We start from the raw sequence: 60948 nt of genomic DNA, 5'->3' as shown, positions 1-60948 counted from the left end.
TGCGGCTGCGCCGCACACAGACCGTAAAAGGTATCTCAAAAAATTGAATATCTTTAGATGCCCCACTTGTCCAGAGGACGTACGCCGATTTTGAAGTCGGTGGGCAAAACGCCCTAGGAGGAGTTCGTCAAAGTTTGACGTAAACAAAATGGCTAACTCAGCTTGTTTTCATTTTCAAAGGAAGATGGCGGCCATAGGGTAAGTTTGGGGGCGTGGCCACAATGATTTTTTTTGTTTATCCTCACGAGAGGAATGCGTGTCCCGAATTTCGTAGCTTTACGCCAAAGTTGACCTCGGGGCGTCTCCCATAGGCGCAATGTATTTTGACTTTTGTCGGTGGCGCTGTCGCGCCATTTTTTAACGAAAAAAAAAAATGGCCCAGAAAAAATAAAATTTTTCGCCGATTCTGAATTTTGGGCAAAGTTTGGTGAGTTTTTGAGCATGTTCAGGGGGTCAAATTAGAGATCAAAGCGCTGAAGAAGAACAAGAAAAATAATAATAATAATAATAATAATAATAATATTTTTAGCAAAAACAATATAGCCGTTTTTACTATAACAACAAATGATACATCGTTTGAAAGCTCTAAGCCTTCCCGATGCCGCCATGGGGTGGAATCATCATTACGAGCGCTTACGCGCTCGTCACTCCCTATTCCGTCGGGATGCCCCGCCCACTCCCCATAGACTTCCATTGATTTGAGCAGATACAAGCATGGCCCATGCCTGCGGCATGGATTCTCGCGTACGGGACGATGCCAGGAGGGTTTTTGGAGGAATGCAGCGCTTCGCGCTGCTGTTGTCAACAATTAGTGAATGGGCTACGCCCATTCACTAATTGTTGACTATTTCTGTCATAGCAGGAGTAAGTATGCATGATCCATGCCTTCGGCATGGGCTAGTTCACTGTACTTGCCAGGGGCGACGGGGTACCAAACATGCGGGCTGCGCCCGCATGTTTGGTCAGACAGTTGCAACGCTGCCGAAGGCAGCGTTGCGGGAGCAATAGGCCCTCCCCCTGCTGGGGCTCGGGCCTAATAAAAATAATAATATTTTTAGCAAAAACAATATAGCCGTTTCCACTATAACAACAAATTATACATCGTTTGAAAGCTCTAAGCCTTCCCCATGCCGCCATGGGGTGGAATCATCATTACGAGCGCTTACGCGCTCGTCACTCCCCATTCCGTCGGGATGCCCCGCCCACTCCCCATAGACTTCCATTGATTTGAGCAGATACAAGCATGGCCCATGCCTGCGGCATGGATTCTCGCGTACAGGACGATGCCAGGAGGGTTTTTGGAGGAATGCAGCGCTTCGCGCTGCTGTTGTCAACAATTTGTGAATGGGCTACGCCCATTCACAAATTGTTGACTATTTCTGTCATCGCAGGAGTAAGTATGCATGATCCATGCCTTCGGCATGGGCTAGTTCACTGTACTTGCCAGGGGCGACGGGGCACCAAACATGCGGGCTGCGCCCGCATGTTTGGTCAGACAGTTGCAACGCTGCCTTCGGCAGCGTTGCGGGAGCAATAGGCCCTCCGCCCTGCTGGGGCTCGGGCCTAATAATATTCCGATGCGAAAACAATGTTTCCCATTTTCCAAATATCATAAACTATACATTTTCGGAAAGCGCTCGCGCTTTCCTACCTCATGGTGTGGGTCCCTGGTCACTGACGGGTACTTTCGTTAATTTTGAGTGGGCTCCGCCCACTTTGTGTTTTTGGCCCTCTATACAGTAATAATGTTCATTTTTTGCATTACATGCTTATATGCACGGAACATGCAAGAGATGGGGAACGTATTCGTGAGGTACTTAGCGCAAATGAGTGCTTTATATGGGGATGACGACCGCTTCGCGGTCGTCATCTCAATGTAAAGTGCTCGTTTAGTGCGCACTTTTGCACGGGCTTCGCCCGTTTACAACGGTAATGTTCCATTTTCCTACTACTAATTAGTATGCACGGGGCGTGCATGAGTGAAGGAGTGCGTTAGTGAGTGTTTGGAAGTGGGCGAGCGCTTCACGCTCGATTTCGTGCGCACTACGTGCGCACTTTCGCAGCCGTGCTTCGCACGGCCTTACGAGATTAATAGGCCTCTCGCCAGCTTGTGGCGCTCGGGCCTAAATATAGCCGCAAGCGGCAATGATCGGCCCTCGCCACGCCGCAAGAGGAGGGGGCGCTAACGCGCCCCAATTGTCCTTTTATTACGCCTACTGCTGAATCTGTGACGCTGTCACATCTTCTCCCCTTTGTTTTACCATCAAAAAGCAATTTTATTTTGAATTCTTGGCAAAATGTGCGGCTTTGCCGCACAGACACCGTGACTCTTTGAATAAAAATGTGGATAACTTTTGATGGTCCACCCCTGAAGATGAGTCTCACCAAATTTTAGGTTAATAGGGCTAACGCCCTAAGAGGAGTTCATGAAAGTATAAAGTGTGAACATGTTCTGGTGATTTCCCCATTGGAATAACGTGGGAGGTTTCGGTCATCGCTACAGCAAAGCCGTAACAATTATGACATGGGTCATTTACTTTTTTGATAAAGATGCCAAAATTGAGTTGTGTGTCAAATTTCATATAATTTCGCAAAACTAAACATTTAACCTCCATATAAAATCTGTAGGGGGCGCTGTGGCGCCAAATTAATTAATTTCACTTCAAGTAGGTTTAGGGCAAAGAGTTTAACAACTGATTCTAATTTGACGCAATTCGGACTTTATCTGCACAAACGGCAGAAATGTTAAATTTGGGAGATTTCTGAAATTCTAGCTTAAGTTTGCGGCTTCGCCGCTCAGAGACCGTGACAGGTATCAATGTAATTTGGATAACTTTTGATGTTCCACTCCTCAGTACCATTTTCACCAAATTTCAGCTTTTTAGAGCCAACGCCCTGGGAGGAGTTCGTAAAAGTACGACGTTTGGAAAAACTCCTGAGTCATGCTTAGCCATTTTTGAACCAATATGGCCGACATTTGGTTGGGCGGACGGCGTTGCTGAAATAATATTTTTTACTTCTCTTGTCACCATCTACCTCTGCGCCAAATTTCATGATTTTACGATCAGATTTTTTTGGGGTCATTTCCTATCTCTCAATGCATTTTTGGTACATTTGGGGGCGCTGACGCGCCAATTTTTTTTATTTTAGAAAAGGGAAATAGCCAGAATGTAGAGAGGCACGATTTTCAGAGGTGTGCAAATTTTTGTGACTTTTCGTCAATGTTCACTGGGTGAAAAATAGGGGGGTTGGTCCCGAGAAGAAAGAAAGAAAGAAAGAATTAAAGCCGCAAGCGGCATCCAACGGCCCTCGCGGGCAGCCGGCCTTCCGACTCTGCGCTTTCGACTTGATAAAGATGGCCTTATTGTGTGTTGAATTAAAAAAGAACTTGACAGACGGCGACACATTGGACATGGCCAATCCAGTACAAATGAACACAAGTGTCAGTCAAATTTGCTGCGCCGCCGCACAGAGACCGTAGCACTTAGAATATAAATATGGATAACTTTTGATGCCCCGCTTATGTAGATGATATTTCCCAAAGTAAAGCTTGATCGGGCTATTGCCCACGGAGGAGTTTGTTAAAGTGTGAAGCGTAAATGTGAACATTTCAAAGATTTGGCGTTTTCCCATTTGTGACAGTATATTTGCAGCTCCACGGCACAGAGACCGTAGCACTTAAAATCAAAATATGACATACTTTTGATGCCCCGCTTGTGTAGATGTTTTTCCCCAAATATGAGCTTGATCGGGCAATTGCCCTAGGAGGAGTTCGTTAAAGTGTGAAGCGTAAAAATGTGGTCATTTGAGAGATTTCGCTGTTTTCCCATTTGTGACATATATTTGCGGGTCCGCCACACAGAGACCGTAGCACTTAGAATCAAAATTTGGATAAGTTTTGATGCCCCGCTTGTGTAGATGATATTCTCCAAATATGAACTTGATCGAGCTATCGCCCTAGGAGGAGTTCTTTAAAGTGTGAAGCGTAAAAATGTGGTGATTTGAGCGATTCTGCAATTTTCCCATAAGGACAACATGGGATGTTTCTGTCATCGCTACGGTTACGCCGTACAAAATATGACTTTGGCTGAATTTTGTTCAAAATATCATGTCATTTGGAAAAACTCTATTGTTTATAGGCCACTCTGAAGGCCAAATAGTCAGAATTCTGGGAAACGTTTGCGGCTCCGTCGCACAGAGACCGTAAAAGCTATCCTTAAAATTTGGATAACTTTAGATGCCCCGCTTGTCTAGAGGACGTACACCAATTTTGAGGTTGGTGGGCAAAACGCACTAGGAGGACTTCGTTAAAGTGTGAAACATAAAAATGTTGATATTTGAGAGATTTTGCGGTTTTCCCATAGGGATAACATGGGAGGTTTCTGTCATCGCTACGATTACGCCGTAAAAATTAAGGCATTTTTTCTGATTGGCTTTTTTGATCGGGACGGCAAAATAGAATTTTGGGTAAAGTTTAGAACATTTTGGTAAAACTAATTTTTGACCTTCAATGTTAATTTAAAGGTCACTCTGTAGGGGGCGCTATCGCGCCCATTTCAATTTTGTCATCATAAACTGGTCCAAACTAGAAAGTTTAACAACTGATTCAAATTTGGTCCTAATCGGACTCGTTTTGATCAAATGGGAGCAATTTTTAGATTAGCAATATCCCAAAATAAGTGGTCCAACTTTGCGGCTGCGCCGCACACAGACCGTAAAAGGTATCCCAAAAATTTGGATAACTTTAGATGCCCACTTGTCCAGAGGACGTACGCCGATTTTGAAGTCAGTGGGCAAAACGCCCTAGGAGGAGTTCGTCAAAGTTTGACGTGAACAAAATGGCTAACTCAGCTTTTTTTAATTTTCAAAGGAAGATGGCGGGCATAGGGTAAGTCTGGGGGCGTGGCCACAACAATATTTTTTTTTTGTCCTCACGAGAGGAATGCGTGTCCCGAATTTCGTAGCTCTACGACAAAGTTGACCTCGGGGCGTCTCCCATAGGCGCAATGTATTTTGACTTTTGTCGGTGGCGCTGTCGCGCCATTTTTTAACGAAAAAAAAAATGGCCCAGAAAAAATGACATTTTTCGCCAATCAATATCTTCGTTTATGATATTTCAAATATCATAAACTATACATTTTCGGAAAGCGCTCGCGCTTTCCTACCTCATGGTGTGGGTCCCTGGTCACTGACGGGTACTTTCGTTAATTTTGAGTGGGCTCCGCCCACTTTGTGTTTTTGGCCCTCTAAACAGTATAATGTTCAATTTTTGCATTACATGCTTATATGCACGGAACATGCAAGAGATGGGGAACGTATTCGTGAGCTACTTAGGGCAAATGAGTGCTTTATATGGGGACGCGGTCGTCATCCCAATGTAAAGTGCTCGTTTTGCGCACTTTTGCACGGGCTTCGCCCGTTTACAACGGTAATGTTCCATTTTCCTACTACTAATTAGTATGCACGGGGCATGCGTGAGTGAAGGAGTCCGTTAGTGAGTGTTTGGAAGTGGGCGAGCGCTTCGCGCTCGATTTCGTGCCTTACGAGATTAATAGGCCTCTCGCCAGCTTGTGGCGCTCGGGCCTAATAATGATAATAGAATAAAAGAAAATAAAGTAAAAATAGCTAGCACAAGACTAGGCAATAGGTAATACTATTAGCAGGTAAGTAAACAGAATAAAAAAAAAAAATAGAACACTCTTATTTACAGGTATTGCACATGGTTGATTCAGTATTGCACATGTATATGATGGTATTGCACATGGTTACATCAGTATTGCACATGTTCAGGGCTAGCAGTGTTTGTTGTAGAGTCTGACAGCAGCAGGAAGGAAAGACCTTCGAAACGTCTCCTTCACACAGCGAGGGTGGATCAGTCTCTCACTGAAGCTGCTCTCCAGAGTGGACAGAGTGTCCTGCAGGGAGTGAGCATAGATGTGAATCTAACCACCTCCTGCACCGAGTCCAGAGCGCAGCCCAGGACGGAGCTGGACTTCTTGATGACTTTGTCCAGCTATGGCCTTATAGAATCTATTACATTTGTTGAGTTTTGATAATTCCCCTTTCTCAGCCTAATCAAAAATGGACTGAATATGAATTTGTTTATGAATGAATTTTAGGGTTATTTCTTCTTATTTGTAGCTTTGGAGTACAAACCAAAATGGTTGATTTGACTGGAAAGGACGACCCCGCGACGAGTTGGCCACTGTCCAGGATGTACCCCGCCTAAGGCCCGAAGTCACTGGGATAGGCTCCAGTCACCCGCAACCCCGAAAGGGAACAAGCGGTAGAAAATGGATGGATGGATGGCTGGAAAGGAATAAAAAAAAGTTTGACCGTCTCTTAAAAGGCAATTAAAAACAAAAAAAGCAAGCATATAACACGTGGCTTATTAGTGTCTAGTCTAGTCTAGGCTAAAGGCTGGGACAAATTGAGAGTGCATTTACACAAAGAGAATACTAGAGGGCGCAAACCTTTCAATAGCCATAGGCTACCCACTGAAAAGTGCACTGTGCCAAACATCAATAAATGATGATGATACAGTATCAGCTAATTAATAGGCTACAAAAGAGGATTGTTTTTGTGTGTGTGTTGGTCATGTTTGCTTGTTGTTGTTTATATAGATTCTAGATTACTTATGTTAATTTAATTTCCCCATTTATTTTAAGTTATTTACCCAATCCCAACTGCAAAGTGCTAAATACCTGTGTCATTCATTTCCAAATGCACTTTACGATACATCCCTGATGTTATTTTACAGTGTACTAGAGTGTTTGATACAGCATGTGTCAAATGTAAAGACGATGCATTTCTCTTAATAAATAGACAGATGCAGATGTAGATATAGACTTGTTTTTATGGGCCTGGCGTTTTTAAATGACCTTTCAGCGACTATAAATTGTGCGCTTAATTTACAGCGGCCGTACAGTGATGACGTATGCAGGCCCCGCCCCCAGCAGAGGAGGGCATGGAGTGCGGCACCGCGACAGTGATTGCGTGTTGTGTACAATGCGCCGGACCCAGAATGGCACACGTAAACTGAGATTTACACGCGTTTACTTCACATTTAGTCTTCCCCCGTCGCTTACTGTCAACACTGTGCTCTTTTCCTCTCTGGTTTGGCTTCTATCATCACTTTCCGCGGTGTTTACATGACCACAGTAAGTAGTAGCGCGGAGCATCCATCAACCTGTTCGATTAAAGTGTGTTATTTGAGGGAATGACTGCCGTTAAACGTGTGTAAAATCGTGTTTGAAGCTTTACTACCAAATTACTTTCGATAGCGGGCTTGCCGTTACAACTGGCGGGAATTACTCTCGGAGCTTTACGCCGTTACGAGCGCAAGAAGAGCGTGACATTCGGATTAGTTTGGGGCAAAAATGGCTCATGTGTGTGTGTTTTCCTTCAGGTCACGCTGCTGTCACACTGAACGTCGTCTTAACATGCCTTGGACGATGTAAAACTGGTGAGTCTTTCAAGCTACTGTACGGTAATCTTTCCGTGACAGAAAAGTGTGTAAACAGCTGTAGCCTATCAGCGTCAATTAGGGCCGTCACCGCACGTGCCATCCACGTGCATTAAGTTACGTTGTTTTTTTTGACGTTGCCTTGTATTTACGAGTTTACTAACGACGTACTAACGGCCCCCCGCCTGCATTGCACTTGCACTCTTCCTCTTGCGGCCCGGGGGCGCTGTGGGATCCATGTTTCAACGTCACAACATCAGCCCTGGAGTAACAACAGGAGGTCAATGTGGCATAAATGATTAGAACTGCGCTTTATGTTATCAGGAAAAGCCCCTCTACCTTCACCGTGCTCAAGCCCACATTTTTCTTGCTAAAACTTGTCCACGTGCAAGGATTAAGTGCAAATCATGTTGATAAAGGCTACGTCCAAATGTCCACACTGTTCCCTACATGTTGGACGATTTAGAGTTTGGGAAAATGAGAGCGGGCAGTAAGAGATCTTTAATTGGACGCAACCCCCAAGCTAAAAGAGCTTTGAATGGACTGTTTAAGCATGATTATGCTTAGATAACCTGTGTAAAGATGCTAGAGCTGCCTTGAGCTGTTAAAGGATCAATAGATTTCCGTACAAAAAGCTGAATAATCCATTGATATTTAGTATCCATTTTGGCTAAAAGTTGAATAATTCATATTTGACGGATTTGATCAATATTTATTACAGAAATCATTTTTCATTTCACTCGTTTCACTCAGACCTGACCTGCTGCAAAAAGAAAGTAATTGTGAGTTCACACCACATGTCCAAAGCATCCTGTTTACATGTAAAATCTATGGTGGACGCGCCTCCAGCTCGTCCTGAGCGTCGTGACGGTGCAAATTGTTTTGAGCATATAAGCCCCTGACGTCCTGGACCCTTCAGATGCCAAAGTTGAACAAAGCTGAACTTTTGGCGGCCACAACAAAAGCTCATTGGTCGCGAATTTGCGTTTGGAAGCGTCTGTCTTCAAGATGGATAAGCGTACAACAAGGGGCGTCAGGATAACACAGCATAAGACAGTGTCCCAATCACTGAATGAGGCACTACAAAGTCTGCTAAGTAATGCAAGCCTACATAGTGAATGAGAGGTTTGGGGCTGGACTGGACATTTGGACACAGCCATTGGCTCATTGGCTCATAGTTTGTTCGTTGCATAGTTTAATTTTAACCTGTGTTTTCCCCCTTGCATCCAGCTTATACATTTATACACCATGACGCAAGTGTCTTTCAGTCCTCACACCAAATGTGCGTCTGAGTTGGTGCCATTTTAGGCTGTCCATAGAAGAAGCCAGACGGTGCCAAGCGCCCTGGGATCAACAAAGCGGTGCCCATTTAGGATAAGGCATGACGGATTACTCCTAAGTGTAAGCGAGATGGTGGCTACTGTAGTGCCGTAATGTTTTGGGTGTGGCTGTGCACTCGTGGACTCGCCTAAGTCTATGTGTGTGTTCCTCCGACACCTGTTGGCAAGGGTCCTGTCGCGTCACCTTGGCTATGGGTGTGTTTACTATCTGATCCCTTCAAGAACAGCTGAGGGTCTCTGCGGTGTGCCTTCACGCTAAAGACCCCCCAATCTGCACCTCCGCATGCACTTTAGCAGACTGTGTGCCTCGTCAGTGTCAGCATTCTTCAGTACCTACTCATGTGGAAGGATACATACTACACTTTTCATGGCAACCAATGAGTGCATTCTAGACATGCCTAAAAATGCCAATGCCACTTTCTAAAAATTGCAATTAAAATGCCATTTCATTTGAAAATTACTCATAATCATAACAATAATAATATAATATCTTGTAAGTAAGGTGACAAATTTTTGTCTCAATTTATCCTCGATTGGGTATTCCATTGAATATTAATGTAATAAGCCACTCTCCATAATGTTGCCATTTAAATACTGTTAAGCCTGAAGTCTGGACACTGCTTGACTGTCACTGATCCACCTTGCCTCTTACATGGCCTCCTTCTCTGCATGTGGCCTATCATTGGAGCTATTCTTAGTCATGTTTATCAGTGCGCTGGTTCGCCTGGATACACAAAGAGAAATAGGAATTGCAAAATGCGTACACATCTTATCTACACAAACAGGTGTCATGTTTAGAACATCTTCTTTGCATTTGGAGGAATCATTTCCCTTTCTTTTGTGCAGATAAGCTGGACTAAATTGATGGAGTCTTTTGTTTTGGGCATGAATCTGGTGTTGACATGGGTGGGCTAATAAGCAGCCTGCAGCTGAGCTCACAGCAGGTTTGTGTCAATGCTTCCTTTTCATAGTTGTGTTCAAGGTCTGCAGTTGTCCACAGCTTTGTAATGAGACATTTACTGACTAAGACATGATTTATACATGTGTATTTTGTTTTAGTGTCAAATATTTGTTCTTTATGTCCTATACTCGTGCTGTACCGGGCTGTAGGAGGCACCGTCCATGAAACTTTGTAATCCAGGGTCTTGCCTGCCGTCATGTGAGGGGCTATAGCCTCCAGCATGTGACAGTCTTAAAACTACTAAGTCTGTGTTATGATTTCTTATGAGTAGACAATGTTTTCCTTTGTGTCTCAGAACATATGGCTTTGAGTCATCATGAGAGCTGCTGCTTTTGCATTACAATGAAAGAGGAAAATGTACAGCATATTACAGACATAACTTATGTCTTATCTCAAACCTGAATTTGTTCTTATTCAAATCTACTTGTCATTATAGTTATTGTGGTTCATGTTCCACTGTATGCAAACGAGAAACCCAGAGATGAAAGAACGTTTATGTGTTTCTAAGTTCAGTCTGCAATGTCCGGAACTGTCATAAGATTAGGGTTCAAAGTATTATTTGTCTGGCTACAGCTGTGGCTTTAAAAGGTTTTACATCAACTTTTATGTAATGTTCGCCATAAGTTATACTTAAGTTTGTTCTATCTGTGTTTGGCTGTTTGGAAATGTGATGTTGAGATAAAGACCTTTTGGGTGATAGCTTAATCTAAATGTCCTACAACTTTAATTTAAGATTGAGGCTAATTATCACATATAGAATCATATAGAATGATACACTATAGCACGGTTGGAAAATTACTATTAAAAGATTATTGCATACAGGATAGGAAGAGTCCAGGTTATTTAAAAGCTGCAGATTGTTTATTATTAACACACTCACATGCATACATCAGTAATGTACTGTAATGCAGAACAACAACTATGTGAAAACATTAAACTAATGCTAAAATAACAGGCTGCAGAAAGAAGCATCTTGTTTGTATATTGTTATGGCTGACTGCTTGTGTACACCAGTACTCGGGACAGTAAAAAGTTCTCAGACATCATGCATCTTATGTTTTAGCGATTGGAGTGACTGTGACTTCAACACCTCTGCTACTTCCTCTTGACACTCTGCACTTTCTGTCTCAAATGAAAAGTAAGATTTTCATGCGCATGTCAACTTTTTACAGTTCTGTTTTGGTTCAGGAGAAGGCTACGGGCTGTGTGAGGTTTGGGTAATATTTGTTTAGCTTTACAGGAGGCAAATGAGAGGCAGCATTACTGTCCTGGGCAGATAGATGCTAGAAATAATTAGGTTTATCAACATATGGTTCCAAACCTTTTTGTCATGTGGATCAAATCGACTCTTCTAGTCACAACATTTAGGAAACATTCATTCAAGGTTTTATGATGATTGTTCTTGGACAGCTAGTGTTATCAGTCGGTGCTGTGGCATGTTGATCATTTCATTTGGCATCTATGTATTTTGGGATGTTAATCATAGCTGGTTTAACCTTGCGATGAACTGGCCCTGTCCAGGGTGTAACCCGCCTAAGGCCCAAAGTCACTGGGATAGGCTCCAGTCACGGTGACCCCGAACAGGAACAAGCGGTAGAAAATGAATGAAATTATAGCTGGAACTGTTATCTTGAATTAAATCTGCAGCTGGCTTTGGTAGATTTTTTTTTTTTTACTATCGCTCCACCATTTCTGTCTGAAGCTTCTGTATCAAATATTAAACACACCCATGAAGCTTTGCTCTCCCACCCACTCGGTCTCAGTGTGCAGGCGTCCACCCACTCCACAGAGAGCCTGGCAGCAGACGAATCACCCTCTACTCCTTTGCTCTGCTGCTGCTGGGCCCCTCTCACTTCACATCACGGAGCAGCAGACAGCACAATGACTTGGCACACTTCAGTAGCCTCTTAGTGAATAATTGCATAATGGACTTTAGCCTTTTGGATGAGAATGACTGGCAGAATCAGCTAACTGAAAGACTATAAAGGTAAAGTCCTCTTTTCTGATGCACAAAGTTAAAAACTATATCACTTTTATCTTTCAAATTTACATGGCACACCTGTTTCATAACAAACCGGGTGCCACACCTTATTCTGTTGTTTTTTTGTCATCTGATCTAGCTCTGTGAGTATATCCCACTTTATTGGATTAGCATCACTTACCATCAGTGAAACCCAAGCCTTCACTGTGGCTTTCACTCGATACACATTAGTCAAGTGTCAGTGTTGCTTTCATCCCTGTCTCATTCTATTAGCCTCCTCTAATGCTACTGTTAATCTCCTAAGGGACATAGCCACATCCTACTGCTGTTCAGTTCAGGTCATATGTTCAGGTCATATCATTGGCCACAAATGGATATTCTTACCGTAACCAAAATGTAGTCTTACCTACACCTTATTCCTCTCTAATATCACTTTACATGGAACGATATCCCTAATAAGATGTTCTTTGTGATGAGAATGTCTTAAATATAATCTATTTTTACAGCAAGGCACCGATAAATCTCTTCACACGTGTCATGTTTCATATTTAAGTCCATGTTTTCCCAAAATCTTAAGACATAGACCATTGGACATACAGTAATGTATCTTCTTTTGAGCTCCCTCTGCCTTAAATAAGTCTTGAGAGGATGTGGCCTGACAAGCTGGAGGAGAGAGAAACGGTGCCAAGTCTCTGTAACGACACGGAGGTCAGCTATTGCCAAACGAGGACAGGCCGCTGTAGGGATAAACAGCAGGAGCAGGGATTTGCTGGGTGTATCTGAACACCTCCATTCATGCATAGTCCCACTGACCCAATAGATCATCGCCCAACTGTCACATCCTATCTGTGTCCGTGCCACTACCCTGGCAGAATGGACCTCTATGATGTTCCTGCCCACACACGTGAGATTAAAAAGTGGAAGTTGGGCCAGAGGACAAACTGACACTCTCCTCACAGACGTCCATTTTTATGTCTCCCGATCAGATCTGGGCACAACTCTTTTCTAGCTGTGTGTGATTGGTAATGAAAATCAAATCATAATGTTTGCCATGCCGCTGCAGCTTTACACAAGGGCATGTCTATAAGGGCACTATGTGGGATTTACAGTTGTACTTGTGGGGGGAGGGCAGGTTTTCTGATATGAGTTTGACAGATGGCTGGTGTGGGTTACTGGCTTACCTCTGAATGTGTGTCACTCAGTTTGGATGCTACTATATTTTTGGTGGCATTTGCTAGTGAATGGCCTGTGCTTTGTTTTGAGTACTTTCTTATTTGTTTGTTCAATATTACTTGCGGTAAGTATACACGTAATGTGAAATGAAGACAGACTTGAAAGTTGTGATATTTCAGTTCAGATGATGTAAAATGCTGTTTTAGCAAGTCTCACTCAATAGGTCAGGATATGTATAAAGCGACCTATATTTGAGAACAGCACCGTCGCACTGGCCTGCTGTGTATCTCAGGATTGAAATTAAACTTGATAGGTTCTTGAGCCATTCACAGACCATAACCCCTTTAATTTAATTCTTCCCCATTAAACACATGAGCAACAACTAAAGCCACAGCTTTAGTTGTGCTGGCTACAGAGGCTGACCTGATTCAGTGCGTGTCATGTCCTCCTGAGGCAGATTAGAATAGTGGCAAAGCCAGACAGTTCTTTGGTGCATGCTTTGGTCATTCATTGTAGATGTGTGTTTACCCTGAAAATTTTCAAAATGGGAATACTATAGCCACATGACCTCTGTCTCAAAATTCTACCTTATGTGATAAGGTGATTGCCACACAGTCATACATTATCATATTGTCTATTCCTTTATTAAGTTGTTATTTTTTTTTCTCATGCAAACTATGGATTAATTAATTATTACTAATAAATGTATCTCCCTTTTCTCTTTTTAGCTGTGTGTGGCTCCATGCACATCCATGTTGTTTTGGGTGTCTAATGGAAACAACTGCAGCCTTAAGATCTGCCATGGTGTCCAGATTGCCTAAATTTGGTGGACGCTCGTCTAATGGAGTTGCTAGTGCCTTACCCAATGGTTCGACACAGTCACCCACTGCTCAGAATGGAAAGACACCACACCCAAATGGTGTAATCCGTGCGCCTTCTTTTTCATTCAAGTGGAAGAAAGATGAAGTTGTTACAACCACAAGCCCAGCCACAGACGGAGCCTCTGAGGAGAGGCCAAAAACTCGGATGGCTACACCAACAAAGGAGGTCAAAAAGGCTTCTCCTGGGACGCCCAAAATGCGGAGGTCAGGGCCTTTGATGGTTGCTGTTTCCAGTCCCAAGGCGATCCCTAAGCATGCAGCAAAGACCAACCCCAAAATTGACACCAAATTAAGCCAGAGTCAACTGAATGGGAGCTTGAAGGTAAGTCATAGTATGTCCACTCCCGCAGAGTCCCATCCTGTGAGGCCCAAACTGCGCTCCAGCTCTCCTCGAAGTAGCTCCCAGGACAGCCTCTCTCAGTCCTCCGATTGCCTGACAATGGACAACATGGTGCGCTCCAACAGCTTCACTCACTTCAAGCAGATCCCCTCTCCCAGCAGCCAGCCCATGACACGCTCCTTCTCTTTCAACCGAGCTGTGGAGCTGGCCAAGCCTTTAGCCAACACTCAACTAAGGCCCCCGCGAACCAGTCTGCTTAAACCACCTCAGCTGAGCAATGGGCGGGTCGGTTTGGGGATGGGAGGCCTCAGTGGTTCTGCTGGTCTTAGTGCAAGTTTGGGGGGACTTCACTATGGTAGAAACCCTCCAACTGCCTCTTCTCTGCCCACACGCTCCATCCCATCTGCACCCAACACGCCCGGTTCTCTGAGGAAGCCACTGCTCCCAAACTGTGTGCTCGACAAGTCATTGAACAGTAACGTTGCATCTGTGGGGTACAAGCTGCTCCGGTCCTCACCACTCAAACAGCAGCCATTATTACCAGGCCGCGCAAAAGAGAAACTCCAGCCATTAGCACCTGAACGCAGAGCATTTGTAGCGTTAGCATCAGACACTGAATCAGCAGAAAAAGCTGAAACGTCTGATTTTCACAGTGACAGTGAGGAGAGCTCCCGAGACAAAGGTGTGTGTCGACAGAGCGAGAGTGGAAAGTATGCAGAGACATTAGAAGACATGTCGTTATCCTCTGCCTCGTCGTTGGACAGAGGTGACACCAGTGAGGAGTTTCTGGATGACTTTGACAGCACCGGCGATGTAGTCAGTGATGTGGAGACAGCTGCAAATCCTGAAAGCGCCCAAAGCCGTCTGCAGAGGTTACTTGATGACACCACAGACTGGCCTCACCCAGATATGTCAGGTAAACTCAATTTTGTTCATTGTCTTCTGTATTTTTTTCAAATGACAGAGCTGACAGCTGTTTTTTACAGAGCTTAAGGATATTAGCCCAATGGATGTGTCCTGTGGCTCCCTGGTCCTGTCCTCTGAGTCCAGCCATGCTCCAGTGGGCTCCTTCCTCGAGCTGTCCCCCTCAAACAGCTCTGGAGGGACGTACATGTGGGACGAGGAGGGACTGGAGCCAATCGGATCTGTGTCACATCTAGATAGCTACGAGGACACAGACCTCAACAGCATAGTGAGTCTTTACATGCACTTTTACAGCTGCTGTTTATTGTGTGTGAATTTCTACTGAGGGTAAAGGTGTGAACTGGATAGAAAAGTGTTCTAACTCAAGTGAAGACACTGTGATCGTTGGAGAACTTTGTTGACACATTGTTGGTGCTCACTAAAGTTGTTGTTATAAAATGTCAAGTACACAAGTGTGGAATGATGAATGATACATTTAGAGGTAGGCTGTTGCACGTTACTGGCCTTTAATGCATTTTTTCGTACTTGAGATCATAACATCAAAGTCATGAGTAATATTCAGTGTTCTATTTTTATCTGTAATGACTTTGTTAGACAAAAAGTGTTTTTCGCGGAGAAGGTGACCTCAGTCATTTATCTTACTTTGAGGCCATTACCAAGTGTAGGCTTCTGGAGAGCTCTCCATTACAGCATTTTAGACATAGTCCATTAATCAAATCCTCTTTTAATAATTCCTCCTTCCTTCTACAATTAGAGATTAAATGAGCAGAACAAAGAAATGTCTCCTGAGTTTTTCCTGCCAGCTTTTGTCTAGTCGTGCCAAGGTCTTTTCTCCCTGAGTGGAATCCAGACCGGACCACGACTGCAGCGCCTGCTACACTGCTACCAGCTCGCTTTCCTCTTTAGTAGTTTGTACCAAGATCCCTTTGCTCTCGAATCTATAAAGAGCTTAAAATGACTGGATTATGAACTATATAATACGATATTAGCGTTGCTATGAATCATGTGATGTAAAAAATGTCAAAACAGTCATTAGGTCTTTAAAAAAAAAAAAAAAAACGACATGCCTGCAGTGGCTAATACCTGCTTAGTAATTTTTCTTACATTTGCTTGTGGCACCCACCATTAATAGCATGAGCTCATGATTCAAGAGGCATTTTTAGAACTTTAGAACCTTGTGTTAAGAAGAAGCAGAAGAGGACAAAGGCAATCACAAAATGACTTTTAAGTAGAGGCAAATCTGGTGAATGATTATGGGAGTAAGAGAGTATCGGCTGAATAAGGAATCTGCCTTTCAGAGATTACAGCGAGCTATTTGATTGTAGGAAATGAGCCCACTTAAGGTAATTGGATGCTCCAATATATGGCCTCCTGTTTTTAGTTTTACACAACACATCTCATTTATGAAATGTTCAGTGAAGCTTAACTGTACAACTATGACAGACAAGAACCCAGTGAGTGAAAATTAGACTTGCCCAAAATCTGATTACTTGGCAAAGGGGAAAAACAAATTAGGCTGTGAAATTGTATTTGTCATGGTGCAGTTAAATGCTACATCCACTTGGTGGCACTGTGTAACTGTTAAAAGCTGCTTATGTTTGCCTACACGTTCCCACTTTGTGCTCCACTTTTTCTCTGGCTATATATGGCTCTATCTGCATTCATATGCTGCGGCTCAAATCAAGCAGTGGGCTACCTGAGAGCAAAATAACATTCCCATAATGCACCAGGCAGCTCAGTTCCCAAAGCTTTTTAGAGGTGGGATATTCTTGTTCATACTAGTGAACCTTGAGAATCACACCAGCAAGTGCTATTAAAAGCTGCATAATTAGATGACAATTCATAATCTTGTTTGTCTTAAAAACAGCCTTGAGCTAAAAGGGATACATGTCTGAAATGTTTAATTGGAAACTGCCTAATTAATATATGTAATTTACTTGGCTTTAGAATTGTATTGTTTCTTTCCACTGTTTATTGTCCAAGTTCAAATTTAAATAGCAAGACACAAAAAAGACATCCATATTGATGTTTTTCTCTTCATTATTTTATATTTCTGGCTAGTTCTTCTTTTTGTTTTTATCATATAAAGTTTTGTTCATCTTGTTTCCACTTCTTCTCGATCTGTTGCGTCCTCCCCATTATCCCTTGTTGTTCTTCCGATTCTATAATCCCTTTTCCTCTCCTCTGAGCATCCTGCCCACACAGCTTCCTCCTCTACCCCTGATTTATTTATTTTTGCCTTTATATTTGGCTTTTGTGGCACTGGGTGATGACAGGTCAGTTCATTAGTGTGTAAATGATTGAGGTGCTTAAACCTATTGTCTGTCGAGTGCTCGGCCGTTTACAGAACACCCGGGCTTTTCGCTCTGCTCTTGGATAAATGAGGTCCACACATCAGCAGCTTTTGTTTGTGTTGATTCTACATCGACAGGAGCGGCCCTTAAAGCTGTAAACCTACTTTTCCTCTAGAGTTTTTTTTTTAGATTTTGAACTCAAGCAAGCTGCACGTTGTGAGCACAGTCTTGAGTCATGTTTTAAATTAGAATCTCACCAGTTAGCCATTGCAGTCTAAGGTTTTGCATGACCTGTAATTTACTCCAAAGCTCCATGTTTGGGATTCGAAGACCAGCGTGAGCTTTTCATTTGGATCTTCTCATGCCTCTCAGCCAGAAAGTCGCTGGTTTCCATGCTTGGTGCATTCTCCCCCTGCAGTATATGAGGAATGTTTCTATGACTGCACAACGTGGTCACATCATCCACACAGTCCCAGCACCGCTTAAAGCTCTAAGCCTTAGCAGTCGAGAGTCTTTCTTGAGGTACTATTGATTCCTGTCCGTACAGTTTTGACTTTGTTTCATGTTCTAACACGTGGATGGACTGATGTAATTCATCATTGAAGCTTTCATGGTCAGACTTTGATCCAGCTCGCCTCACTAATGCAGGCATGAATGAACACATGTCCTCAGGTGAGTGCAATAACAAGCACGCTGAAATTAAACATTTGAACTGAAGAAGAAAAGACAGCGCTTTGGGTAAACTCAATATTTTTTTATAAAATAAAGAAATATACTCAAAAATATTCTTTCATATCTCAGTGTCAATCATATTTTTATTTTAAGCTTGATATTTTGCCCTTTAATATGAATGTATTTCATTAGACTTGAAGTAAGCGGTCTATTTGAAGCATTGTATTTAGATCAAGTAACCAAAGAGACCACTATGCATCCACACTTGAATAGTTCATTAATATAAGATAGATGCCTTATTCCGGAAGCCCGTCTGGGCACTGTCATTCCAACTAATCCTTCTTCCGGTTGTTTTAGTTATCATAGGGCTGCCGACCTCCAGAGAAATAAGTTCTAAACAGACTAAGAAGCCGTTTTCGGGCTGCCCAGGGAATCGGTGCATTGTTGACTTGTGGGTGCAGGTGAACATTGGATATTTTACACAAATCAATCTACTTTAATGCATTTTTTAGCTTCAAGACCTTTCCTTCATTTAAACCAATAGAGTTCCCGTTGGACTGGAATTGTGATTACAACAAAAGTGCCGATCACGTGGGAAAAAAGGGAAAAGTGGGCGGGGCGGAATAAGGTCAATTGTCTGTCCTGGCAGGTGTCAGACAATGACTCCTTGACAAGGCTCAACACATTCATCATCACGCATAAGAAGCATATTAAAAACACATCACTATAAGAAGGCAAAAGTTATGCGGCCTTGGCTCATCGTTTTCAGTGAGGTGATGGCGTTTAGAATGAATGATTTTTTTTTGTATAGTTCCGACGAGCAAATGGGACTTTGTAGCGCCTTCCAGACGGTAACAGTGTGAAAGAGTTATGAAGCGGGTCCTAATCATCTCAGTTACCTTTAACTTTCTCTTACTGTAGAGTTCAGACAAAGGGGTTTGGACTGAACAAGTCAGTTTGCCGGCCTGGTTTATGATGTATAAGAGTTAGGATTTTTGTGTTTGCTGAGCTTACTTTATTGAGTTAAATATTATGCTTAAGAAATTTCTCACAGTGTATGGTTTATTTATATCTTTAAATTATTATTTTATTAAATGTTGAGGGTTTTGAGACATCCAGGCAAATACTTTTAGTTTTAGTTTTACAGAGAATGAAATTCAACACAGCTAAACTTACTCTTTAGCGACCAAGAGTTTCACTCCCAAATAGGAAGCCTCTTCAGGGCTTGTGTTGGTGATTGTAGATCACACTAAATGTGGACATGGGTGGTAGCGTTCAATTTAATATGAAAATATTAGTTTTAACTTAATTTAACTGTTAAATAATCAAAGGACAACAATAGTCTATTTTAAGTTTTCAGCATTTCTTTTTTTTATTTTTTTTTTTTTATTTATTTTTAAATCTTAAGTATGTGTCTTTACTGAGTGGAAAATTAGCAGCCTCCTCTGCCTTTAGCCTAATTCTTCTCCATGAACCTAATTAAAATTCCAACCCTGAATGCTCCATGTCTGCCAAAGATCTCACAGACAAACTCGAAGAAAGCCACGGGTAGAATTAAGGCCTGTGTAATGAACTTCTTTTTCTCTGTGAGTTCATCAGCCTCTAACTTAAGTTAGCTGGCTTTAAAGTATCAAAGAACAGCACGCACTCCCGACTTTCCATGATTTTTGAAGTTTTAATCATTGTTTGATCCGAGCGTGTTGGTTTGAAGCTTTGGCAGATGTTACGGCTGGAGTCAAGTGTGTGCCATGAAACACGGTGTGCTTCAAGCCCAGCCCACGGCTTTAAGCAGTCCTCATTCTGATCACGCTGCAAAGGTGGGATTGATGGAGCTCTTGGGGGATACGTGAAATATGCATGTGTCAGAGTCATCTACATGCTCCTGCCTGATAATCACCGCACAAATGGAAGCGTATAGCAGCAGTGCCTTAATTGGCCCAAGCCTTCCCTCAATGGAAATCTATCACACGTACGCTGCCTGATGGATTTCATTGCAATATTTCAGTTGAATTGTTCAGAATAATCAATATTCTTTTGTCAGTTGTATTTTTGTGGCCAATTAGTGGACCATTCTATCCACTGCATCTGTGTGTGTGCAGAATTGGCTTGAAGCACAATCTTTTCAAAGTAATAAAGATGCTAAATATTTAAATATATTGTCATTTTGCGGTTCAAATATTATTCTGAAGTAAGTTTTTGATTTGAGCACAAATGATTCAAAACAAACCCTCCTAGTTCAATCTAAAAGTAAAATGATTTGTGACATTCTCACATCTCCACAGATTGTTTTTGTGAAGCTGAATTTATATTTTGCATTTGTATGTTTTGTATATATGTATTACATAATATTTACTTCATTCATCAACTAAGCCAGCCATTATCACCCTATGATATAACAATATAATAACAAGCAATTTAATGCTTGTGATTTCCTGGCAAAGCACTGTCAATTTGGGTTTTCTGAGGCACAAAATTGCCTTGAAAATAAAGCTTTGAACTATTTGATTCTTTCCTCCGCTTATGGGCATGTTTTGAATTATTCGGCAGGCAATGCTCGTAGGCAGGCAAACTGTTTTGAAGCTCTTAAAAAGATGTTTTTGTTGTCGTTTTCAAAAATGTTATTCCAGTTTTCTGCTATTTGCAAGTTCATGTATTGAATGAGACTGCATTTCATCACTTGGGTTGTTTGATACTGAAAATTAGACCTCCTGCATATTTATATTTTAATAAACAAAACATTAGGAACAAGTGCACATAGAATGTTATTAAAATGGCATTTACTGCCAGATGTTTGTCCTTTATAACTGCATTTGTTCAAGACAGGACCATATGGTTTGGTGAGTGACATGATTACTTCAGTAGGCAGTCGCAGTGCTGCTTTCTTTTCTTAGCCAAAGCACTGCAAAATGTTTTATTTTAGCTCTGCCATTGATACAGTGGTGGACGTCAAGGCAGAAGGCGATTACTTATAAGCACACTTTGTGTAAGTAATTGATATTCCGAATGGGACATATTAGAGTTCATTGTGTTTTAACTATTTGTCTTGGCACAATGTGGTGGAGAGGCATGCCCTAAATCTGAGTTTAAAATGATTGAATGACTTTATTGTGTTGATGATGGTGTTGTAATGGGCCTGTAATGTTGTTTTATGTGATGTCGTAATGTGTTTGAAGGACATCCTGAACAACCTGGAGCCTTCGGAAGCCGCAGAGCTGGAGGAAGATGACCTGATGCTGGATGTGGACCTGCCTGTGGACGATCTGCACGGTCAGCACTTCAGACCCATTCAACACACTGATACTGATAGAATTTAAATGTACAAGGTTATTTGTTGGCCATGACAAATGCTTCCGCCTCACTGAATAGAGGTTTCTCATTAGTTTTGAATAATCGCACACCTCCAGCTAAAATAGTTCAGATTGTAATTGTAAATGAATGCATTTGCATCAAGGTTTTAGGGATACTGTTTCCAGTTGTATTGCTGCTTAGAAGAGTTGAATAAAATTAGTGAATCTGGCTTTTGAAATCTGTTAATGCATACACAATGCTAGTCTGCGCAAATCTATTCCAATATATTCTTGCTGAAAAGTTTGTGTGAACAGATGCATGCAGCTGTAATTGGCAATGGCACCACTGTTTATATGTTCTTTCTACATAAGCAGAACGCTTTTAAATTGTCATCTTATTAGACTTTGTCAAATAACTAATGTGACATAGAGCCGCATCACATAGTCTGGTTACAGATGTCAAGTTTTGTATTCATTTGATCACATTTTCAGTTGAAAAGTCTGCACTGTTAGTTTGACAATAGCTGCTGTTTATTTGTTTACAGCGCTCTTGTTTGTGACAGAGGTGCAGGAATGTTCACTCCAGAGGAATGTGAATGGAAGTAGAGGCCAAGCCTCCTCCATTTTGGGAAGCAGTCATATTTATAGCTCTCTACATCATGAGCTGCTACTAAAGAGAGAGTGAAGGGAGTGACATGAAGAGTGGAGCAGAGGCCGGACACGGGGTCATGGTGCCCCTCCTCTGCCGTCTGTGCTGCCGCTTAACTCTGCAACACCACACTTTTCAAATAAACACTGAAGAGAAAAGAAGCGGCCAGGCTTCTAACCCTCACATTTCCCTCCTGACACTAGACTGGTCACTCCCCCATGGTCTTCCTGAAACCAGCTGCTTTCTCCCTGACAGCTCAGCCTTGTCTCCGCCCTAGATCTTTGGGTCTGACGACACAGACCGGTGCAAGCTGAGGGGGTGGGCTCGTCTCTGGCCCTTTAACGCCCCACCAGCTGACCGCGCAGAAGTCATTTTGTTCCGCTTCCCCAGGCTGAATGGATTTCACTTTTTCAGTTGGATTATATTCCCAAAGTGCTAATGTGACATTTTACTGAGTTGATGAGAAGTTTACCAGAACAGACCACTGGAATGTCGAAGGTTCACTCTGGACTAGGCTGTGCTGTGGTGACACCCGGTAAAGTATTTCAACCATGGCCAATGAATTCCTTGGATTTGAATCTTGCTGACATTTATCTATTTCTCGGCCCACAGACTTTCAAACACATACAGTAGGAAGAGGTCAGGGGTCTGTTTGATTTCCAGCACTCTGTTTGTTGTCAATTTTGTTGCATTCATGGTTCAGTTCACGGTTATAAATGAAGGTTGCCAAATACTGTCCTTTTACCTCCTTAAAAACGAAATGGCCTGTCAGTGTGCCAGAGTCTGTGTGCTTGCATTTGATGTTGGAGACAGTAGCAAGAAATAGGCACCGAGAAGGACAAGTAATACATACAGAACTGTTCATTATCAAAGAGTTTCTCCACATGTGAACCAGAGGGTGGAGAAGGGACTGAGCATACTGAACAAGTCGGCTCCTCCATTCAGATGACTGACACATGAATTCATGAATTCACCGCTTTTATGACATAACATTTACATTTAAAACAAGGGATTATATATATATATATATATATATATATATATATATATATATATATAAATTAGTATTTGATTGTGGCTTTCCATTTGTTTGTAAACTTCATATGTAGAAATGTCCCACGTGGAGCGCTCAGAGCGAGGGCGACTGGGGCCGCGACGGAGACACCACCGCTGGAGCGCACCGGATCACTTCCACAACAGCAGCAGGTTTGAAACACTCGTATCACAAATGTTGCTCAGGATGTCAGCGCAGTAACCTTTGCCTCGTTTTCCCAGAATGCACAGCTTTCAGCACTACGAAGGCTACAAGGCGCCCAGGTTCTCCTCACGACCCTTTTATTCTGACGGAAAGCAGCAAGGCCACATCCCGGCGCTCGATGAACTCACACTAGAGCACATGTCCCAGGACTGCAGCGCCCTCAAAAGTCACCTGCTCCGGCTCAAAGATCTACTGCAAGTAAGGCCATAGTTACAGCTACAGTCAGGAAGACGTGTAGATGTTCATGTTACTAAATATAAGGAAAACCAAACAGTTTCAAGCATGAAATGGTTTATATATTATAACATGAAGCAAAAATGTGTTACTATAACCACCATTCTAGTGACCTTTGTAAAGGCCAGCGGAATTGTTTCTTTTTATCTTTGTAGGACAAGTTTGATTGTATTTTGACTGAAGCTAAGCAAACACTGAGCTTATCCCAGTTTCCTTTGGGGGCTTTGGCTTTACCTCAAATGTCTGATTCAGATGTTTAAAAGTCTAATTAGACATAGTGCCTCTGGAAGACAAAGTTTTGACAGTTTACAGTGGAGGGGAAGTTGTGTATGTTTACTTTTCACCTGATGTAAATACAGAATGCTCAAGGCTTTTTTCACGTCTGTGGTTTACTGTCACATCTGCCTGTAAGTTCAGTTTTTTAAATTTTAGCTTGAAGATGCAGACTCTTCAGCACATGTAGCCGAGGTGGAGGCTGAAGACAAGAGCACAGCACAGGTGAGCAGAGTTTAGTGCGGTTATTGATTGAATATAATGTATGATTTATATACTGCTGTAACCCACTGCATCGACAAGATGTATATATAAATGTGTGTGTGTGTGTTATTGTGTGTGTTGCAGCTTCAGGAGATGATTAAGGAAGTGCAAGGTCTCAGGGAGGAGCTGAGGATTCGAGACAGAACTATAGCTCAACTTACGCTGCAGTGTCAACAGCTACAACAACAGCCCCAACAAATGGTGAGTTGTTCTACACAGGAGCTGGCTATGAAAACGGCAGCGGCCGCTGTACACAAAGCACTGACTTGTGCTCTTTCCACTAACTTTAAGGCAAAATGACAAGCAAAGGGAAATGTTTGTTGTTTGATGCTGTGATAATGAGCTTTTAGCACAAAAAAAGCCAGAGAACAAGCAACTTCTGCACTCTGCACTCAAATGTACATGTTGCAAACAAACCAGCTTTCCAAGCTTCTAACAAGATGTTTTAGATATTTGACTACAAAGGTCACAGATTGATATGATCCCACGTTAGCAAAACAAGAAAAAAGGATATGAAAGGCATTTCAAACTGTGGCATGTGTTTTTATCTGTGTTTGCATCAATGGTGTTTTCTCTAATGAAATGCTGTTACTGTGTATTCATCTAAGAATTTTCATTTATTCTCTACATTAATTTATCTGTGTGAAACGATTCAATACGATTCAAAGGATCACGATTCAATTTAAAAACGATACCTTGATGTGTTGAGTTCATTGAATTTATCCAACTTGCAGTTTTAAATTGTATATTGAATACTCATTAAAAAAAAAAAAAAATACTCCCTGTATTATTGAAGATTTACATATATTTAATTTTCTTAACTTTTCTTGAACTCACTAGAAGCCGTGCTTGCTGTGCTTCAACTCCTCCATACACTCTGCCTTTCATTAGTGTCTTGACCAGCTCCTTGTTAGCCAAACAACTGTATGCCCGGCTCACATTATTCAAATCCATGCCGTATCCACAAATACCAAAATGTCAATGGCTGTCCTGTCCAGCAGCGCTGCTATCACATGCCTCCTCCAATTAGAATAAGCACTCTCCCATGCCAATTGTTTAGACCTCCACCCTAGTCACAGACAAGCCTGAATGCTACACAAATATGCAGAAGGTCAGATACATACTCATGTAGTAGCAGCTTGTTCAGTTCACTTTGCTTTAACACCAAATTCATCAGACGTAGCAATTTTCACTGGTTTATTGAACATATAAGAAATGTTGAAACAGCTCTCTGATACATTCTACAGAGAGAGAAAGAGGTCATTCAATAAACTGAACTAATGAAAAGCCTTATCTATTATTGTACACATTTGCAGTAAAGAGCAGTGCAAAACAAGGAATACCAAACTCTTTTATAGCTTATAATATCTGGCCCTCTATGCAAGAGTGAAATTGTTTTTTTTTGTTCCTAATTTTTTCTTGGGTTTTATCACTCTAGCCTGCTCAGGGACATCAGGTCAAGTGTCAGTGCCACCAGCAGAGGGCGCTCCACTCTCTGCGGACCAGTAGCCAGCAGATTGACAATCGGAAGCAGCAGCAGCACTATGACAAGGGCACGCAGACTCACTATCGACCCCCTGCTAACACTGTGAGTAAGACTCCACAGACATTTATAGTCAAGTGTATAGGAAGTGTACATCCAAACTTTATTAGTATTTGTCAATCACTGCTCATTTTACTGTGCTGTGAGAATATTATTTTAAACCTTAGCCTGCTGAGTCACTCTACTTAATGCACCTGCTGCCAGTGTCTATCCAACTGTGTCTGAGGCATCTGCTGACTATACTACATCCTCTTTATGGAATACACTTCATTAGCCTGGCACTTGTCTAGTCAGTATTTCAGTACAATTATACACTGAACAGGAAGCGTGCAGCTAAAGCTCCCGCAAAAGGAGAGGGCATTATTGGTTTGGAAAATAAGAAAAGGAAAAGAGCGGGGGAGAAACATCTGTGGTCTGGCCATAATAGTGCATTATCAGCCAAATATCGATCCCCGAGCAGTGGCGCCACAGGCAGGCGGCGCGTGAACCCAGCTCTAATTGACCACCCTTCAGTGCAACAGGGTGACGGAGCAGCATGCCCCCTCACTGAGGAGCGCGGTGGTAAGAAAGAACAGATGTACATTAGTTTAATATTTCATTCTGTTAAAAACATGCACCCTAAACACATCACATCGAAGACCAAACTGTAGTAGTCCCAGTGTGTCGCTCCGGCACATATAGTTTAGCAGTAGTTACCATGGCAACCACTAATCCAGGGCCGGCGCTACAAGGCAGGATTCTGTAAACGTTTTGTGCTTAGCGTACATTACGAGAGCCTTAACAGAATACAGAGTGGATTTATCATTGTAGGCACACAAAATAACAAGGGCAAACTGAATAAACAAACTGGGTGAGGCAAATGTGTCGTCTTCTTTCCTACTTTGAAATACCTGAAAGATCTGGGAGCATGCTGACAGGAATACCACCTCCAGCGTGCTCGGCTCCAGCCGCCGCTGAACAATACTTTGCTTTTCTCTTTTGTATTTCTCACACAACTCTTTGTAGAGATGTGTGAGTTTATCCTTATACTTGAAGCTACCTTGCTTTTATTTGCTCAAGCATTGTTTAGTTTTCCGTTACAAATGGGACAGCGTTTATTTTGTTCTGATTTGTGAGGCACCATTGTATTGTAGAGCACAGGAGCAGTCATCTTCTTGCTTTTATCTTCAAGGGCTAACCTAAAAGGAGAAGCCAAGAATCATATTAAGGTCAAAGGTCATAAACTCAAATCTATGTGTAGATTTAATGCTGTTATCGAGGTGCTTTTATCAGGAGCCTGGTTTAGGCAGCTTGGACCGAAGATGAAGGAGGATTTATTTATGCTGAGATTAAGTAATTAAGTACAAAATTATCTTCTATCCATTTCTCAAATGATATGATCTCATAGTTTACAGAAGAACTTATCATAAAGTACTGTCCATAAAGTTTAACCAGTGTTTTCGCCCGGATTTTAGATCTCAATCCACTCAAAGCCGATGGAGTTTCACAGATCTTTATTTAAAAGGCATTATGGGTTTGTAACAGCGCTTTCTTGTAATGTCAGATATTCCACGACTTGAATCCCGCCCGTTGAAAATCAGTCACTCAGATCAGTGCATCTTCTGCCGCTCGCTGCAAATGCAAAATGACGTTGTGGATCTGGACTGAAGTGTGTACTCGGGGTACAAGCTGGGCACACATTGTACTGCAGTGTAAACCTTATTTTAACCCTCATAAACAAACACTCCTGCAACATTAGCATCATGAGAACGCCTCCTTCATCGTCTTTTAAACATCCTCTTCATCACCTCGTCACAGTACTCCAGGTTCTTCTCTTATCACAGATTCTCACTCCACCGATTCTTTCTTTCACCCTGTCTCTGTTATTCTCCCTCTGACATTACATCTCCGCCCGACGCTTCCGTTATAATTAGATCCATTTCCTGTCACACTGAATGACAGGTGTGTGAAAGACAAAACCAAGCACAGAGCTAGCGCACCAGTGAAGAGATAAAAGCTGTTTTTCAATAAAGCAAGTGCTCCAAACTTTTTCAGCTAATTTGCGGGTGAAAGGAAGGATCGGTGGACTCATTGATCTGGGTTGAGCGCAGAAAAGCCAAGAATGCTTGTGCATCCCCTCTCCAGCTCCTCCGTCGCAGACAGCAGTGTTTCCACTCCCAGAGCCACATTTATGCAAGCGCACGGCAGCAGACAGGTGACAGTCTAATTGCCAGACTCAGTCAAGTGAGAGATTGTGGCGAGGCATGAGGTGTTAGCTGTAGCCCACCTCCAAAAGTGCAGTGGATTAGAGGAGTCGGGCTGATAAAGGCTGGGTCACACACACAGGGCCATGGCTTTGTTGTCCTCTTTGATTATTACATGGAGAAGTCTTCAGACGAGACGGCTTTCTCTTTCATCTCTGAACTACTTAGACACTTTTACCATATGCTTATGGGAACCTGCACAGCAAATCCTCAGTGTGCATTACTTCTATGGAAGAAGTAAGGAGCCCCAGTGGGCACAAACACTATCTAACTTTTTATATAGTTCATGTATGCTTCTCCTTCAGGAAATTAAGTGGAGCCAGGCAGTAGAAGCATATGCAACATTTAGAATAGGAAGTCTGCTTTGTGTATAACAGGGAGGCATATTCCATTTTGAGACATGTCATGTTTGCCAAATGTTGTGTTGCACATTCTTTAATTCAGCGAAACTGCACACACTGACCACTGACAGCAGGTCCGAAAAATAATAGCTTTGATGGAATAGTGTAAAACATCTTTCACATTTGAATTTGTATTTTGTTCCTGCCCTTTAGTTTTTTCCCCTGTGGCTTATTGAAAGAACCTTCAGTTCCAAGAGCAGGAGGAACATAGAAAAATGCCTGCACCAATGTTGCACTGTAGGTCTAATAAAGCTGCCACACAATGTCAGAAGAGTTTGAAAGCCCTCCAACACAGCCTCTTGTTCTCAGTGCCTCAGGTTTTTCTACTCCACAAATGAAGGCACAATGGAAGGTTTCTGTGGAGGCCACCTGCTGAAATAGTTGTTGGTTTTCAGAAGAGGACATGGGGCCGTTCCTCCTCGCAGGAGGCCATGCTGAGAAGTCACTTTTACCCTTCTTTTCTTAGCCTTTCCATTTTCCCCACCCTCAAACATTGTGTACTCTATATGTCTTTGATTTGTGTTGCTGTTTAAAGCCAGCCTGGAAAAGCATTTGATAAAGTAAGCGTTGTTCACTCAACGTGATATTTCAGCTGCTTCCTCACTTTGCTTCTCCCCATGGGGTCTGGACGCTCTTTAGACAGCTTAACCCAAGGCTTTGTTCGCTCGATAAGATTTGGAACCTTGAAATACAATGGCTGGCCTCTCGTAATGTTTCTCTGACAGAAACTCATATTGTGAAAGAAGATATTGTACAAAAGAACAGCTAAACAACGGTTCATATGGAGGCCTATTGACAACATCCGTGCTTTTTATTTTTCCTTGAAACATTATTTCAGCATGCCCACTTTCTTTAATGGCCTCTAAAGCACAGCACAACTCCGGTTTCAAAATAAACATTCAGATGCATAGCGGAGTGATAATGGATTTCAGTAATAGACAAGGACACAAAGTGACATGAGGACACTTGTCTTATGGTATTATGGCTGTTTCTCCTCTTTTATAATGAACTAACCACTGCTTGTTGCACGTGAACTAACCTAAGGTGAGTGTTGTCAGGTGGTAATATCTACTTGTGTGAGTGTTCTGAAATGCATGTATTTCTCAACGTGCTGACCGCAAACCAAGTTTGTTCTGTGCTGTGACATAACATTAAATACTCTATTGAATAAATCAGTTGTGTTGAAATGTAAATGTGAATGTTTTGAAGAAAAAACATGTGGAAACTGATGCGACATGAGCTGAAGAGTGATCCCACTCCTGCTGTAGAGTAAATGGCTAGATCTAGGGAGGGGGCAGACGAGACTGAGTTCACTATTAAAGATACAAAAGTGCCACACATACGGTGGAGGCGTCTTCTAGAGAGTCGCTGTAAAAGATACATGCGCTCAGCACAGACGTGTGCAGAGGCAGATAGCGCTTTGACGTCTAGGGACGGTCAAACATGGGAAAGAATCAATCAAAAAGCGATGTGCCCGTCCCGGAGACTCCAGTCACGTTGCCAATGTTAGATAAATATGGGAAAGAGAAAATGTGTGACTCACGTCAGCAAAATTAAATTGAAATTAAGGTTATTTGTTTTTTTTTCCTGTCGTGTGAAGCACTTGCCTTGCCCTGCGCAGCCCTGAGAGACAAAACGCATCTATAAAGCGAGAGTCTACGCCCTCAGACGGAGGCACTCTGTGGTGCGCTGTAGCGTGGAGCTGAGCTGCATGATGTGGAATCAACCCGTTAGACTAGTGAATCATTCTGATAGTTGCATTAAATATAGGTTTAATTGTGACATAACCCTTCGTTTTATTAAAACACAGGTCTATGTCAAACATAAATGTTTATTATTGGGATTATAATGGAAGAGGATTTTTCTCAAATGACGCTGCAGACTTTGACGTGTGAGCATGTTGTGTGTTTCCTGTCCGTCATGCCTTTGTCCTGTGTCTTTCCTCTGCTTAGGGTGTGTTGCCCTCCCCAATGCTGTCCCCATGGCAGGTACAGCACCAGGGCCTGGCCCGTCCCAGCATGCACCAGCGCAGACACAGTGAGTCACTAATACTCCTCTGCACAGTCTGCAGTCAACGCAGTGCAAAAACATCTGAAACAATTGCCGAACATGTTAAAACCATCTAGCAATTGTATAAAACAATGTTCATAATTTACTATGTAATAATAATAATAATCCATACATGGTGCTTAGAGGTAAGTACCAATACAATATTATCATCTGAAAAAGTTTTTGCCAGGAAAACTTTTTTTTCCTGTTATTTAATTTTCTCAGTAACAGGGGTTTTGAGGTGACATCATCTTTTTCATCCTGTTTGTTTACTAACAGTCTAACTGCTTTCGCCTCCTAACAACTTTATTTAACAGCCTAAAACCTTAGTCATATCCTGTCCAAATCCTTTAAAAAACTGGTGCTGTTTTATCCTGATCTTCAGCATATGCAGCTCATGAAATCATAAAAGCACATTGTCACACACTCTTTGAAAGCATTGTACATTGTAACTCTGGAGTGATGCTCACAGTCGGAACCTGTTCATCTTTGTGTGTGCATATTTTATTGGAAAAGTCAGGCTTTTGGAAACAATAACATAAACTTTACCTTTTGTATGTGAAAGAGCTTGTCGAGGAAGCAGGTAAACACAACCACAGTGTGCAAAGGGGCTACGGGAACGGCACAGGTGTGAGGGGGAGAAAAAAGGTGAACATGGAAAAACAAAGCTAAGGAAATGCACATTTTACTGGTTATTTCAACTGTACACTTGCTCTGAGGATGTGTTGTTCTTTATACCCATAAGGCTGAGGCAATATCAAGCTAATGACATAAGATTAATCAAACCATGCTGCCAGCTTCAAGCCTTGTCCTTGTGCTGGATAGAAACAAGGTCCCTGCAAATTCCAGTAAGTCGGAACCAGTCACCAGTCTTGCCAGTCTTGCCAGTCTTACCAGTTTCATTTTTAAAAATGAGAAGAAGCAGGTGTTTGTGTACACATTTTTCATTCAAAGTTCTTTACCAATTCTTTCAGCATCTTCCTAACGTCTGTCATCTAAAAAGTTAAACCAGTCCGCTGTTTCTCTTCTCTTTTGCGCCTAACCCATGAAGTGGAAAATCTAGTGCAGTTCTTCACTGACAAAGCGTGGTACAGTAACCTTTCCTCTGACATGCGGCCGACAGGCGCCCTCTCTCCATCTGCACGCTGTGTTGTGCCTGGTCCTGATGTGTTGTGACACCAGCACGTCCTCTTCCATTTGCATGAATCGTTCATGTTTTCATACTTTTAAGTTTGACACTGTTTTCACACTGAAAGACTTCCTCTGTTCGCCTGAAACTTCTGACAGTTTGAGGCCATTGCTCTGCTGTTTTAATTAGGATTCAAGTCATTTTTAAATGTTCTTGCACAAATTTAATTTACCAATTTTTGGGGAAAATGTATTTTACTTATTTCATTTTGTTCTCTTTCATACTTTTACCATAATGCATGCTTTGATTAATTCCCTTTGTGGTTTATTTATTATTTTACATTCACTGGAATCTAAACTTTGAATACTCTCATATAAAATGTATATTTTAATGATACAGAAACATTGTTCTTAAATTGATAATGTTTGAGCCATTCTCCTCACTCAGTAGCACCCAAGAAAAAGATCACAATAGGAGCATCTGCACTGGTATATTTGAGTCTCACATACACATTATAGTCCAGGTGCCTCTGAAAAGGACAGTTTCGTAGACCTGGCTGGTGATTCACATTCGACTTGTAAATGGCTGTCATTATAAGCCGAGGTATTTAATTCTTGCCAGCAAAGCCCTTTTATCTAATTATTAGTACCTGCTGCAGACAGCTGTTTGGCGCAAATGAAGGTTTTGAGCGTATAGAAACCATACAGTCCATGGTGAAAGTTAGTTCATTTATTTATTTGTTATTTATTTCATGGACAGTGCCAAAAAACAAGAAGTCCAATTAAAATATAACATCACAAAATAGATGTCTGTAGTTTAGATGTTAAATAAAAGTGCCTTCTTGAACTGAGGAAACGGCAGAACAAAACAATCATTGCTAATGCCGTTGAGCTTACTGATGCTTGATCTAATTTGCAAATGTGCTTTGGCATCATAACACATCACTCCTCAAGTGGAACAAAGCAGTTATTTTAGGAGTTGGTACAAAGTGCTTACTCACAGAATAAATCAGTAAAGAAAACAGATAAAAAATGTCAAAGCTAAACATATTTATCAAATGACTAATTACTTAAACTGAAACCAGTTATGTTTGTGGCTAAACACTGGACACAAAGAGCTTTTTTTTTTTTTTTTTTTTGTCAGTGGGCACAAGGCAAAACATGACCAGGAGGGGGAGCTGTGGTCTCAAACATCTTTGTGACAAAGAGAAGTAATTATAGTATAGCAAAAATAGTGGTCAGTTCATTCAGTCTTGAACAGAGAGGCATCCAAAGATAATACAGTCTTACTGCTGCTATACATGTACATATACTATTTCAATCTCATTTGGTATAATGTGAAGTAGATTAATATTGTTGTGTGTTTATCAAAATATTTATTATAATACAGGCTTTACTTTAGGTTGCGCTGTGAAATGTCCTCTAAATCAGAGTTAGAATGGAGGGTCTGGATTGTAGATCTACAGACAATTCAGAAGCAACAAATAAATGAGTGGAATCGACAATGAGGAGAATATAGGATGAGCTCTTTTATAATCGAATCCAATCCACAGTGCAGTGTAGAGCCTCTAATGAGTCTGAGCTGTGGCTGTATCAGGGGTTATTCACCTCATTTGAAGCCATAGTGTGTTGTTTTGATGTACTGGATAATGAGAAGCTTTCATCTCCACAAATATTTAATAATGGAGTAAAACTCGAATGTGCGCTGAGTGCAGAACTGTTGGTTTGCACAGGATTGAAGAGGTCCATTTATAGCGCCCGAAGCATACATGGTACATGCTCCTGTCACGCTACGTCTGCGTGTATCTGTGACTAAACAGGTCCAGAAATAATTTAGGCATTCATTTATTACCAAGCACAAAAACTCCTCACTCGTTTCACATAATCCAAAGATTAAAACCTATTAGTATAAAATGTTTGCCTGACCAGTCAGTCCCTTCTACATTCTGTTCAAATGCAGAAGGGTCTAGAATTGGACCATGGGGGGTGTCAAATCTCTCCTAACTTGGGGCAGTCCAACTACTGTTGTTGTAATTTGTGTCACGTGTCTCAAATGCGGAAGACGTCTCTTCTCATATATCCTCGTAATATTCAGAACAAAATATATAACTAAAGGGCCGCCATCGTTTGTTTAAACACGAACAGACCATGCGTTTCTCTGATTTGGTTAATCCACCTGTCAATCACGTGCTTTGGAAATCAGGGAGACAGGATATGATTCCAGACCAAAACGTCTTTGTAAAGTATTGTCAAAGTGTATGGGTTTGGCTGGTCAGGCAAATAAAATGTGCCAAAAGGGATGTACTGGAAGCTTGTTTTCTTGAACATGAAGGGCCATTCAGTTTCAGCCTCGTTATAGTCATATAGTATTTCTCATGTTGCTTAAAATAATAACTCTTTTTTTTTTTCAGCCTCAAATACTACAGCCTTTCCACCCCAGCCCCAGAGAGCAGCTGTACCAGGGAAAAGTAACAAGAGCAGCCTCCACCGTGGGCCACAGTGAGCGGATGTGCGCTCCCCCACAGCTCCACCACGCAGCTGACGACCCCGTGCACAAGAGTCATGTGCTCAGGGCTCAGCTCCAGAGGCCGGGCTCTCCGCGGGGGGTGGCTGGTGGAGAGCCTCAGTGTGAGCCTCTGGCAGGATCCAGTGCTCTGATGTGCCCTCGCATGCTGCAGCCCCCTCGTCTCCACAAACGCATGTCCCTGCCTGCACTAAAGCCAGGGGGCGCTGCTGGACATCCTCTGCAGAGCAGGCAGCTGCTGCCCCCTCCATCCAGAGGCCTGCCGTGCTTTAACACTGGACATCAGGTGCAAACCCCCAGTGAGTGTCGCACTCCAGTGCTCCGGCCTTACAGGGATTTAGGGAGGACAGAGTCCAGTCCTGAGCCGCTCAGTCACAGCAAGCTCCGAGAACCTGCCACGGCCAAGATCCCAATCCCTGCCAGCCGCTCATGCCTCCCCAAGCCAAAGACTTCCTGAGGAGCTTAATACTCACCCATTAACACTACTGGACTGACTCTGACATTTTCATTTTATTCCTCCTACATCACCTTATGGTGAGATAGAATCTAACTTAACCCACAGAAAGCATTTGTCTCTTTAATAAACAGCATTAGAGAGTGAACATCGAAGTCAGTGCAGGACATTCATGGGACTGTCCCACTTAAGCAAACACATACCAGGTACCATGATCTCTGTGCATGGTTGTATCTAGGAGACTGCAGCACCGGTAAAGTCCTGATATAGAAGTAACCTCTGACACAAGTGTGTTAAGTGTTAAAGAACGAGACGACATGGGTTTGACCTTTGTTGTGTAAAAGAAATAGCCAGAAGGAGAGAGGAAGAGAGAGAGAGAGAGAGAGAGAGAGAGAGAGAGAGAGAGAGAGAGAGAGAGAGAGAGAGAGAGAGAGAGAGAGAGAGAGAGAGAGAGAGAGAGAGAGAGAGAGAGAGAGAGAGAGAGAGAGAGAGAGAGAGAGAGAGAGAGAGAGAGAGAGAGAGAGAGAGAGAGAGAGAGAGAGAGAGAGAGAGAGAGAGAGAGAGAGAGAGAGAGAGAGAGAGAGAGAGAGAGAGAGAGAGAGAGAGAGAGAGAGAGAGAGAGAGAGTGTATGGAATGAAAAGTCTCTGAGGTGAACTGAGGTGCAACGTTGCTGAACAGTGGCGTTTTTCCATTTCATTTAGTATTTATACTGGAAAACATTAAAAAACATATATTAGGCCTGACATAAAAACATTTTTAAGCAGGCTTGTGTTCTACAGCATAGGATAGAAAAAAACATTCACACCAAGTGCAGACAACTAGAGTTCACAGTGTAGCCTTTTACCTAAAAATCTATACAATTTGAATTTGATTGGGAAAACATATTTCCAGAGCCTGGTGTAGTGGAAGAATGACCTCTGTCCAAAGGAGCTGCTCCTGTGGGTACGATCTAGTGTTCAGGCGTATGGTCACTGATGGTATTAATGCTGCCAATGCAGGACACATTTATTTTTTAATCCAAAAATGAAAGCAGAGGGACATGCTCTTTAAAGTTTCGTAGGGTTAGTGCTTTAAGTCTGGACTGAACAGTGCAGTGGTGAACCTAGAAACCCAGAAAGGAAATCTACAATGAATTTGAAATTCCCTGTTGTAAAACCTGGCCTCTGAAATATTTAGCGTAAATACAGCAACTGGAATCAAAACTGAGGGAGTATGAAGTGTGAACTGGTTAACCTTAAAATAAGCATATAGAACCAGAAACCACAAACTACAGTCATGCTGACACAAATAGATAGATTTCCTGCAGATATCAGCTCTAGCCTAGCATCATAACCTCTTTAAGAGAAACAGGTTCCACAATATATCAAATCTAAAGTCAGGCTCTTATCAGTGAGAATGATTTGAACAACTTTATATAATCTCAGGTAAAATGACTAACTTAATGAATGAATTTTGAATTGAATAAACTACAATTGCTGCACCCATTTTTGTCACCGACGGCAGAAACAGGAAATGTGTAGAAATGAGTGTGCACTTGAGAGTCAGGGCTGTTGTGGTGTTTCCTTCCGCTGCTGCACATCTCTGGGAACATCAAAGGTATTAGTTAGGTATTTTCAGGTAGGGAGCCTGTGGGGCTTTAGGTATTTCCGAGGGAGTTTGGAAGAATTGTGTTTATCTTTCCTTTGCTTGAGACCCTTTTGCAGTCAGTCGCTCCTAAAACGTCCCTGACTGGAGAGCATCAGTGTGTTAAAAAGGCCTTCTGACAGCGGCGCTGCTCTCTTCTCTGTCACGCCGCGTGGCCGCTCGCCTGTACGCCTCTGGCACTGTCCGGTCTACTGCGTCCAATAATGCACCCTACATAGAGGCAGGGAAACACTGCGGGACACACACTTCCTATAGCGCACACTCACACAGCAGACCACACTCCCAAATATAGCCACTTACAAAGTGTGCTGTCATACAACACAAGTTTAATAACAAAGTGCATCAAACATGAAGACTTCCATTTTGAGCGCTGCTGGTGTCGGTCACAAAATGAGCTCACAAATACACTTCCATTCATGTGTTTGTTGTTGGCAAAGATGGCTGCCTCCAGATATCCAAATTGCTCTGCCTCTTGTATTAGAGTTTGTGTGTATGAGCAGATCCAGCCTCTGATAAATCATGTTTACCTATTGGGCGCTTCGGGCGCTTCAACAATGTGCCAAACCAACCAAGCAGTCAACAGTGCTTTTCAGCGCCAACAGAAGCACATTACTTCAAATGACAATGAAAAAAAAGGACAGAGAGATACACGGCGAGGATGAGAAAGATCGCAGCATGAGATTATTGTAGGGAGCAGAGGTAGAAAAACAAGTGATGAAATCAGGCCTGTGTCGCTATGATCAAGATGAGTCGTGTTTGGCACTACTGGGAAAGCTGTTCTGAAGAGCTGGACTACACACTGTTTGTGTGCTGCCCAATCTTCTCATTGCTTAGTAGAGCCAAACAGGAAATCTATGTTGCCCCTATGTTGCCACTCTGAACACTGTGCGAGTGTGTATGCATAAATGAGAGGCCCACTAGCCAAAGGTAATGTCAAGCTATTTTTTTTATTTATTTCCTAATCCAACTCCAGGCTTCCTATGTCCAAATCAATGTCTCCACTCTACCTTAGCTCTCAAGCCAATTCATCTAATGAGTCACGGCACAGCACAACACGACAGAAAACACATTGCAACCGCCAGGATCAAGCCAAATGCAAAATTGCCTTACTTCACTAATTGTAATATTGCACCCCAGAACAAGAAATACATGAAAGAAATGTTGTACAATCTGTACTTGGCAAGAACAGACCCACGTACCTACATTTTCTGGCTCAAAATTCTCAACAACCACTACTGCCTGGAGTCGCACTTTGTCAGCCGCACTGCATCTACCATGAATGTTTTAAAATGTTCACATATGCTCAGATACTATCCAAGGTCACTATTTATAACCATACTCTGGAATGTGAGCCGCCTCGCAACTCGCAAACTCACAAAAACAGCCTCTATGATATAATCTCTATTATGGAAATGAAAAAAGCAATTGAACGCTTTTGACAAACTCTGATCCGAAGCACTTTAAATGCTACATCTCTTAACAGTAGCATTGATGTATGTGAGTCAGCTAGCACGTTTATTCTAAAATAAAACTGTATTTTCTAGACAATTGTAGCTGTTTTGTCAGAAGCTGGTGTTTACAAGTGCAGTGCTGCAGGGAAAGGCTTCATTTCAAGGTGTGAGAGAGAAGGCCTGTGTGGTGACAGGTCATTGATCGTTACTGGAGTGAATCATAGACCTCTGTAACATTTGGGCTGTACAGAAATATGTCTTGAAATAAATTGAGATTGTGAAAGTAATGTGTTTTTCTTGTGTTGCATTTGCTCCATAGAAGTTGTCAACATAGTCACAGCTGCAGACCTGAAGATTTCTATGAAGACAGATGTTGTACATTTTTAAAAGCAGTTGGTTAAATATGCATGGAAAATGGTGGTTCACCTCAAGTGAACTGGTGTTCTTTGTTCATATCTTGTGGCTGGTGCTGTACACCTCACATTAAGGCCAGTCTCTAATGAGAGGATGCGCTTCAGGGACGCTGGCTGAATAACTGGCCCATGTGCCAGAGAGCCCTGACACTGTCATTAAGCACACACACATGTTCAAAGTCTGACTCTACAATGAGACATTTTTATCTTGGTGCCTTCACAGTCAGTGCTGCTATAATAATAGTTCAGGAGCTGGAACACATCAGCTGAATTTAAATGATTAAATATTGAGCCTTAGAGATTGTGCCATCAACCCAAATCACACAGAATAGCTCCTTAAAGCTGGACAAAGGCAGTTGGAAAATATCTGCATGGGGCTGGTTTATGAGGTATATGTGGTATGGACTAATGTATTTGACTTTACATAACTCTATTGCCTGTGTCGTGGCTACGATAGGGATATGATGTTTAGGTGGATGTCTTCCACATGAATTCCAATTTATGAGTTAAATGAATAATTATTGACTGTATTAGTTTCCAACAACGCCACCCTGGATTGGTGCCAGGGACACATACACAAGTAAGGCAAGCGCAAATTCTTTGATTGAGTGGACCAGGAGACTCAGATATAGGAACACAGTTCACAATTTATTAAATCTAAAGACAGAATAAATAAAACATTTGTATTTTTAATAATAAAACTACTACTACTCTCATTCACACATTCACACCTCTAAAACAGTAGACACATTTAAACAATTCACCGAACTAACAAAAGTAAAATAAAACCAATTACCCTACCAGGAGGTGGCGCTGGTCCTTAGCAGCAGGCCTGGGACCCGGTACAGTCCCACAGTCCAGCTGGGGGCCAGAGCCGACACTCAAACGCCAAACGTTGGTATGTTACAGTCTGTCAATGTAGAAAGGGGCCGGTGCGAACGTGCCCAAATCCACCAAGGGCACTTGGAGGGAAGTTCTGGGTTTGGGGTCGGAGGAGAGACCCGCGGGGTTACCAATCCTATAAGGTACAAATTTTGGGAAATTAACTCTCAGATGGATGTCCAGAACCGTGCGCAACAAGCGAGGGAGAGAGGAAAAGAGATACATACCGGTGCTCGAATCTGTGCACTATGCGCGCCGTGGCTGGGAGGAATCCCGGCGCACAAAGCCTGCACGTAACGTCACGCACTACAAACAGTGCTAAATTAGAGCGAGTTTGATTACAATATAAATCTATGGAAGAGAGACAGCTTACCGGGGCGTTAAACCTGGGGAGCGTGCGGCACGAGTAATACAGCAAGGTTAGAGCAGGGTTTGGTGAGCGCACGATGCGCAAACCAACCTGATTAACACGCTGGTGTGATCGCTGGCTTTAAGCCTAAACTTTGGGGTGTTTTTGGGGCGATCAGAACAAATGCTCCGGTCCTCGTGCCGCTTGCATTGCTCCCAGGTGGCGGGTGACGTCAGAGGCGAGAAGGGGCAGCGCAGGTGAGGAAGCCTCCTTTTAAAGGCCCAGGTCACAGGCCATAGGCTGTCAGGGCCTACACTGACTGTACATGAAAGTAATACTTTAATTTAGACAGTAAATTCTGACGTACTGTGATCTACAATTTTTGTTTTAATTGTTGTTGTAAGTTGTTTTTAAATGTGCAAAAAGAAATGTCAGTCAATGAAATATATAAAGATGCATAATGCTATCTTATGTCAAATATAAGATGTACATAACTTCATATAATTCATTATTCAAAGGAACTAACTAGAGAAGTGAATTATTCACTTCTCTAGTTAATGATGCTACATTGTTCTTCTCATGTCTTTTCCCACCAGAATACCAAACACATTTAAATGCAACTTAATATTTTTCTACCACAACAAAATTATAAAACGATTATTCATCATGCTGACCTTTCTGCTTAATGTGCAGAGCTTTAATCGTTCTGCATTTCAACATAAATAACTGCTTCCTGCAAAGTAAGTTTAGATAGTGATTGTACACGTATGAATGTAAATTTGGTTTTCTATGCATTATTGTGGACATATTTGTAAAATATTGGGAGTATACTCCCAATATTGTATTTTACAATACTGGGAATATATGTGGAGAGGCAAGACCATTCACAGTAAGGACGCATGTTTTCAAGGCATTTTGATGCAATAGACAGAATGTTATAAATTTAGATTTTATTTTAATGTTTTTACCCAGGTAGTGTTTAAAAACGACAGCTAATTAAAATGCAGTTAGGATTCTAAATGAGATAATCTAATTAGTGGTTTATTGCCCTGGGCTGATGCCAGGGCAACCAAATCAGCAGGAGATTGGCAGCAGTTTTATCAAAAGTGCAATAAATATGTCTCTGCTCTTCGTAAAGCAAATCAATACGTCAATACTTTCACAGAATCACAGGGCAACCCTGAAACATTTTGGCAAATGGTTAAATCCTCATCACAAAATTCTCCTCCCTCTTTACCAAATGAAATGATTAAATCAGATTGACGACAAAAAATACATTTGTGATGCGTTTTATCAGCACTTTGCTGACTCTGGAAATATTTTTGACGCTGTTGCTGGATCTGTTGCTGTTACACCAATACATGAGAATAGACCTGATGATCAAGTATTTTCACTTAAGCCCTGTATGACGTATAAATATGTTAAGTTACTTTTGTTAACCGCCCCACCTGTGACGTGCATTCAGGGGAGGCAGGGGAGGCAGTGCCTCACCTGTCAATCTTGGGGGGAAAAAAAAACTTAATTATGAAATATAATTAAATATTAATATTTGTCATCTGGTATGTATTATCAACCCCCTTTCCGTTTGAATCTAATATCGAACAATATTTTTTTCAACTGAGAATGTCAAAATGTTCAGATGTTTGAGGAGCTGGAGCTGCCCCACTAATTGTAAATTGTTTAACTCATGTTCTTAATCTCACAATTCACACAAAAGTATCCCATTACTATGGAAAACAGCTTTTGTTCTCCCTTTGTAAAACTATCCTGCCAAGCAAAACTCTTGGAGAAGCTAATGAGAAACCCGGTGCGTGCTTTCTTAACCAAGTATTCCATTTGAAACAGCTACCAGTCTGGATCTTAAACGTTCTGCCACTGAAGTCATGGGGCTAAAGAAGAGCAACAGTGTGGTCAAACATAAAGAAAATGTTCAGGTTAAATGGCATCACTAAATCTTCTTGAATATGGTGGCTTTACACCAGTTTAAACTGGAATTTCTTTAAGTAACCTGAAGTTATCTTTCCCAAGCCAAAGCAAAACTACCACATTCCAGGAATCTAGCTATGGTAAATAAATGTGCAATCTCTTTTGCTCAATTCAAAAAACATATTGTAAATACATGTTTAAAGTATTGTAAAAATATTTACTCACAGAAATGTGTGGCGGTTGTGTTTAGCAAACTAATGTTTCTGTTCCATAGAAAAGGCAAAGCGAGTGTAATTCGCTGGTAATAAACCAGGCACAATATAATATAGTTTGTGGTCTTGTTGTTTCCAGGGGTCTGCCATTAACTACTAGTCTACTAGACACTCAAAGGCTCCTGCTCTTGCAGTGTCACTGGAGACTCTCTGGACATCAGCAGTTCTGTGACAACAGGTTAGAGATAGTAGTTCTAATGATAAACTTAGAGAAAGTTAGAGACATATCTTTGTACCTACAACAGGTATAGAATAATACAGGTTATACAATATTTTAACACAAGAGGGTAATATCAACATAAAATAAAAATTGTGATAGTTGTATTATTACTTATGAAGAACTGGAAACTGTTGGTTTTTCATGTATAATTTTCTTTTAGATGTCAGCCTGTCACTGAAGCTGCTCTCCAGAGCAGACAGTATCCGTGTCATGTCTGAGGTCTGCAGCGTAGCGGGTGAAAAGAACGTGCCTGGGGCGCCCCCACACTGCAGGTCCGAGTGTCAGACACACAGTCCCGTGCTCTCATAAACTGGGGTTTGTGAGGTAGTCCAGGATCCACTCTGATCCAGCCGTCTCCAGCTTGTCCCTCAGGAGCAGCGGCTGGATGGTGTTGAAGGTGCTGGAGAGATCGAAGAACAGGATCCTCACAGAGCTGCCAGGCTTTTCCAGGTGAGAGAGAGAGCGGTGCAGCAGGGAGATGACGGCGTCCTCCACTCCGATGTCAGGACGGTGTGCAAACTGCAGCGAGACCAGGGGATCAGCTCTTTCCTAAACTCAACACTCACCAGACCCAATCGGACGTCACCATCAAAAGCCAGTTGTCCAATGAATCGGGGTATGGAAGCTCCTCTCACGTTTTCTTTTGTCAAAAAATAGCAACAGTACCTTAATGTTCAACCAGGACATTGCATCCCTCCGTAGACTATGAAGCATCTATTGGGAGCCAAAAGATTTAGTCAGTCAAAGCAACTCTGAACTCAACAATGAACTCATCACCAAACCATGGGGATATTCCCCTTTTGGCTTTCTGGTAAGCATAGAAACACTTATGACTGTGACATATAAGGATGTGGCAAACAAATGAGAAACAGGCTTAAAGGAATAATAGAGGATTTTTCGCCGAGTTGAAAACTCAAGCGACTGTTAGCCTCTTTTTTTTTTAAATGTGCACGCATAGACCACTTCCTGAGTAATTCTGTAATGTAAAATAACATACTGCTTTGTTCATTACCCATGACTTATACATTTTTAAACCTGTTTATTCAAGCAGAAGTCGAATGTAGCATTTAGGTCAGATGTCCAACCTTAAAGGTTGAATGAACGATTTTTTGGCCCAAATCTGAGTCTCATTTCCTCGTGGCGTGGACTGCCGATTAGTCCTGCCGCGTATCAATCATAAAACGCACCTACCGCTCACCTGCAGCCTTGTTGGCTCGTCACCAGGAGAGCAGCACGTTTCCGCGTGTCTAAGCGCATGGATCTATCATAATATAGTTCCGTCAGTGTACGGGACAAAATTAAGACGGAGAAAGACAGTTCGAGCTGACTCAGAAGAGACGGAAAATCTACGGGAGACGAAAGATGCAATGCCATCCGTCGCGCTAATAAACAAACTCACAAAGTCATCTAGTACAAACAGCATCTAGCCACGATGCACTTCCGCTTCAGTTAGGGTTGCCAACTATCTCAACTCCAAATGAGGGACACTTTCTCACTTTTCTCCTTCTCATCTCCACTCTCACCCATGGGCCTTCCCAGCCATTTTGAAAGTCTGATCAAATCAGGCATTAAGATGGCTCCACTCACGCCCAATATAGCAAGGGCTATGCCGACTACACCAACAAAAGCCCCACCACCCATCCCCCCTCGCCTCTCACCTGGTATCTCCCATAGCTAGGATGCACTGGGTCTCAGCGTTGCCGGGACTTATTGTCACATTAAAAATCAAACCAACCCGGGGCCCTATGTAAAAAGAGCCCCCCCTAGTGCTATTTCTGTAGTCACATCATCACACAGAAAAACAAAATGCGAGTCAGGCCCAATCTGAGAAATGTGATTCATATTCCCTGTGAAAAGATAAAGCCCAGTCCCACTGAAACTAGTCTGAAACTTGCTGTGCTAAATGTCAGATCCTTATGTAACAAATCTCTCTTAATTAATAATTTTATTTCTTCTTATAATCTTGATTTTATGTTTTTAACTGAAACATGGCTTGACAAAAACACAGGAAATGTAGTTCTGATAGAATCTGCTCCACCCAACTTTAAGTTTGAATCTGAAACACGAGAAAACAAAAAAGGGGGTGGAGTCTGTGCTGTCTTTAGAGATGAAATAATTACCCGCAGGTTGTCTTTTGGGGTGTTTTCATCATTTGAGTATGTATCCTTTAAAATGGAGCTAAAACGGTCTCCATCCATTCTCTTCATTGTTTTATACAAGCCTCCCCAGCACTGCCAAAGTTTTATTGATGATTTTACTGAGATGCTTTCAGTCATATGCACAGACTTTGATGGTTTGGTCATTACAGGTGATTTCAACGTGCATGTTGATAATATTTGTGACAGAAACGCTAAAGAGCTTGATGCTGTCCTTGAAACCTTCAGTCTTACTCAGCATGTGAGAGGCCCCACCCACAGCAAAGGACACACTCTAGATCTCATAATTACAAAGGGGGTAAATATTTCAAATGTTAATGTGATCGATGTTGCTCTGTCTGATCATTTCTGTGTCTTCTTTGACCTGTCTGTTTCTCCCCAACCTCCGGTTGGTCCTGCAGTTGTTCAGCGGAGACACATAAGTGATGGCACAGGTGCACTGTTTATGGAAATGATAAACTTTGAAAATGTCTCATGTTCTAATGTAAATGATTTGTTGAACTCTGTTACATCTAGTGTTTTGAATGTTCTGGACACCATCGCCCCTATAAAGGCTAAAATGGTTAAAAATAAGCAGAAGGCGCCGTGGAGAAATGATGATTCGGTCAGGGCACAGAAAAGGGAGTGCCGCAGGGCCGAACGGAAATGGCGCAAGTCAAAGCTCCAGGTTCAAAAAGAGATTTACAAAGAAAAGCTGAACATGTACAACCTAATCTTATGTAGAACTAGGGAAAGATATTTTTCTGAAATAATTGGAAGCTGCAGTAACAACTCGCGTGTCCTGTTTGCCACAGTAAACAGATTAATAAACCCTCCAGCTCAGCTGCCGTTAGAACTCATTTCCACATCCAAGTGTAATGAGTTTGCATTATTCTTTAATGACAAAGTTCAGGGCATTAAAAATGCTATAAATCCCACAATGCAAAAAATTACCCTAAAACCACCAAGACACTTAGCGCTAACTCACTTTGCACCAGTAACTGACAAAACTGTCCATGAGATCATCACCAGTCTGAGTTCATCTACATGCTGCCTTGATGTGTTACCCACCAGATTTCTAAAGTCTGTGCTGAACAGTTTGTTAGCACCATTCACTCACATAATTAACATGTCGCTTCAATCTGGAACATTCCCAATGTCTTTGAAAACTGCGGTCATAAAGCCTCTCCTAAAGAAGAGCAGTCTTGATGCCGCAGTACTGAGTCATTACCGGCCCATCTCTAATCTGCCATTTTTGGGCAAAGTCCTTGAAAAGGTTGTTTACCAACAGCTCACAGATTTCCTCTTAACAAACAACTCATTTGATGTTTTTCAGTCAGGTTTTAGACCTCATCACAGCACTGAGACTGCTCTTGTCAAGGTGACAAATGACATCCGCCTGAACACTGACACGGGCAAAGCCTCAGTCTTAATTCTGTTAGATCTGAGTGCTGCTTTTGACACTGTCGATCATGGGATCCTCTTACAGAGACTAGAGGACTGGGTGGGCATCACTGGCACTGCCCTAAACTGGTTAAGGTCCTATCTGGAAGACAGGAAGTACTTTGTTGAAATTGGTAGCTGTGTCTCAGACCACATGACCCTGACCTGTGGAGTGCCCCAAGGGTCAGTCCTGGGTCCCCTTCTGTTCAACCTCTACATGCTGCCGTTGGGTCAGTTGATACGCAGTGAAAATGTGTCCTATCACAATTATGCAGACGACACTCAGATCTATGTTTCACTATCGGCAGGTGACTATGGACCAGTAGATTCACTCTGTCACTGCATCCAACAGATCAGTTTGTGGATGCAAAACAACTTTCTCCAGCTGAACTCAGACAAGACTGAAATAATCGTTTTTGGCCCACAGAAACAAAGAGAAAGTGTTAGCGGTCACCTCCAGAGTCTCGCTCTAAAACCTACAAACCAAATTAGAAATCTGGGGGTAATAATGGACTCAGACTTGAACTTTAATAGCCACGTCAAATCAATAACATCAGCAGCTTTTTACCATCTAAAAAACATTGCCAAAATCAAAAATATAGTGTCAAAGCCAGATTTAGAGAGACTTATCCATGCGTTTGTCTCCAGTAGATTAGACTACTGTAACGGCCTGCTCACTGGTCTCTCCAAACGAGTTGTAAAACAGCTGCAGTACATCCAGAACGCTGCTGCTCGGGTCCTGACTAGAACCAGGAAGTATGATCACATTAGTCCTGTTCTCAGGTCTCTCCACTGGCTCCCTGTGGCTCAGAGAATAGACTTTAAAGCAGCTCTGCTTGTGTACAAGTCTCTCCATGGCCTAGCACCAAAGTACATCTTGGATATGTTAGTGCCATATGAACCATCTCGGACTCTGAGGACCTCAGGGACCGGCCTCTTGCTGGTGCCCAGAGTCAGGACAAAACATGGGGAATCTGCGTTTCAGTTTTATGCAGCTAAAATCTGGAACAGTCTTCCTGAAGATGTGAGACAGGCTTCTACTCTGACAATGTTCAAATCTAAGCTAAAAACAGTTTTGTTTAGCTGCGCATATGACTGAAAGGATTTTTTCTTTGCACTCTTCTCTTTTGTTTGTGATTTTATTAGTTTAGAAAATCAGTTGGATTGATAATTTTTAATTTAGTTAATTTTATTGTATTTCTGTTTCTGTAATTTCTTTGTGATTTGAATGCATTTTTCCTGCTGTGAAGCACTTTGAATTGCCTTGTGTATGAAATGTGCTCTACAAATAAACTTGCCTTGCCTTGCCTTGCCTTTCTTCCAGGTGCGCGCGCGCGCCAACAGCCGACCAATAATAATTACAGAAATTACAAGGTTTCATTAGCCATACCATAAACCTACTAATTTCAGTGTAATTTTGGCAAACCACTACTGTACTTGCTTGGCTGTATTGTTCATGGGAATAGTAAAGACAATTAAAGCCGCAAGCGGCATCCAACGGCCCTCGCGGGCCGCCGGCCTTCCGACTCTGCACTTTCGACTTGATAAAGATGGCGCCCTTATTGTGTGTTGAATTAAAAAAGAACTTGACAGACGGCGACACATTGGACATGGCCAATCCAGTGCAAATGAACACAAGTGTCAGTCAAATTTGTTGCGCCGCCGCACAGAGACCGTAGCCCTTAGAATATAAATATGGATAACTTTTGATGCCCCGCTTGTGTAGATGATTTTCCCCAAATATGAGCTTGATCGAGCTATTGCCCTTAGAGGAGTTTGTTAAAGTGTGAAGCGTAAATGTGAACATTTCAGAGATTTCGCTGTTTTCCCATTTCTGACATATATTTGCGGGTCCGCCACACAGAGACGGTAGCACTTAGAATATAAATATGGATAAATTTTGATGCCCTGCTTGTGTAGATGATTCTCCCCAAATATGAACTTGATCGGGCTATCGCCCTAGGAGGAGTTTGTTAAAGTGTGAAGCATAAAAATGGTAATTTTAGAGATTTTGCGGTTTTCCCATTTGTGACATATATTTGTGGCTCCGCCGCACAGAGACCGTAGCACTTAGAATCAAAATATGGATAACTTTTGATGCCCCGCTTGTGTAGATGATTTTCCCCAAATATGAGCTTGATCTGGCTATTGCCCATGGAGGAGTTTGTTAAAGTGTGAAGCGTAAATGTGAACATTTGAAGGATTTGGTGTTTTTCCCATTTGTGACAGTATATTTGCGGCTCCACCGCACAGAGACCGTAGCACTTAGAATCAAAAGATGGATATCTTTTGATGCCCCACTTGTGTAGATAATTTCCCCCAAATATGAACTTGATCGGGCTATCGGCCTAGGAGGAGTTTGTTAAAATGTGAAGCGTACAAATGTGGTGATTTGAGCGATTTTGCGATTTTCCCATAAGGATAACATGGGATGTTTCTGTCATCGCTACGGTTACGCCGTACAAAATATGACTTTGGCTCTCATACTTTTATGATCAGGATGGCAAATTAGAATTTAGTGCAAAATGTCATGTCATTTGGAAAAACTCTGTTGTTTATAGGCCACTCTGAAGGCCAAATAGTCAGAATTCTAGGAAACGTTTGCGGCTCCGTCGCACAGAGACCGTAAAAGTTATCCTTAAAATTTGGATAACTTTAGATGCACCACTTGTCTAGAGGACGTACACCGATTTTGAGGTTGGTGGGCAAAACACACTAGGAGGACTTCGTTAAAGTGTAAAACATAAAAATGTGGTAATTTGAGAGATTTTGTGGTTTTCCCATAGGGATAACATGGGAGATTTCTGTCATCGCTACGACTACGCCGTAAAAAATTAGGCATTTTTGTGATTGGCTTTTGTGATCAGGACGGCAAAATAGAATTTTGGGTAAAGTTTAGAAAATTTTGGTAAAACTAATTTTTGACCTTCAATGTTAATTTAAAGGTCACTCTGTAGGGGGCGCTATCGCGGCCATTTCAATTTTGTCACCATAAACTGATCCAAACAAGAAAGTTTAACAACTGATTAAAATTTGGTCATAATCGGACTTGTTTTGATCAAATGGGAACAATTTTTAGATCTGCAATATCCCAAAATAAGTTGTCCAACTTTGCGGCTGCGCCGCACACAGACCGTAAAAGGTATCTCAAAAAATTTAATAACTTTAGATGCCCCACTTGTCCAGAGGACGTACGCCGATTTTGAAGTCGGTGGGCAAAACGCCCTAGGAGGAGTTCGTCAAAGTTTGACGTGAACAAAATGGCTAACACAGCGTGTTTTCATTTTCAAAGGAAGATGGCGGCCATAGGGTAAGTCTGGGGGCGTGGCCACAATGATTTTTTTTTGTTTGTCCTCACGAGAGGAATGCGTGTCCCGAATTTCGTAGCTTTACGCCAAAGTTGACCTCGGGGCGCCTCCCATAGGCGCAATGTATTTTGACTTTTGTCGGTGGCGCTGTCGCGCCATTTTTTAACGAAAAAAAAAATGGCCCAGAAAAAATAAAATTTTTCGCCGATTCTGAATTTTGGGAAAAGTTTGGTGAGTTTTTGACTATGTTCAGGGGGTCAAATTAGAGATCAAAGCGCTGAAGAAGAACAAGAAAAATTAAAGCCGCAAGCGGCATCCAACGGCCCTCGCGGGCCGCCGGCCTTCCGACTCTGCACTTTTGACTTGATAAAGATGGCGCCCTTATTGTGTTGAATAAAAAAAGAACTTGACAGACGGCGACACATTGGACATGGCCAATCCAGTGCAAATGAACACAAGTGTCAGTCAAATTTGCTGCTCCGCCGCACAGAGACCGTAGCACTTGGAATAAAAATATGGATAACTTTTGATGCCGCGCTTGTGTAGATGATTTTTCCCAAAGTAAAGCTTGATCGAGCTATTGCCCACGGAGGAGTTTGTTAAAGTGTGAAGCGTAAATGTGAACATTTCAAGGATTTGGCGTTTTTCCCATTTGTGACAGTATATTTGCAGCTCCACGGCACAGAGACCGTACCACTTAAAATCAAAATATGGATAACTTTTGATGCCCCGTTTGTGTGAATGATTTTCCCCAAATATGAGCTTGATCGGGCAATCGGCCTAGGAGGAGTTTGTTAAAGTGTGAAGCGTAAAAATGTGGTGATTTTAGAGATTTCGCTGTTTTCCCATTTCTGACATATATTTGCGGGTCCGCCACACAGAGACCGTAGCACTTAGAATCAAAATATGGGTAAGTTTTGATGCCCCGCTTGTGTAGATGATATTCTCCAAATATGAACTTGATCGGACAATCGCCCTAGGAGGAGTTTGTTAAAGTGTGAAGCGTAAAAATGTGGTGATTTGAGCGATTCTACGATTTTCCCATAAGGATAACATGGGATGTTTCTGTCAACGCTACAGTTACGCCGTACAAAATATGACTTTGGCTCTCATACTTTTATGATCAGGATGGCAAATTAGAATTTTGTTCAAAATATCATGTCATTTGGAAAAACTCTATTGTTTATAGGCCACTCTGAAGGCCAAATAGTCAGAATTCTGGGAAACGTTTGCGGCTCTGTCGCACAAAGACCGTAAAAGTTATCCTTAAAATTTGGATAACTTTAGATACACCACTTGTCTAGAGGACGTACACCGATTTTGAGGTTGGTGGGCAAAACGCACTAGGAGGACTTCGTTAAAGTGTAAAACATAAAAATGTGGTAATTTGAGAGATTTTGTGGTTTTCCCATAGGGATAACATGGGAGGTTTCTGTCATCGCTACGACTACGGCGTAAAAATGTAGGCATTTTTGTGATTGGCTTTTGTGATCGGGACGGCAAAATAGAATTTTGGGTAAAGTTTAGACAATTTTGGTAAAACTAATTTTTGACCTTCAATGTTAATTTAAAGGTCACTCTGTAGGGGGCGCTATCACTGCCATTTCAATTTTGTCAGCCTAAACTGGTCCAAACTAGAAAGTTTAACAACTGATTCAAATTTGGTCCTAATCGGACTGGTTTTGATCAAATGGGAGCAATTTTTAGACCTGCAATATTCCAAAATAAGTTGTCCAACTTTGCGGCTGCGCCGCACACAGACCGTAGAAGGTATCTCAAAAAATTGAATAACTTTAGATGCCCCACTTGTCCAGAGGACGTACGCCGATTTTGAAGTCGGTGGGCAAAACGCCCTAGGAGGAGTTCGTCAAAGTTTGACGTAAACAAAATGGCTAACTCAGCTTGTTTTCATTTTCAAAGGAAGATGGCGGCCATAGGGTAAGTTTGGGGGCGTGGCCACAATGATTTTTTTTGTTTATCCTCACGAGAGGAATGCGTGTCCCGAATTTCGTAGCTTTACGCCAAAGTTGACCTCGGGGCGTCTCCCATAGGCGCAATGTATTTTGACTTTTGTCGGTGGCGCTGTCGCGCCATTTTTTAACGAAAAAAAAAATGGCCCAGAAAAAATAAAATTTTTCGCCGATTCTGAATTTTGGGCAAAGTTTGGTGAGTTTTTGAGCATGTTCAGGGGGTCAAATTAGAGATCAAAGCGCTGAAGAAGAACAAGAAAAAATATAGCCGCAAGCGGCAATGATCGGCCCTCGCCACGCCGCCGCCACGCCGCAAGAGTCCTTTTATTACATCTACTGCTGAATCTGTGACGCTGTCACATCTTCTCCCCTTTGTTTTACCATCAAAAAGCAATTTTATTTTGAATTCTTGGCAAAATGTGCGGCTTTGCCGCACAGACACCGTGACTCATAGAATAAAAATGTGGATAACTTTTGATGGTCCTGAAGATGAGTCTCACCAAATTTCAGGTTAATATGTCTAACGCCCTAAGAGGAGTTTGTGAAAGTCTAAAGTGTAAACATGTTTTGGCGATTTCCCCATTGGAATAACATGGAAGGTTTCGGTCATCGTTACGGCAACGCCATAACAATTATGACATGGGTCTCATTGACTTTTTTGATGGGGATGACAAAATTTAGTTGTGTGTCAAATTTCATATAATTTCGCAAAACTAAATATTTAACCTCCATATAAAATCTGTAGGGGGTGCTGTGGCTCCAAATTAATTTATTTCACTTCAAGTAGGTTTAGGGCAAAGAGTTTAACAACTGATTCTAATTTGACGCAATTCGGACTTTATCTGCGCAAACGGCAGAAATGTTAAATTTGGGAGATTTCTGAAATTCTTGCTACAGTTTGCGGCTTCGCCGCACAGAGACCGTGAGAGGTATCAATGTAATTTGGATAACTTTTGATGTCCCACTCCTCAGTAGCATTTTCACCAAATTTCAGCTTTTTAGGGCCACCGCCCTGGGAGGAGTTCGTAAAAGTACGACGTTTGGAAAAACTCCGAAGTCATGATTAGCCATTTTTGAAGCAATATGGCCGACATTTGGTTCGGGGGACGGCGTTGCCGTAATAATATTTTTTACTTCTCTTGTCACCATCTACCTCTGCGCCAAATTTCATGATTCTACGATCAGATTTTTTTTGGGTCATTTCCCATCTCTCAATGCATTTTTGGTACATTTGGTGGCGCTGACGCGCCAATTTTTTTTATTTTAGAAAAGGGAAATAGCCAGAATGTAGAGAGGCACGATTTTTAGAGGTGTGCAAATTTTTGTGACTTTTCGTCAATGTTCACTGGGTGAAAAATAGGGGGGTTGGTCCCGAGAAGAAGAAGAAGAAGAAGAAGAAGAAAGAAAGAAAGAAAGAATAATATTCCGATGCGAAAACAATGTTTCCCATTTTTCAAATATCATAAACTATACATTTTCGGAAAGCGCTCGCGCTTTCCTACCTCATGGTGTGGGTCCCTGGTCACTGACGGGTACTTTCGATAATTTTGAGTGGGCTCCGCCCACTTTGTGTTTTTGGCCCTCTATACAGTAATAATGTTCAATTTTTGCATTACATGCTTATATGCACGGAACATGCAAGAGATGGGGAACGTATTCGTGAGCTACTTAGCGCAAATGAGTGCTTTATATGGGGATGACGACCGCTTCGCGGTCGTCATCCCAATGTAAAGTGCTCGTTTAGTGCGAACTTTTGCACGGGCTTCGCCCGTTTACAACGGTAATGTTCCATTTTCCTACAACTAATTAGTATGCACGGGGCGTGCATGAGTGGAGGAGTGCGTTAGTGAGTGTTTGGAAGTGGGCGAGCGCTTCGCGCTCGATTTTGTGCGCACTACGTGCGCACTTTCGCAGCCGTGCTTCGCACGGCCTTACGAGATTAATAGGCCTCTCGCCAGCTTGTGGCGCTCGGGCCTAATTAAAGCCGCAAGCGGCATCCAACGGCCCTCGCGGGCCGCCGGCCTTCCGACTCTGCGCTTTCGACTTGATAAAGATGGCGCCCTTATTGTGTTGAATTAAAAAAGAACTTGACAGACGGCGACACATTGGACATGGCCAATCCAGTGCAAATGAACACAAGTGTCAGTCAAATTTGCTGCGCCGCCGCACAGAGACCGTAGCACTTGGAATAAAAATATGGATAACTTTTGATGCTCCGCTTGTGTAGATGATTTTTCCCAAAGTAAAGCTTGATCGAGCTATTGCCCACGGAGGAGTTTGTTAAAGTGTGAAGCATAAATGTGAACATTTCAAGGATTTGGCGTTTTTCCCATTTGTGACAGTATATTTGCAGCTCCACGGCACAGAGACCGTACCACTTAAAATCAAAATATGGATAACTTTTGATGCCCCGTTTGTGTAGATGATTTTCCCCAAATATGAGCTTGATCGGGCAATCGGCCTAGGAGGAGTTCGTTAAAGTGTGAAGCGTAAAAATGTGGTGATTTTAGAGATTTCGCTGTTTTCCCATTTCTGACATATATTTGCGGGTCCGCCACACAGAGACCGTAGCACTTAGAATCAAAATATGGGTAAGTTTTGATGCCCCGCTTGTGTAGATGATATTCTCCAAATATAAACTTGATCGGACAATCGCCCTAGGAGGAGTTTGTTAAAGTGTGAAGCGTAAAAATGTGGTGATTTGAGCGATTCTACGATTTTCCCATAAGGATAACATGGGATGTTTCTGTCAACGCTACGGTTACGCCGTACAAAATATGACTTTGGCTCTCATACTTGTATGATCAGGATGGCAAATTAGAATTTCGTTCAAAATATCATGTCATTTGGAAAAACTCTATTGTTTATAGGCCACTCTGAAGGCCAAATAGTCAGAATTCTGGGAAACGTTTGCGGCTCCGTCGCACAAAGACCGTAAAAGTTATCCTTAAAATTTGGATAACTTTAGATACACCACTTGTCTAGAGGACGTACACCGATTTTGAGGTTGGTGGGCAAAACGCACTAGGAGGACTTCGTTAAAGTGTAAAACATAAAAATGTGGTAATTTGAGAGATTTTGTGGTTTTCCCATAGGGATAACATGGGAGGTTTCTGTCATCGCTACGACTACGGCGTAAAAATTTAGGCATTTTTGTGATTGGCTTTTGTGATCGGGACGGCAAAATAGAATTTTGGGTAAAGTTTAGACAATTTTGGTAAAACTAATTTTTGACCTTCAATGTTAATTCAAAGGTCACTCTGTAGGGGGCGCTATCACTGCCATTTCAATTTTGTCAGCCTAAACTGGTCCAAACTAGAAAGTTTAACAACTGATTCAAATTTGGTCCTAATCGGACTGGTTTTGATCAAATGGGAGCAATTTTTAGACCTGCAATATTCCAAAATAAGTTGTCCAACTTTGCGGCTGCGCCGCACACAGACCGTAAAAGGTATCTCAAAAAATTGAATAACTTTAGATGCCCCACTTGTCCAGAGGACGTACGCCGATTTTGAAGTCGGTGGGCAAAACGCCCTAGGAGGAGTTCGTCAAAGTTTGACGTAAACAAAATGGCTAACTCAGCTTGTTTTCATTTTCAAAGGAAGATGGCGGCCATAGGGTAAGTTTGGGGGCGTGGCCACAATGATTTTTTTTGTTTATCCTCACGAGAGGAATGCGTGTCCCGAATTTCGTAGCTTTACGCCAAAGTTGACCTCGGGGCGTCTCCCATAGGCGCAATGTATTTTGACTTTTGTCGGTGGCGCTGTCGCGCCATTTTTTAACGAAAAAAAAAATGGCCCAGAAAAAATAAAATTTTTCGCCGATTCTGAATTTTGGGCAAAGTTTGGTGAGTTTTTGAGCATGTTCAGGGGGTCAAATTAGAGATCAAAGCGCTGAAGAAGAACAAGAAAAATAATAATAATAATAATAATAATAATAATATTTTTAGCAAAAACAATATAGCCGTTTTTACTATAACAACAAATGATACATCGTTTGAAAGCTCTAAGCCTTCCCGATGCCGCCATGGGGTGGAATCATCATTACGAGCGCTTACGCGCTCGTCACTCCCTATTCCGTCGGGATGCCCCGCCCACTCCCCATAGACTTCCATTGATTTGAGCAGATACAAGCATGGCCCATGCCTGCGGCATGGATTCTCGCGTACGGGACGATGCCAGGAGGGTTTTTGGAGGAATGCAGCGCTTCGCGCTGCTGTTGTCAACAATTAGTGAATGGGCTACGCCCATTCACTAATTGTTGACTATTTCTGTCATAGCAGGAGTAAGTATGCATGATCCATGCCTTCGGCATGGGCTAGTTCACTGTACTTGCCAGGGGCGACGGGGTACCAAACATGCGGGCTGCACCCGCATGTTTGGTCAGACAGTTGCAACGCTGCCTTCGGCAGCGTTGCGGGAGCAATAGGCCCTCCCCCTGCTGGGGCTCGGGCCTAATAATAATAATATTTTTAGCAAAAACAATATAGCCGTTTTTACTATAACAACAAATGATACATCGTTTGAAAGCTCTAAGCCTTCCCGATGCCGCCATAGGGTGGAATCATCATTACGAGCGCTTACGCGCTCGTCAGTCCCTATTCCGTCGGGATGCCCCGCCCTCTCCCCATAGACTTCCATTGATTTGAGCAGATACAAGCATGGCCCATGCCTGCGGCATGGATTCTCGCGTACGGGACGATGCCAGGAGGGTTTTTGGAGGAATGCAGCGCTTCGCGCTGCTGTTGTCAACAATTAGTGAATGGGCTACGCCCATTCACTAATTGTTGACTATTTCTGTCATAGCAGGAGTAAGTATGCATGATCCATGCCTTCGGCATGGGCTAGTTCACTGTACTTGCCAGGGGCGACGGGGCACCAAACATGCGGGCTGCGCCCGCATGTTTGGTAAGACAGTTGCAACGCTGCCTTCGGCAGCGTTGCGGGAGCAATAGGCCCTCCCCCTGCTGGGGCTCGGGCCTAATTAAAGCCGCAAGCGGCATCCAACGGCCCTCGCGGGCCGCCGGCCTTCCGACTCTGCGCTTTCGACTTGATAAAGATGGCCCCCTTATTGTGTTGAATTAAAAAAGAACTTGACAGACGGCGACACATTGGACATGGCCAATCCAGTGCAAATGAACACAAGTGTCAGTCAAATGTGCTGCTCCGCCGCACAGAGACCGTAGCACTTTGAATAAAAATATGGATAACTTTTGATGCCCCGCTTGTGTAGATGATATTTCCCAAAGTAAAGCTTGATCGAGCTATTGCCCACGGAGGAGTTTGTTAAAGTGTGAAGCGTAAATGTGAACATTTCAAGGATTTGGCGTTTTTCCCATTTGTGACATATATTTGCGGCTCTACCGCACAGAGACCCTAGTACTTAAAATCAAAATATGGATAACTTTTGATGCCCCGCTTGTGTAGATGATTCTCCCCAAATATGAACTTGATCGGGTATTCGCCCTAGGAGGAGTTTGTTAAAGTGTGAAGTGTAAAAATGTGGTCATTTTAGAGATTTTGCGGTTTCCCCATAGGGATAACATGGGATGTTTCTGTCATCGCTACGGCTACGCTTTACCAAATATGATTTTGGCTCCCATACTTTTTATTTTGGGGATGGCAAATGAGAATTGTGTGCAAAATGTCATGTCATTTGAAAAAACTCTTGTTTATAGGCCACTCTGAAGGCCAAATAGTCCAAATTCTGCGAAAAGTTTGCGGCTCAGCTGCACAGAGACCGTAAATGTTATCGATAAAATTTGAATAACTTTAGATGCCCCACTTGTCTAGAGCAGGTACACTGATTTTGAGATCGGTGGGCCAAACGCACTAGGAGGAGTTCGTTAAAGTGTGAAGCGTAAATGTGAACATTTCAAAGATTTGGCGTTTTCCCATTTGTGACAGTATAATTGCAGCTCCACGGCACAGAGACCGTACCACTTAAAATCAAAATATGACTAACTTTTGATGCCCCGTTTGTGTATATGATTTTCCCCAAATATGAGCTTGATCGGGCAATCGCCCTAGGAGGAGTTTGTTAAAGTGTGAAGCGTAAAAATGTGGTGATTTGAGCGATTCTACAATTTTCCCATAAGGATAACATGGGATGTTTCTGTCAACGCTTCGGTTACGCCGTACAAAATATGACTTTGGCTCTCATACTTTTATGATCAGGATGGCAAATTAGAATTTTGTTCAAAATATCATGTCATTTGGAAAAACTCTATTGTTTATAGGCCACTCTGAAGGCCAAATAGTCAGAATTCTGGGAAACGTTGCCGGCTCCGTCGCACAGAGACCGTAAAAGTTATCCTTAAAATTTGGATAAATTTAGATGCCCCACTTGTCTAGAGGACGTACACCGATTTTGAGGTTCGTGGGCAAAACGCACTAGGAAGAGTTCGTTAAAGTGTGAAACATAAAAATGTGGATATTTGAGAGATTTTGCGGTTTTCCCATAGGGATAACATGGGAGGTTTCTGTCATCGCTACGACTACGCCGTAAAAAATAAGGCATTTGTCTGATTGGCTCTTTTGATCGGGACGCCAAAATAGAATTTTGGGTAAAGTTTAGAACATTTTGGTAAAACTAATTTTTGACCTTCAATGTTAATTTCAAGGTCACTCTTAAGGGGGCGCTATCGCGCCCATTTCAATTTTGTCATCATAAACTGGTCCAAACCGGAAAGTTTAACAACTGATTCAAATTTGGTCCTAATCGGACTCGTTTTGATCAAATGGGAGCAATTTTTAGATCTGCAATATTCCAAAATAAGTTGTCCAACTTTGTGGCTGCGCCGCACACAGACCGTAAAAGGTATCTCAAAAAATTGGATAACTTTAGATGCCCCACTTGTCCAGAGGACGTACGCCGATTTTGAAGTCGGTGGGCAAAACGCCCTAGGAGGAGTTCGTCAAAGTTTGACGTGAACAAAATGGCTAACACAGCGTGTTTTCATTTTCAAAGGAAGATGGCGGCCATAGGGTAAGTCTGGGGGCGTGGCCACAATGATTTTTTTTTTTTGTCCTCACGAGAGGAATGCGTGTCCCGAATTTCGTAGCTTTACGACAAAGTTGACCTCGGGGCGTCTCCCATAGGCGCAATGTATTTTGACTTTTGTCGGTGGCGCTGTCGCGCCATTTTTTGACGAAAAAAAAAATGGCCCTGAAAAAATCAAATTTTTCGCCGATTCTGAATTTTGGGCAAAGTTTGGTGAGTTTTTGAGCATGTTCAGGGGGTCAAATTAGAGCTCAAAAAGCAGAAGAACAAGAAAAATAATAAAAATAAAAATAATAATATTTTTAGCAAAAACAATATAGCCGTTTCCACTATAACAACAAATTATACATCGTTTGAAAGCTCTAAGCCTTCCCCATGCCGCCATGGGGTGGAATCATCATTACGAGCGCTTACGCGCTCGTCACTCCCCATTCTGTCGGGATGCCCCGCCCACTCCCCATAGACTTCCATTGATTTGAGCAGATACAAGCATGGCCCATGCCTGCGGCATGGATTCTCGCGTACAGGACGATGCCAGGAGGGTTTTTGGAGGAATGCAGCGCTTCGCGCTGCTGTTGTCAACAATTTGTGAATGGGCTACGCCCATTCACAAATTGTTGACTATTTCTGTCATAGCAGGAGTAAGTATGCATGATCCATGCCTTCGGCATGGGCTAGTTCACTGTACTTGCCAGGGGCGACGGGGCACCAAACATGCGGGCTGCGCCCGCATGTTTGGTCAGACAGTTGCAACGCTGCCTTCGGCAGCGTTGCGGGAGCAATAGGCCCTCCGCCCTGCTGGGGCTCGGGCCTAATAATAATATTTTTAGCAAAAACAATATAGCCGTTTCCACTATAACAACAAATTATACATCGTTTGAAAGCTCTAAGCCTTCCCGATGCCGCCATGGGGTGGAATCATCATTACGAGCGATTACGCGCTCGTCACTCCCTATTCCGTCGGGATGCTCCGCCCACTCCCCATAGATTTCCATTGATTTGAGCAGATACAAGCATGGCCCATGCCTGCGGCATGGATTCTCACGTACGGGACGATGCCAGGAGGGTTTTTTGAGGAATGCAGCGCTTCGCGCTGCTGTTGTCAACTATGAGTGAATGGGCGTAGCCCATTCACTCATTGTTTACTATTTCTGTCATAGCAGGAGTAAGTATGCATGATCCATGCCTTCGGCATGGGCTAGTTCACTGTACTTGCCACATCTCCTCTGCGCTCGAACACAGTCTTCATCATTTCGTTGTCATTTTGTACTGTAACTGAAAGAACTCGCTAAACACACACCGGCATATCAACCACGCATGCAGCCAGGGAAACGTGCTGCTATGCTGGGAACAAGGCTGCAGATGTGCAGTAGCACGCAGGGAATGATTGACATGTGGCAGAACTACTCGGCTGTCCACGCCACGAGGAAATGAGACTCAGATTGCTTGCCAAAAATCCTCTATTATTCCTTTAAGAGCTTAAGAATACACATCATCTGTATTACTTTTTCAGGACAGTTATATGTGGTTAAAATGATGCAGTGTTTCAATAGAACACATACATTGCTGAATACTAAACACATATACGTAACAGGTACTAATACGTGTTTCAAGGCGTCAACTTTTTTCTAATTCAGTGTTTCTTTGTTTATCCTGTTTTTCTCAGTTTGCGTTTAATTGTAATTCTATAATGTTATTGTAAAAAAAAACACAGAAAAACATTGAGTGGTGAAGTTCTCTGTTGTGTCCTTGTGTCCTGACCTCTCACTTAATATGGAACAAAAGTGGGACCTAAGCACTCTTTTGGTTGCTGATGGCTGCGCCACTGAAAGACACTTAACAGCGCTGCCATCACAACACACTCCCTATGGCTTGAATGACGCTTAAATGTAAAAAAACAATAATAGCTTAGATCAGTTTGAAGCATTGCTAATTTGTAGAAGTGAGTAAAATGAGCAGTAGGAAAGGCTGAAAATTAAGGATATGCGTATTTTGGGCTTGGACCCGGCAAAACAGGAAAAAACTATTCAACTATTTCAAAATAGTGTAGAACAATTCTATTCAACAAGACACAATTCCTGACCCACAAACAATGAACAATTTGGACCTCTAGACCCAAACAAGTTTCAACAAAGGGCTGGACACGGTGTTAATCAGAATTTTAATTGAGCTAAAATGAGCACATTTTGTTAGAGAGCGATGTGTTCCACTACATGTAAGCACTATATTGTTCGGCGTAGGGATGCGCTCTGTTCAATTAATAAAGGCGGAACCTCCTGTTCACTTCACTCACGGGACCGGAGCAGTGAACAGTGCGGCTACCGATGAAAACGACACACGAGTCTCCTGTCCTGCATTATATACCTGGTGTACCAAGACTGAGTATTCTGCAAAGATGTCACAGTCAGATGGCACGGGAGAGAGTGCACAAGCTGAGCGAAACGCTGCAATGAACCCAACACATTTACAGGGAGCTGGCTGCGTATCATCCACTATTATTTTGATTAATTGAGGATTCAATTATCATCTCTTTCAGCTTAACCCCATTGCCTCACCGCTTCAATTGGGTTCAAACTTGAACCAATTTCAGCTTCAGTTTAGTTTTGGACTAAATTCTAAACTTTTGGAGCCAGAACAAACACGACAGCACAGATTGAGGATGCACTCTGTTTTTGCTCTAAATAAATATGGCAGCGTTATCTTGCTCATACAGTGTGTTGTTTGATTCCCGGGTGTGTTGTAGCCGGGTTAATGATCAGTGCTCTCCAAATGAGCATTTTCATAATGTACGTGTTTGTGAAGCAGGACGTCTCGCTAAAGTCAGAGCTGACACAGGCTATTTTGTATCTGAGCAAGGTCACGTGGGGTCATATCAGAATAATGCAGCCTATTGTCAGCTGATATTATAGCTTTGTGTGTTTCTCATTAACCCTTCTTGTTGTTTGCAGGACCCGTGACCCGATGTTTATGTTGATTGCAAAGGGTAAGTAGCTTTTGAGGCCTTTTTGAGCCTAGTCTTTACATCGTCAGGTAGATGACACACACACTGCATCAAACATGGACACAAACTAAGCGACGATATTGTCATAGTATTACTTGGTATCGGATCGAATAAATAAATCTGTGGTATCGCGCATAACTAGTTTATAGTCCTCTACGCGGTGCTGCACAAATGCTGCACACCTCTCAAGAAAGAGAGCTCAACAAGAAAGCTTTCGGCTCTTTGTGCTCTACGTCCAAAGGCTGGTTTATAGTCCACGTCAAGTCACATGTACTTGCTCAATTGTAGTTATATATTTATTAGCACAATAAAGTATCAAAAATCTCAGCAGTTCTAAGCAGAGGTGTCTATCTTGGATTAACTCGGGGTTCGGAAATGTTGCCCGAGTTTCCAAGTAGGAATTCCAAGATGCGTTTTAGTGTGAATTTACATGTTGGAACTTGGAAAATCAAACCTCTAAGAGTAACTGGAACGCAGCATATAAACCGGCCTGTCTGTGTGTGTCACATACGCGTTTGCTAAATTCTAATTTATAGTCCTCCATCAAACCTACGCAGATCCCCACGATGCACAGAGCGGCCAATTACAAAGCA

At 42.4% G+C, this 60948-nt stretch overlaps 1 protein-coding gene across 4 annotated transcripts; it reads left to right on the top strand.

Moving 5' to 3' along the window:
- Nucleotides 1–7444: 7444 nt before the first annotated feature.
- Nucleotides 7445–37717, top strand: ccser2a (coiled-coil serine-rich protein 2a). 4 transcript variants are annotated; one of them, XM_072436612.1, is made up of 12 exons: nt 11545–11753; nt 13649–15057; nt 15128–15333; nt 21205–21298; nt 23077–23173; nt 23243–23423; nt 23892–23957; nt 24081–24197; nt 25435–25584; nt 30136–30220; nt 31284–31320; nt 33772–34066. In XM_072436612.1, exons 2-12 carry the CDS (start codon nt 13692–13694, stop codon nt 33830–33832), a joined length of 2460 nt encoding a protein of 819 aa, XP_072292713.1. In that variant the 5' UTR covers nt 11545–11753; nt 13649–13691; the 3' UTR covers nt 33833–34066. The 4 variants fall into 4 exon arrangements, with proteins under 4 accessions (XP_072292712.1, XP_072292713.1, XP_072292711.1 ...); XM_072436613.1 differs by lacking the exon at nt 31284–31320 and having other exon boundaries at nt 11547–11753; nt 33772–34067; XM_072436611.1 differs by lacking the exons at nt 11545–11753; nt 30136–30220; nt 31284–31320 and adding an exon at nt 7445–7465 and having other exon boundaries at nt 33772–37717.
- The last annotated feature ends 23231 nt before the right edge of the window (nt 37718–60948 follow it).

The sequence above is a fragment of the Eucyclogobius newberryi genome, unplaced genomic scaffold (genome assembly GCF_026437365.1).
Source record: "Eucyclogobius newberryi isolate DKJ021-1_F unplaced genomic scaffold, fEucNew1.0.hap1 SCAF_8, whole genome shotgun sequence".
Classification (NCBI taxonomy): Eukaryota; Metazoa; Chordata; class Actinopteri; order Gobiiformes; family Gobiidae; genus Eucyclogobius; species Eucyclogobius newberryi.
This window is presented reverse-complemented; position numbering and strand designations above follow the sequence as displayed.

Bases quoted from the DNA above. Each gene is read 5' to 3' on its own strand.
- ccser2a (XM_072436611.1), top strand. From the start codon at position 13,692: ATGGAAACAACTGCAGCCTTAAGATCTGCCATGGTGTCCAGATTGCCT. The intron at 15,058-15,127 runs GTAAACTCAATT...TGTTTTTTACAG, and splicing joins GCCTCACCCAGATATGTCAG to AGCTTAAGGATATTAGCCCA. The intron at 23,958-24,080 runs GTGAGCAGAGTT...TGTGTGTTGCAG, and splicing joins AAGACAAGAGCACAGCACAG to CTTCAGGAGATGATTAAGGA.